At 37.8% G+C, this 72,089-nt stretch overlaps 1 protein-coding gene across 3 annotated transcripts; it reads left to right on the top strand.

Annotated features, from left to right (window-relative positions):
- The first annotated feature begins 20,071 nt into the window (after positions 1–20,071).
- Positions 20,072–24,854, top strand: irx1a (iroquois homeobox 1a). 3 transcript variants are annotated; one of them, XM_064337931.1, is made up of 4 exons: positions 20,072–20,540; positions 22,113–22,976; positions 23,441–23,513; positions 24,479–24,854. In XM_064337931.1, exons 1-4 carry the CDS (start codon positions 20,295–20,297, stop codon positions 24,574–24,576), a joined length of 1,281 nt encoding a protein of 426 aa, XP_064194001.1. In that variant the 5' UTR covers positions 20,072–20,294; the 3' UTR covers positions 24,577–24,854. The 3 variants fall into 3 exon arrangements, with proteins under 3 accessions (XP_064194001.1, XP_064194009.1, XP_064193997.1); XM_064337927.1 differs by having other exon boundaries at positions 20,073–20,540; positions 22,113–23,118; XM_064337939.1 differs by lacking the exon at positions 24,479–24,854 and having other exon boundaries at positions 22,113–23,168.
- Positions 24,855–72,089: the final 47,235 nt, after the last annotated feature.

The raw sequence follows: 72,089 nt of genomic DNA, 5'->3' as shown, positions 1-72,089 counted from the left end.
TTTGTACAAAAAGTCCTTGGGCTTCAGAACTGGCCAAATGCTAATGCTAGCTGTGCATTTTACATGCTGTGTGATTTCAATTAAGGTCTCTGTTTAACTTTACACTATGCTGTAGGGAGCAAAAGAAAGCAGATGCTGCCAGGTCTCTACAGAACTATAGCTAGCAAATAACCAACTAAATTGGCATTATTTCATAGCAAATATATTTACTTTTGGCAATCATAAATAATCAACATAGTTATGGTTGTGTATATAACCCATGGCAGGATTGAAACTTGGTAGGATGGCTGGGTAGGCCTTACTTGCATACTCTTGCCAGGGAGGAGTATTGTCTGGCCATGACTGCAGTTAGCCAATGTGCAAATGGAGATGCAATTAGAACCTTACTAATCAGAACAGGGACTACAGTTTTGAATCTAGAATTGCATTTCTGGCAATCAGAGTGACATGACAAATTAGAAAAAATTAACAATAATTAAGCAGAAAATCCTATGATGCAAATCTTTCTTCAAAAATCATTGTTTCAGTTATTAAAGCATCTTACCTCCACCCATGATAAAGATATGGACTTACAATGGGGAAGGGAAAATAACTCAAATGAAACAAGACAAAGGCATGGTGGCCTTTACAAGTAAGAGGATGGTGGCAAACAAATAAACACATTCCACTCTGGTTCATAATAAAAACCAGAAGAACAGTGTTAACCTGCCTAGTCAGTGTATCTTGCTTCCATGCACAGCGAGGCAGATGTTTAGAATTTACATGGGACAGTTAGATTTACAAAATTTTGTTGCATTTTGGGAATTCAATGTGTCAAATCTAACGTAAGATTCCATAAGATACCACCTCCAGGCCAACAGGATTTTTGCAAGGATTGCCAGAAAAAAGTATTGAATAAGTGCAGTAAGCAAAAACAAATTATCTGATGTTTGCTATACAGCATTAGAACTTCAGTTAGAACCAATTGTAATAGGTATAGTATAGATGAGACCAAAATGAAGTTGTTTTTTTTTTTTTTGGCTATGCACAGCAGTGTTGGGTTTGGTGTGAGGAGAAGGATGCTTATGTTAAAAGTAACACCATACCTATGGTCAAATATGGTGCTGCATCTTTGATATTATAGGGTTAAGGGTTATTTTGCATCTTCTGCTCCTGCAGCTTTTGTTAAGCTCAGTGGAATCATGAACATCAGCAGGTACCAAAAACATTATACCAACAACATGGTATACCCCCACCAATCACAAATTTGGCCGCAAATAGATGTTTCAGCGAGATAATGATCCCAAGCATACCCCAAATTCAACCGTGAATTGGTTAACATTCTTTATCAAGAATGTGATTTTTTTTTTAGGTCACCTCACTGTGTAGTTCCCTGTTTATTGATGCGTATATTGTTTATACTAAGTTACATATACTTACATGTTATAGTATTATTTCCCAAGGATTAGTGGGAATTGTGGGAGTAGCACAAGGCAAGTTGGTTTCAAATCCCTTATACACATACCAGCCATCTTGAAAACAACAAACATCTGCAAAACATGCATGTCAGGATAGGTATTTTCAGAGTGCGAATTATACAATGACAATCAGGGGGGTCAACTTAGGTAAGGCAAACATTAGCTTTAGCTAGCTAACATTAGTTAGCTAATGTTAAGTAAGACAAATGTTATCTTTAGCTAGCTAACTTCAGTTAGCTAAACTGTAACTTAAGGCAAAAGTTAGAAACTAGCTAACGCTAGCGTTCATCCATAGACACTTGACACAATCTAATTAAGAAGGTAAGAAAGTAAAGTGTATTAAACTAGCTAGACAGCTAGCTACTTACATTAACCTACAGCATCTCCATTGGCTTGCGCAACGTACACGTGCATAGACTTTAATGAGGACACAAGCCACTGCAATGATGGGAGTGAGGCAGGCAGACGAGACGTTCAACTAACATCAAGGTTAAGAAATGGTATGGTCCACTTTAGGGGTGTCTGAAATCGTATTACAAGATTCTTCCAGGCATGAATATGGGAAATATATTGTAATATTTACGATTACAGGTAAGAAGGATATATAAATGTCAAGTCTTAATTATGGGGGTCAGACCCCCCCCCTCCCCCCAATCCCCCCTGTAATTTGTTACAAGTCGGGAACCAGTTAGCTATTGGTATGCAGTACTCATGACATATATGACTCATGAAATATAATATCAGCAGCACAATTGCCCCATGCAATTACAAGGTACAATGTTGTGTACATTTAGTATGCTTAGGAACTACACATAGCGGTACTGTGCTCCTGACGCACGCTTATATCATCATAGGCATCTTCAGCGTATCGAATGTATATGCTCCAACCTACTCACTAGACACTTACAGGGTACCAGTTGGGAACACTGAGACATGCACCTCTCCATCAATTAACGTCAGCCATCCTGCAGCATCCTGATTGGCTACTAGTGAAAGTGAAAATCATCATCAGCTCACAGGACAGTGTTTTACAGGAGCTTGGTACCTATGCTAAATAAATCTTGATTCAGAATGGCTCATGCTATGACTCACATTCACTTTAATCTTTACACTTCTGTTCTATTTCCTCAACTGTGTCTTATACATGTTTTCAAAGGGAAAAAAATCAATTAGGGAGGAATGTGCACTGAGGTGGTTGTAAGCGTAATCATGTGTCAGTCAAGAATAGTGAAGAATAATAATATGGCACAATAGCTGTAGGAACATATGCATTTATTGAAAATATCTTAAAATGCCAAAAATAGAACAGTATTTTTTAAATTATTTATCAGATATAAGATGTGCAGGTACTGTTTTGGCATTCATTTTCCTCTTTTTTAAACAATGGAACTTATTTATATTCCCCTTTATAAAATGAAACAATGCAAGTCTGCAGTAGATGAAGAGCATTCTACTGCTTTAGATGTTCATTTTATGTTTTTGAGAAATGGGATCCTGCTGTTCTCATGATTTTTAGATAAAAACGGTTTGTGTATCGTAACACATCTACAGGCAATCAAAAACTCCAGAGATGCAAACGCACAGGCACCTGAAATCAACTAAATATTATCAAGATAATATCCATGTTTGTGTGAGGAAGAAAACAGAATATCAATACCAGAATTAAAACAGTAGGTTTCAAATGGAATCTTAAGTTGCTGTAAACACACATGCATGCACACGAACGCACACACACAAATGAAATAATGGCGATAAAATATAAAAGCTTCCAGCTCATTAAAATTCCATTTGTCTATTTATCATTTCATCTGTCTATCCTTCTACAACTATCAAAGCGAGTAATTTTAAAATAATACAAAGCTCCTTCCGAACGAAACCATCGCCTTAAAATTCAATTAACTGTTTATAAATAACAGCATGAATTATATCAACTGAAAGCAGATTTGCATGCTTTCTTTTATTGAATGCTGTAGATTAATAAATGTGATACAGTCTGTTCACATAGACAAACATTTCAAGCCATTGCTAAGTAATCCATTTTGCTTGAGATATCAACCCCACTCAGATGGTATAATCTGATTCACAGAGACATACATAAGCCTTTCATTTATTTTCTTTATTTATTGAGTGCACATGCGGATACACATGTGTACTTAATATTAATCAAGAGGTAGTCTTTAAAATAATATTACATAAAATAATAAAAATAAGTTCCACTTTTACAATCATTAATATTCTCATTGGCAGTAATTTTATTTAAAATTTACATTAAATATCAGGGTATGGGTTAGACAAAATAATTACTTTTTATGTCTGTCTGTTTGTTTACATTAAAACTTACATTACAATGTATATTTTTATTAAATATGGCAAAAGGATTTCCCACTGAAAGGTTTTTTTTTTTTTTTGGAATGAGCGATTAATATGGTTGGTCGCTCTACAATTGTCAATTTGCCAAGTGTAGAGGATTCATATTGCTATAACCCGAACTGACTTTTTAAAATATATATTTTTATAATTTTGCTCACAGGTGATTGGTTGCCCCAGGTTTTCCGCCTTACCATCGATTATAAATGCTATATTCAATTACAATTGTCAAGCCATCTGACGAAAACTAAAATTTTTATGTGGGAACACAGTGAGAACCAATATTTTTTCATTGATTTGACCTTGCACTCCACAATTTTAGATTTATAATCAAAGAATTCACATTTTTATGGCATATCTATGATGCACTGGAAATCTCAGTCTTTACACGCTTTAGCCAAATCGATGCACATTTTACCTGTATTTGTTATTCTCAAATGTGTTTTGGATGTTACTGCACGTGGCAGTCTTTTCTGTGTGGGGAGGGGTGGGTGTGGTTTAGGAGCAGATTCCAACTAAATGTCTGTTGGTAGTTTGGTGCAATGACAGATAATAAGATGTCTAGATACAGCCAAGCAAAAAGACAAGCCGACAGGGCTCGTTCAAAAACTAGAGTCAACCTAGGAATTACTTTTCTTCGGTGGTGTCTGCTGAAGTTAACCAAGGGGATGAAAAGAGTTAGCCTGTTTTCTGATGGACCTGTAAGTAATGTTACTTTTTTCGAGTTACCTTAGGCAGCCAGATGCCCAAGGTTGGGTAGCTTTTGCATCAAATTTTTTTCTTTTATCAATGTCTTCCCCCCGATGAGAACTGCCATCACTGTTTATAGTTGCAACTTAGGTAGCTTGGTAATTCACCTGCATTTATTTTAATCAGGGGAAATTCGATACAGCATGCATGCTATCTAGCTAACATTATGTGTAGCCAACCTCACTAACAAAGCTAACAAAGTTGCTAACAACTTTGAAAAGGCTATGGATAATTTGAAAAATAAATCATGAAAAAGTCATTCACCTTACAAGTATATTAAATATCCATGATAGACCTATTGCATGCTAATGTTACTTGTTCCACACATGATTCCGTGTTCACATCCCATGCCCAGGGAGGTATTTCAGGAAGCAGGATTACACAGTTAGCTGGATAACTTCACGGAGTAAAACCCAGAACAGCTCTTTTTCAGTCTATGTTCCAGATTTGGGAGGGTTCCGAGTTTTACTCAGTACAGTTATCCAGCTAACTCAGTAATCCTGCTTTATGAAGGGCCTAGAATAGCTAAATACCAAATGAGGAAAAACACAAAATAGCTGCACCAGCACTACAGAGTAGCTAACGTACAATGTTCCCATGCGCTAAGGGGTGCACTCAGTTTAAAGATCATTATAACACTGCATAATTACAGTTACCATCTATATGGAATCATTCATGTAGCTAAAAATGCTATTTTCAATATCTCTGACCATCACACCTTTTCGTTTCACTTTTTTCTTATGGTGCTTGAGGGTATGTCCGCAATGGAGGTGTGGGTGGGGTTGCAGACTGAGGAGGTGTGAGTGGGGTTTACAAACACAGAGTCGACAAGGGCCACAAAATCCTACATAGTATACCTTTAATAATTCTCACACATAGACACAGAGGAATGCAGGGGATATACATATATATTAACTCAAGTGGGAATCAAATGGTGCAAAAGTATAATCAGTCTCATAATCCATCAGTCTAAATATTGTTAATATTCAAATTAAATATTGAAATAATAACCAATGATGTAACAAGAGAAGTTCTTTGAGGTGGTAGGCTGAACATTTATCCAAATAAAATCAGACCAACGACGATCCTAAAAGGATAGATATGGGAGGATATGGAAAGGAGACGAGTGCAGCAGGCGCGTATAGTGATATAGTTTATAGTACAGGAAGTGGCGTATTGCACTCAGTCACCATGTGATCAGTCTGTCCATGATCATATGATCATGATATCAGTCTCATGTGGTGATCCTAAAATGACACGCAGTCCTTACAACTCCATAGTATGACGTCAGTGTGTGAACCCTTGATCTATCATAACAATGCTGTCATTTAACATGAATTGCCACAATGTTTATTAATGCACAGCCCAACTGAACGTGCCCAACAAAGCAAAAAATAAGAACTAAATTAAAAAACAGCAAAAGATAAAAAAACTTGAAATAAAAATAAGCCAATGATTGTACACAATAATGTGACAGGTGCTGGTGTTTTGGTCCTCAAGTAGGGCAAGGTCATTTTTCAGTTTTTTACAGATTATGAAAGTGCAGATTATAAGCTTTCAAATGATGTGTCATTGAAATCTGAAAATAGTTGAAGAAGATACGCTTATTTGAATGTTGGTACTCCTAAAATGAAGTAGCAGAGAAAATCCCCTTGAAAGATCTTGAACTTTTCACACTTCTAATGGGTGGGAACAATAGCTAGTTATCATTAAATGATTTGCAATTGTTTGAAAGAAAATGTGTTTTTCTTCGTAGTGAGGAATATGAAGCGGAAAATCAATGAAGGCATTAGTGACAGGTAGCAAGTGACCAAATCAGCCTTAACTTGCTCACCTACTTTAGCTATAAATTGACCAAATAGAACAGCTAGATGCAAATTAAACAAAAATGTTCCTTCAAGTTCTAGCTTTTTAAAAAATTTAAAAAGCACAGTCATGGGATAACACCATGGTGGAAGAGGCTAAGGTAACCGTTAGCCACAGTTTCGCTCTTGCACCAGACCAACCGCAGGCTAGCAATAGCAGCAGTTGCACCACAGCCATCTGCACATCACAGCATGTAATTCCACCAACCTTGGCGGGCGTGGAGGAGGATTAACCTCCAACGCCACTGTTGGGCGCAGAGTAGAGTCTCCTCGGCCCAGGAACCAGTAAAATACGATCCATAGGCTGGCTAGCTGATAACTAAATGTAAATATAATGTAATGTAATTAGTCAAGCTGCATTTTCAGGGAGACATGCAAGTAGGAACTTAAGTGTTTGGAAATACCCAAAATGTAATTACAGCAGGTACAATAAATATATAGCCCCTGCTGTGATTAAATTATCGTTGGACTGAGGCTATACTCTAAAAAGCTAGTTATATGTTCTGTCTTGTGCTAGCTAGCTGTAGGTAAATTTGTTATTGAGTTGTTATTAGCTGTGTTAACACTAGCCTGCAGTTAGCATGGAAAATGAGTTTAGCTAACAACATTTTTTTTTTTAATTACATGACGTAGAACTGATTAAATTAAGCTTAAAAGGCAGCCGCTGATAATATTTTTGCATTTTGACCTGGCTGATGTCTTCTTTTTCCTGGTCATTTCTTCTTTTTGGGAATGAAAATATCTGTCCAGGTGAGATCTCAAAATTCCTAAGATATTTCATAGACAAAAACAAAACTAACCTCCAAACCTCACTTGAAGACAATCAACAAAATAGGAACATCGAGCTAGGTAAAAAACCATTGCACCTTCAATTGGAACTGGATGTTTAATTTGATGGTATGAATTAGTTCTTCCTGTACTTGTGGTGTAGTTTTATGATGGTTTCTCTTGCTGGACAACACAAGATGTTTGTCTGCTGCCACTTGATGCTCCTGGTTTATTCCTGTTAACATTACTACCCATCTGCCGGAACCTTCTGTGGAGTGTGTACTGAAATCTGCACCTGGAAATTTTAAGCTTCTTTGCAACTTCTCATGGGGGATAACCTTGCCACAATATTTTTTTCTTTGCTTACACTTAGTTTGTTATTCAATAAATATGCATATATTCATTAAATTTTCTTCTACCTAAGGGTTCAAAAATATTTTTTTGGCCTGTACTGTATGTGAGAAATAAGTTCAAGCAAGGTTAACCTTACTTTTTTTGTCTTCATGAGTCAAAGAGGCATTACCATTAATTAATCTTGTATTGCTGAATTTAATAATATTTGACCAAATGTAATGCTCAGTAGTGAGGACACTGCTTAGTAGTGAGCCCCTTGAAGCCTGGATTTAACTGTCTTCCCCGACCCGACTGCAGTTCAGTAGCAAAAAATTAATTTTCATGGTTATGGTAGGGTTCAAGTAAGGAACCCTCGTTTCGTAACACATAACACCGCTTGTGTATTGGATACTTTACCTTTTTTTACATTTAGAACAGAGACATCTTTTATTATTCCCTGGTTCTTTTGCCTGGGTGGGGTGCATACCTTCCATTTGCATTTTCCATACAAGATGCAAATAATAAAAGATATTTTAATATGATGTTAGGTTTTTTGGGGTTTTTTGGAGAATGAACAGTACGTTCCTTGGTGTCAAATTTCTCTAGATTCTGTCAGAAATTGGCTTTATTTTCACAAGCATAATTTGTGTACCACAGATATTTGACCTCACCAGAGGTGGGTAACCCGGCTTCAAAGAGTAAAAAGACTGACCATGTATTTGCTCCACCAACATGACCTAAACCAGCTGATTACAATAATTAGTTCTCCTATCATGCTGAAGAGTTGTGCTAATTAGAATCAGCTGGTTTAGTGCATGGTGATGGAGCAAATACATGGTCAGTCTTTTTACTCTTTGAAGCCGGGTTACCCACCTCTGGACCTCACTTAAAATCAGTTATTGCATGTATTGTATATTAGTGTGCATGTCCCTTAAGTTATGAGAAGTGTTATTAATAATCTCAACATTCCCAGCAGTAGGAAAACTTAAGAGTATATACGTCATTAACTTCAGTGGATGACCTGAAATGCATAATTCAACTGAACCATTATACAGTGAAGAACTCCCAACTGCCCCTAAAAAAGGGCGCCCAAATTCTATGTAGGCCATTTTCAGTACCTAAATGAAAATTCAAACTACAAAAGCATTCTTGAAATATTAAATATCATAATAAATCTATCAATTAATTAATTCATTAATTGTACTGGAAGACATGTAATCAGAGTTATCATTTTTAACAGTTATAAATAAGGAAGCAAAGAAAAGCAAACAAAAATATAAGTAGGATTTAATGGATACAAGTTTCCGGTCCAAGAATCAGCAAATATAAAGCTAATAAACACTTGGTACACTTGGTACTGTACAACTTTTATTTTTAGAGCAAGAGTGCCCAGTCTTATCCAAAAATGGCCATTGTGATGTGTAGGTTTTTGTTATAACCCAGCACTACAACACCAGATTCAACTAATAAGTTAATCATGGTCTCCAATCAAGACCTTGGTATGTAGAATTAGGAATCTTATTGCTGGACTAAAACAAAAATGTGCACCCACACCTGCCCCTTTTGGATAATATTAGGCACCTCTGTTTTAAAGTTTTGTTCTACAGTTCAATAATACATTTCACAGTTGGCCTATAGTTTTGCAGATATATGCCTTAACAGCCTGTATTACTGAGGAAATGACTGTTTAAACGCAAGTATAAGTAAAGACTTCAAAGTAAAGAGGAATTACCATTTACCTTTACCATAGTTACCAATTATCCCTTTCATTTGGCTCAAAGGCATTCTTATATTTATGTTAGCAGAGTTATCATGTAGCTGAATAAATTGCCATTTTAATGGGAACTGGGAAATAAATGTATGCAATTTATAAGCTTGTCTCCGTCATGCTTCTTGAAGCAACAACTTTTACTTTTACTGTAGACACTGTTCTGCAGTATATCAGAAATGGCAAGTCATTTCATTTACACCTCATGAGAAGAAGATTTTTAAGTATTTCCTGTTCTGGCTAAAAGGTGCAAGGTTCAAATAGCTCTAGTTGTATGATACTGACACCATTCAAGTGTTGACTTTTTCAGATAGGTGAGACCTACCATTCAGCAATTTGGTTCAAGCCAATTGATTCAGTGTGTAATTAATTATAGTAATTTGAATGGATATGCCAAATATGGGTCAATTTGCATTTAGCTTACAATTGAGCCATCTTTTGACTTTTTGAAAAAGTTTTTTTTTAGAGAAAGGTCAGACATGTATGACGATAAAACATCACCTCAATTGGACTTGCAGTTCATGAGGAGATTTTTAGTGTTTTTCAAAAGATTGAAAATCATAGAAATTCTGAAATGGTGGGAGATCTAAAATGCTGCATGTTTGGGGTCATTGAGGCAAATTTGTTCCTTGTGAGGAGGGGAAGATTCATGGCTGAATGTCAAATAGGTCAATAGGTCAAAGTTTGTATTTTCAATTGGTTGCAGTTGTGTCACATTTATGCCTATTGGGGCTGTACTCTCTAAAAAAGAAGTCAGTGTAAATGTGACAACAATAAAAAAGTTACACTGTCTCAATAGAATTGATGAATACCACTGCAGTGATTATTTTGAGTTGCCCATGCCTAAATAAATGGCTATTAAGTGGCTATAAGTCCAGTAAGTAATTTTGTCTGAAAATGACTATTTCATGAAAAGAAATGATTATTCACAAAAAAAATCACATTGCTTTGTTAAATATTTTGTTGGAATTTACTTAAATTATTAAAAATTATTTTTTAAAATCCTGTGGATTTTATAGCCATTTTAGCAATGTGGTGGAAAATTTGTCAAATGAAAAGTAAATAAAAAATAATAGAAGCCAGAAGAAACACACTATGGTTCCAGCAACTGTGTTGCTTGAACTCACAATAAATATATTAACTAAATCAAATAAAATTATATTAACCCCTTCGGTAGCACCCCGTTTTATAACACAAGCCTGAAAATGAAAAATAAAAGGATTACTATTCTTAAACACTTTTAATCCTGGTCTCATCTGAAAGGTAGCCCTGGGGAGTTTGTTTTCCAAGAGCCAGAATGACTCTAAATATTACTGAAGCAAAGTAACAGAAGCTCACCTAAAAGTTGTATTTTTTGGGGGGTAGATACAAATGCTTGTATCTATGCCTGGTGGGCTTAGAAACACAGTGCAGCCACAGCCAATATGCTGGACAAATTCTGGTTCAAATTTGATGACAATGCTCACAAAAATTAGCATTCTGCATTGTCTAAAGGACTAAATGATATTATGGGTCTTTAGAAGTGTAAAATTCTATATATTGTATACCATATGCTCGTAGAAGACGCATGCTTATAAGTAGCTTGCTTTCTCACTGCCTGTCACCCTACCCCTCCCTCTCTAGCTCCTTTTCTCCCCCCTCTCCACCTTCCTCTCCTTGCAACCTCTGGCAGCAGCAGGTCTGGAAGATTGTAGAAAATAAATACATTAGTTTACTAATCCATTGATTGAGGTCCACTGATTGAAGTTTTCATCAAATACCCCACCCCCCTCAAAATATTCTCAGTTCTCAAAATATTTTTATTAATATTCAGTATGCCTTGTCCTTATTTATAACAGTACTGAATAATAATAAAAATATTTGAGAATGTATTTAGATGCTCACTGATATAAAATGGGATCAAGTCTTTCAATGAACAAGCCCTCTGCTGTGGATTCAAAGCTGTTTTCATTGTTTTCCTCAGAATATACATTCAGACGAGTGGCTTCTTCCAAGGCCTCCAAATGGCGAGTCTTCCGTTTAGACTTAGCCATTGCAAAATAATTTTTTGTTGTAAAACCATTTTTGTTGGCATAAAGTCTCAAGAACATTGTGACTAATGCGATATAATGTGCCCTGATATGGCTATGCAAATGCCCTCAGAAGGATCCTTGGTTAAACAAGTAACTTATTAATGAATATGTTGTTTTTAACATTATTAAAGATTACAACTGTTAGAGATGAGGGATACATGATGGTTGCACACTGAAATTAACATCCGGAGAACCTATTCAGGCTATAAGAACCAGAATGTACATCACATAGATGGGGCGGCTATGAAACCAAAAGAGGAAGTAAGGCCTCTCATCAGCTTGGAGGCTGTGAGTCCAAGGATCCTGATAGCCAGGCTGAACACCAAACATGAAAATATCAAAGTGAGCATAATACAGTGCTATGCCCCTTCAAATAATGCAAATTAATGGACAGAAGAGGAATTTTATAGCCAGCTCCAAGCAGTGCAAAAAAAGTCAAGGACAAAAGACATTTTGTCCTCATGGGGGACTTCACGGTAGGAAACAGCAACGCCAGTCCCAAAAAATAATGGGGAGAGACATGGACTAGGTAAGATGAATGGGAATGGAGACCTGTTTGTGGATAGGTGTGTACTGGTAAGAGGAGAAAGCATGTTTGCACATACACAAGGCAATGTGGAGATCTCTGGAGCACAGAAAGGCAGGCTGACTATGTCAAAATTGAAAAAAAAATCTACAAGTTGTGCAAGTGATGAGAGGAGCTGATGCAGCCACTGACCATCACCTGTTGCTCACAACATTCAAAGTCTGGCTGAAATGTGGTACAATGCCTAAGGGAACAAGAGCATGCTATGAAGTGGATCTTTTTCAGGAAAGGGGTATTGCTAAGGAGTACTAGTTTTCTTTTCAAATAGATTCCAGGTTTTCCATGTGTTAAAGGACAACATGGAACTCATAGAATTATAGCTGTGGGCAAAAAAACATGTGTATGGGAGGGGGCTGTAGGACAAGAGGACCATCCAACATAAAAACATGGTGTCTACAGAAACACTTCAGAGGCTCCCGGTTACAAAAGCAAGCCACGCCACATTGAGCAACAGTTGAACTCAAGAAAAATGCCCATAGATTACATAGGAACAAGAAAAGCTTTGTGGACTACTTGGACAGAAAAGAATCAGAAGAGAAATATTAAAGACCTGTGCTAAACAACAAAGTATCCAGCAAGCAAAATGCCTCAGATAAACCAGCCAGTCCTAAGTTGGGGAGAGCACCCACCACAACTGATAAGCAAAGGGACAGATGGATTGATCACTTCACAAGCACTACCAAATCAAGCGCTACCAAAGGACATTTCTGACATACAGTGCCCCCATAATGGTTTGGACAAAGACATATTTGTTCTTGGTTTGGCTCTGTACTCCACAATGTTTGATTTGTAATCAAACAGTTCATGTGTGGTTGAAGTGTACATTCTAAGGTTTTATTAAAGGGTATTGTTATACATTTTGGTTTCACCATGGAGAAGTTACTGCACTTGTTATACAGAGACCCCCACATAGTAAAAGAAGATGATGTCCAAAAAATTACCGGAGATGAGACACTGAGGAATTATGTTATGTTGGATGGAGAGACAGCATTGATGGCCTGTTCTCTTTCTGAGTGATGGGCCTAAATTATCAAGCTAGCTACCTAAGTTGGTTTTTGATATTATAAATGGAGATGGGATCACAGTGCAGAAAGTGCAATGGTGGAGAATTCAAGGCCCAGCCACACAGGTGGAGGCAGCTGCCTCATAATGGAGGCAATTGCGAGGTCGCTACTTGTCGGAGGATTCGTGACTGTACCTTAACAGTGTAAGCGTTACAGTAGTACTGTGGTGAATTTTTGCATTGCATGTCACTCTGCTTTGCATAGCATGTCCCTTTGATTAAGTGATTTATGACAAAGTGTTAACACCTGTTGATCGTTGCAGTTTCTGTCTGGGACTCTAGGGAACTTTTAAAAAGCAGATCCGGGAAGTTGCATGGTGGAGCTGATATTGTTGGGTTGGGGTATTTCTGTGTCCTTTGGAGAGGAGTAGAAGTCCTAAGGGAATTGTTGGGGTGCTTGGAGTCTCTTGGGACCCTTTAGGGTTTGCCTTGCGACGACAATGGATAGATAGCGAGGGGAACTTTTATAGTAAGATAGCTTAGAGTGGTTGCTATAGGGCTTTTGAACTCTGAGTTCTGATGCTGGACCAGACCAGTTGAAAATAAGGTGATGGCAGCTTCACACTACTTTACATTACATTACATTATAGGCATTTAGCAGACGCTCTTATCCAGAGCGACTTACACAACTTTTACATAGCATTTTACATTGTATCCATTTATACAGCTGGATATATACTGAAGCAATGCAGGTTAAGTACCTTGCTCAAGGGTACAACGGCAGTGTCCTTACCGGAATCAACCTGCGACTTTCGTTACAAACCAGTTCTTTCCACTGTGCACCTCCCTACTTCAAAACAATCCAGCATTGGTGGTGACCACTTGCAGGTGGTTCTAGGTTCGTTACAGTACTTTGTATTTATCAATAGCGTTCTTGCAGATAGTTGTTCAACTAAGTGTGAATTAGCACCTTGGATGAGATTACTATGTGTGGATATGACTTTCCTTGCATTGCTTGATTCTGATTGGACACTTCAGGCATTCTGCAGTCAAATATTTATGTTTAATGGCTGCAGCTATGGGAAACAGACCGCTTTGAATTATTTTCATATGACTCCATAGGACAAAGAGCCACAGCAGTCAATTTGACCTTTGTCACTGTTAAGAAATCAATAAATTTGCTATCATTCGCATTTATATTGCCTAGTAAATCTAATTGTTATTACAGTTATTACTGTATGACTTACGCTGGCTATACAGTATGTAAAGGATAATCCACAATGAGGTGGTCAGCTACTGGGGAATAATGACCAATGTGGAGGTGAAGAATCCCCTGACGCGAAGACATTACCCATTGCCGTGGTCATTGCACAGATTTTGACCTCAGAATTACTGATGAAGTGACCAATCAGAAACAAACATTCAACAAAGCTGTGTTATAATACTACTATAAATCATATGATTTCAGCTGATTATTTGAAGTACTTGTACAAGTAGGCTACTTAATCAGTTGAAGTTATGTATACTTAATGATACTGTGTGCAACCACTGCCCATAAATCCAGTGATTCGTTTTTGAGTGCTTTTTTTGTTTGCATTACTCAATTTTGTATTTTCTGCACTGAATAAAATGAAACAGCAGTACTTTTTCTGTTTATATATTTTTTTCCTGCACCAATAAAAGTGGTGTAGTTTATACGCTCAAAAAGGTTTTCTCTAATGAAATTTACTGAAATTGTGTTGAGTCACTATTAAGCTACTTAACTTAGCAACACTGACCCATTAAGTGCATTCAAAGATGTGCTCAATCGCACATGTGTAATGTATGGTGGTCATTTTCTACTGGGAGAAGAAGACACAGAACAAGGCTCTTGCCTTGCTTCTGAAGCCCTGCAGACGTAGGGAGGAATATCTAAAGCCATCCTGCAAATTTACAAATACAAATTACTGGTCTAAATTTAGATTATTTGCTTCTTAAATTTCAGCCACATTAAGGTACTTATATTGATGGACAGTTTTTGTTATTATTTTCATATTTTGAGTCGTGCAACCACTCAAGACATGAAAGCCATTATTTGAAGCTAATATTTTGATCTCAAATGTAAACAAAACAAAAAAATAAACAATGGCATTATTTTGGTAATTATGGAGTAAGACAATTTTATGAATTTCATCACGTATAAATGAAATTAAAAATGAAATGAATAAGCTATATTCTTAAAGAATTATTGGTCTTTTACCATTAATTATTTTAATGTGTGAACAAAGCAGGCAGAAATTAAAGGGTCAACTGCAGTGTGTACTGGAGTTTAAACCTCAGGTTTAAACTTATAAGACCACAGAACTGCATTATAATTGGAACAACTCATCCTCATTTCACAGATTTGGATAGCTGTTCCAGTTGTAATGCAGTTCAGCTAAGGATACTGCAGTCCAACCAAAGTGTTTGCCTTTTAAACTACAGTTTGATGATTTTGTATATTGAATAGGCAAATTTGAATGGAAGTTTATATATACAACATTGTTCAATTTATGTTGTGTTTTCTAGTGATGTGAATGTGGCAGTACAAGGACTGTGATTTCTTTGATGCTACTTGGGTTAAGGAAAAAGTGATTTGAAAAGGAACACCATTTCCTCTTCACTGAAGTGCCAGCCCTGAAAATTTTTTTGTAACCAGCACTTTTTCCTCACAAGCCGGTGGTTTATTATAGAAATTTCATTCAGTTTGTCTGTCAAAACAGTTACTTTTGTGGTGACAAATGTAATTTGCACATTTAAATACACAAATTTTATTGAGGTGAAGTGTAATTTAAGTAAGTACTTGCTGTCACCTTACAGCAAAAAGGTCTAAAATTACAATCCTGGCCTTTCTAGGTGGAGATTGCATGTTGTCTGTATGTGTTTCCTCTGGGTAGTCCGGTTTTCTCCCATAGTCCAAATTCATACGGGCTAAGCTACAGTAAATGAAGACTCTAAGTTGCCTGTAGGTATGTGTGTGTGTGAGTGAATAGTGTGTGGCCTGTGTTGGATTGATAGCCTTTCCAGGATCAATCTAGTCTTTAAATTACTTATAGACAATGGTTGCACACAATATTAAGTGTTTGCTACATGTATAAATTAATGTTTTTACACTTAAATGAATTATGCTGAACTAATTTACAGAAATTAGTTTTGTGTTACTTAAAAATGATCTGAACATACGTAATAAATAAAAGTTTGATTAACAAGGGAAATTTTGGGTAATCTGTCACAAGTAATTCATCAATTGAAGTCACATATATTTAATAATATTGTGTGCAACCACTGTCTATAAGTTTAAATAAATCCATCGATTTACTTTTTTGGGGGACATTTCTAGTTCAATTCAGATACACAACAACAATTTAAAATTACATTCACTTTTATTTATTTATATATTTATTTATATCATGTTTGACACAAATTGAAAGATTCCTATTTTGATTAAGTGAGATGGCCAGTCAGTTTGGCTGCGTGAAATGGGCTAGAGTGGGGTATGGTGGTTGAAACCTTCACTGACTGGAGAGTACTTCCTAGTGGTGATTGGCACCAAGGATTCCACCAAGTAACTAAGGATGTGTGATGTGTCCTGGTTCCTTTAAATAGCATTAGGAGTTCAAACCGTAAAGGCTATAATCTAGGGAGAGAAGAGACTCCCACTCCCTGCTTTGATCTCCTTCCTCTTGGCTCTTTAAAGTTGACAGTCTGGTTGAATGGCATTCTGCGCTTCCATTTGTATAACATGCATTTCGTAGTGTTGCAGAGCTCGCAGCTACACCTGTACTATAAGCATTTACATTACATTGCTTTAGGATGGCATTGATTAAGCGAGGGTGAAAGCTAAACACAACGTAATTAAAAAATGCAAAATTCCCCCCCTTCAGGAACAGAAGCTAAATAAATGGACTCCAAGAACAAATGACTAAACGAATTAATGACGGGTTGAACGAACTGATGAATGAATGAATGAATGAATGAATGAATGACAGTTGGCAGCGATGCACTGGCCACCAAATGTGTGTTGCCAAATGTATGGATATTATGAATACGGTGTTGTAGGAATGAATGTGATGGAAAGTGGAAAATATAATTTTAGTACATATTTAATAAGTTGAACAAAGGAAAAAAATCCATGTTATTGCACACATCCATGTAACTAATTTGCGCTTGTATGTTTGTGCGCTTGTACATCTGCAGATGAGGAGTACATTTTGCTCTAAACAAACCGAGTATAATGATATAAAAGATGCCCATTCTATAGTTTGATTGTCAGCCAAATACCAGATCTTTGGGTTTCCTAGAGTAAGTTATTCTGTTCCTCACCATCGGAGCTGAAGGGACGGATTAATAACGACAGTTTAACAAGCCCCATAAATCAATTAACTTCGCTGACCGCCGTTCAGTGACCGTAGCCTATAAAGCACGTGGCGTTGTTTAGCCAAGTCCAACCAGCCCTTTATTATTTTTTTTTTAGTAATTCCAAATGATCGAAGGGATCATAAATATCAGAGATTAATTCATAGCGTGAAATTATTTAAAGACGCTTAAATTCGTATTGGTATGTGCTGTTTATTTACATTGAACGGAGCACCATATTTAATAACAATACCTGAGTATTTAAATAAATTAAAAAAACTAACAATGCTGTGTTGCGCACGACATCCACCAGCTCGTTAAAATAAAACTAAAATTAAAAGTTCGCTCTAACAAGTAGGCGAATGGAAATGCAGTGTAATTGCTAAATGCCATTCGAATGCTTTTTACTTTTGATTTCTGTAGCCTATTTTTTTCCCCAAAATTTTTAACTATTTTATTTCACCCATGAGATTCGTTCACTTTAAGGTGTCTTCTTTCAACGTCTCTGTCATCCCTATTTCGAGATATTTTCAGTCTGTTATCATCACCATCTCTAGCCCTGCACATTTCCACCAGGTTATCACGATTGCCATTCCTCCTTCTTTCTGATGTGTTCAGCTGATTATCATCAGTGCCCTCAGATATTTTGAACTGATCCTCACGCTGCAATATCCACTCTCAACCATCTGGAGCAGATCAAAATCAGTGACTTCATCTTAGCAGTTAAGTATTAAATCTACAATATCCTTTCAACAACCGCGACTTCCAGTTAGATGATTTAAAACCGTAAGAACAGCGACCCCCATATAGTCTGTTTCTCAGTACTTTTAAAACTGCATGTAGTCATTTATCTTGCTCTGAGCTAGGGGTCTATGAAATGCATTGTATTAATTATATTGCATTTTATTAATGATATGCAACTAACCAAATATAAAACGCATAGTTATAAATAGGACAGATGCGATTTTCGAGGCCTACAATTATGCGAAGGAAGTCTTGGTTACGTATTCTTCTTTTTCCTTATTAAAAATATCGTGTCTGTAGCCATGTAATAGTTGCTCGTTATTTTATAGCATAAATATAATTCATTCGTGATTCACATACTAATTATAATCTCACATAATGTCAAGATGTCAATTGGTTTTCGATTTAATGTTTCACAAAAATGTTAAAATAAAATTGTCAGAATAACTAACCAAAAGTTTTTTTTTTTTTTTTTTTGAGCATATTTAAACTGTACAGTATTCACCCCAATAATTTTGTTTAGGGCCACCAACGCCATAGGGAAGGCTCTGGATTGGAGTAGGGTAGTTGTGATCATGTGGGGAATTTGGCGTTTGAAATCCCTTTTTTTTTTTTTTTTTTTTTTTTTTGAATACGTGCATCATAGATCCCGTTGCAACAATGGTTGGTGCTTTAAAAATGTTTTCACAATAGTAGGTCTTTCACAATGCAAATGGAAACTGTTTGGAGCGATTTGGTGCTAGGATTTGCAAGAGCATTGTCTTGAAACTGCTGAACCACAGAGATCTGAAATCAGAACGTTGAACTGTTAGACCACAGGTTGCTCAGGACGCGCATTCTGTAACCACGGGGTTTCTTTGGGTTTAACTGATTTATACGACGGTCTTTGTTTATGCACGGTTGCATCGTGGATTCTATGTAAATTCTTAACAAACATTAGATCGGGTATTTAGCACAGTTAACATAGTACATTTAACATCCCTCTAACTATGTCATCCCCCCCCCCCCCCATCTCTCTCTCTCTCTCACTCGCTCACACACACACACATACACACAACACACACATGCACACACGAACACACACACACACACACATAAATTGGTAACACGTCTCCAAAACAATGTAGGCTACATTAAGGAATAAGAAACAATATAGCATATACATGATAAATTAATCACAAATATTGACGTTTGTTTCTTTATTTAGTTTATTCGTTGTTAATTTGGTGAGTGGTAAGCAATCCAGTTCTTTTCAGAATCATTTTTTAAAGCTATAATGCAATAATACGTGTGTATATTAATATGAATTGTAATGCCAGTGACACACTTTATCTTTATCACGTAATACGAATCCAAACGTAGGGACCATGGGAAGCTTATGGTAGGCCTATATGCTATTTCTGTCAAAATTACAAAATAATTTAATAAAATATAATGGAAGTGTTGATTAGTATATGAATACGTCCCACTAAAGTACGTGTCATAAGTGTATACACATATGCAGGGATATATGATAACAATTAGGCCTACAGGTATAAACTGGTGGACTTTCTCATTGATGATTACAACGTACATATAGTAGTCCAGAAGTTTAGCACACATATAAAATTATGTTGCTTTTTTTTTTAGATAAAGTGCAATAATTATTCTTGTTGATGATGACGATGTTTTGTCGTTGTTGTTTTAGACTGGTTTTCATTGTTGGTTTTATATTCACCCATACCTTAAAATCTAGATTATCCGAAAATAGGCGTCATGCAATTATCAAGTTTATTGTTTCAGTGTTGGACAACTGCAAAATTGTGTGGACAGTTTGTCATACAACAGGCAGTGCTTAGGTAAATAGAATCTAATGCTTAAACTTTAACATACAATACACCAAACACACAAAAAGTGGCCTCAGCCAATGCTAAAACCACATGCTCCGACTGGGAGGGGCTTACTGCTCAAGTAGCATGCCAATCAACGCATCAACTTCAAATTGTATCTGAGAGATCAGCCCAAGACCTAGGGCAGGCACATCAGTTGGAGCGCAATTGCTGATCTGATCACATCCAACGGACTGCTTGCAAAAAGAGAGAGGCTGAGATTTAAGGAGAACAAAATCCATTCTTTCCCTGCGACCCGCTGCTCGAACGCATTCTGTTTCACTTGGTTTTTCTTTCTCCTTTTTTCGCTTCGACTTTGCGTAAGATTTGGTGTAGGAGATGTCATTTCCCCAGTTGGGCTACCCTCAGTATTTAAACTCCACCCAGGCGGTGTACGGAGGAGATCGGCCGGGGGTATTGACTGCCTCTGCCCGGGGAGCAAGCTCTGAAATCGCAGCAAATCCGTCCGCCACAGCTGCCGCGGTTACATCGGTGTTGGGCATGTATGCAAACCCGTACGCAGCCCACAACTACAGCGCCTTTCTACCTTACACCAGCGCGGACTTGGCTCTCTTCTCTCAGATGGTAAGGAGTGTTATTTTTTTCATTTGAAATCTTGTGTTATTGTGATATGCAATCAGACCAATATTTACTTTGCAATTATTTATTATAGCGAGCTAAAGAGACGGATCGAAAATGCACTTATTGTTGATCCCGAGTGTTCTCGACACTGAGCAACTTGGAAGCGACTTCCTTGCAAAGTTAACTTTAAATAGGATTTTATAAATGCAGTAGTATATTCGTCTTGTGTTTTAATCCATATAAACCAAATCCATTAACGTTTTATAACGTTTATTAATTTAAAATAATGAAAATATTGCTGTAGAGTTATAATGGGAGAACTTTGTCCATTTTTATTCAAAACACGTTTCTGTCAGTCCTATATAGCGTAGATTCATAAATAAATTCAATCACTGTATTGTGATTGTCAAGAAAATGTTTTTCGTAGAGAAAGATTAGACCTGATCAGTTTATTTCTATTTATTTTTACTATAGTATTGCAGGCCCGTGTGTACTGTGCTGCACGCCAGCAAAACATGAGCATTCACCGAAAAGAAGATGTAATATTGCTATATAGCAATTTTAAACAGTAATTCCTGAACCAAGAAAACCACACGATAATCATGCAATAACACTGTAGGCCTATACATTTATACATTTTATACAAATGCATTTTTCGTTACTCTAAATCCATATCCTAAATTAAGAGAACACTCCTTAAAATGACAACAAATAGGCCCCGTGTCAGACTGGCAGCCGTCGGTTGTGCTAAAGTACCTTATTTTTAGTTTGCACATTTATTAATTAATATTACAGTTTAATTGAAAGTTGTATACGGCCGCGCGCGCACAAATTCAAACACATATGTATCCACGCACGCACGCACATACACACACACACACACACACAAACGAAGTTCATTCTCATTTTTAAATACTGCTATTTATATGAATGAGCTACATATTTTCTACTTCTAAATGTTTGATTTATATATAATTTTGTTCACATGAATGGTTTAAGTAGCCTACGAATAATTATGATGATTACATTAATAATGAATCATTTAACCGTCGTTGAGGCCTTATTACGTTGTCATTGTATAATAATAATAATAATAATAACAATAATAATAAACTTTTATGACTTAGTCACTCTTTTTTTTGCATAAGCTTTCCGAATTTATTTTGGGCAATGTGATGCATTAGGTAATACAATTGTTTACAAAACAAAGATTTAATGCCACAGTTCACGAGTTGCATAATTCCTCAATATTTTAATACATGCACGATATATAAAAAACGTCAACTATACTAGTTATGAATCTATATATAGATACATTTTTTTTTTACTTTGAGTATAATGCAGAAGATATTATATTTTTGCACAGGTTTAATGTCTAAATGTTTCCTGCATAAAGACAGCCGAGCGGGTAAAGTTTATAGGGTTGTCACTAGAGGCCTTCATATTTACCATATAGCACTGACTCTGACTTATAAGTACATATTATTCAACATACTATTGTTCATTCAAAACATTTATAGAACATATTTCACAATACTAACTCTTTTTCTGTCTTTCTTTTTTTTCACTCGTTAGGGTTCCCAATATGACCTTAAAGACAGCCCAGGCGTTCATCCAGCTAGTTTTGCCGCCCATACATCTCCAGCTTTTTACCCGTACGGGCAGTTCCAATACGGAGACCCTGCCAGACCTAAAAATGCCACAAGGGAGAGCACCAGTACGCTGAAGGCCTGGCTTAACGAACACAGGAAGAACCCATATCCCACCAAAGGAGAGAAGATCATGTTGGCCATCATAACAAAGATGACACTCACACAGGTCTCCACCTGGTTCGCAAATGCCAGGAGGAGACTCAAGAAGGAGAACAAGGTGACTTGGGGAGCGAGGAGTAAGGAAGACGAAGATGGCAATATATTTGGAAGCGATAATGAGGGTGATGCAGAGAAAAATGAAGACGAAGAAGAAATTGACTTGGAGAGCATAGACATTGACAAGATCGATGACAACGATGGAGATCAGAGCAACGAGGATGACGAGGAGAAATCAGAGAGCAGGGATCGGGGAGAGCTGGACGATATGGAAAAAAGACGCACGCTGGCTATTCAAGCACACGACGCTTTTGACAAATCAAAAAACCTTATTTCTATTAGTAAAGAACCGTCTGATAGCAACAACAACACAAGAGTACTTTCTCCTAGTGGGCAAGGTAGTTTTCAACTGCCAGTAAACAGTAAACCCAAAATATGGTCCTTAGCAGAGACTGCAACAAGTCCAGATAGTTCTCAGAAACCTACGTCACCCTCCGCTAATGTTAATCACACTTCGCCCCAGATCCAGCACCCGGCCTTTCTTCCAAGCCATGGACTGTACACGTGCCAGATTGGGAAGTTCCACAACTGGACAAATGGCGCTTTCCTCGGCCAAAACTCCTTGTTGAACGTGAGGTCTTTTCTTGGAGTAAATCAGCACCACCACAATCACCACCTACATGCACTTCAGCAGCCCACCTCGGTGGTTGTGTCGTCGGTATCAGCACTCGGCAGTGAGAAATCTTCAGAGGAACTAAGTCCAAAACATATAGGTATACAAAAGTCCTAATTGTTGCAAACTATAATATTGGAAACTATACAGGTGAATATAAGAATACACTGCGAGATTATTTTTCTATCTCTCCAACCATATGTTTGTCTGTAAACACATAATACGCACTCACATACGCGCGCACACAAAGCGAGAGAGAAATAGAGATGGTCAAAAAAATAAGTGTCATAAAGGAAATAAAGGATGATACCTTTTTAAAACCAGTCTTTACGTCAACGTGGACGCTGTATTTGACATTAATCAAATCAGTGTGCGCATGCAGTCTGCTATTACTAATTTATTATTTTATTTATTCATTTTAGAGCGAGAACACGTCCAAAGGACCGAATCTCCGTCACAGCCATTACAGTCATCATTTCGACCCGTTCATGACAGGTAAATTGAGTTTTATTATATTGTACCACTTTCTTCAATATTGTATTTTCATTAAAAATAGTTTTATTAAGAGCTACTGAAATATATGAACCGTATGACAAGTACTTTGGCGCGTGTAATTTCAAAGATTTTTTTCATTTTTTGAACTTTGTGAATAGTGTTAGGGGGAACTTTTGTCACGTGACAAAGACTCAAGGTGGTTAGTATGGCTGATTACCCCACATATGGTAACATGTTTAAGTTAAATCGTACATTTACTCCTCCAGGGATAGAGAAAGTCAGAACTATTTCTTCCCGGAGTTGTCAAGCTAGATTCCTGATAAAAAAAAAGTAGTGGCAGCCAAGGTTTTTTTTTTCTTTTTTCTTTCTTTTTTAATACGCCACCCCCTTCCCTAATTTCTTCCCCCTAGAGAGTATCTACTTATCCAGTGACTGGGTAAAACCGAGGCCTGTGCTATGTTTTTTTTTTTTTTTTTTTGCCGAATTAAAGACCCAGGCAGTAAACCCAGGGGACAGGTCTAGCTGAATGGGTTTTTTTCCCCACTGAAGTGCCACAGTACTACCTATAGTACTACCTACAGAAATGTAATGATTAGTGTATAATAATAATATATATATATTATATATGTTACTGCGGATTTTATTGCTGATGGTAGTGCAGGAGATATTGTCTTGCCATAAATAATAGCTTAAATTTTGCCAATTTTTTTTTTAATCAGCGATATCATGAATAGTCTGTGAACTCACGAAAGTAAACGTGGATATTTTGTTCTCAGCATATCGGTTAAAAAATCACAATGCCATAATAATACACTAAGTTGTAACTGAGTCGATTTAAAGCAAGAGTTACACTTGTGAAGTAATAGGCCGATATGTTTTGGAAAGAGGTGAATATTTTGCAGATATATAGATACATTTGAGAAGCTTCTTAAATTTTAACTTTTTTTTTACTTTCTGTTCTTCAGTCCCAGGAATCAGCAAGCAACGCAGCGAGTTCTTACGGCTCTGTCTTCGGCCTGATCAAGACATTTTATCTGGGGGAAAAAGGGACTGGACGTATTAATAAAAAGGACACTTTGAAAAATAACCTTCCTCACTGTAGCATTCAGTCGATTACTGAACAACTGACGTAATTTGATTAAAAAACTGTGGGTTGATTTCCTTTATTGTTGTACATTATCACAGACTCTTGTTTTGTTTTCCCCTGGGGCATTTGGTATTTCGTCTCTTTTGTGATTGTGCTTTTCTTTCTGTAAATTCAGTGATTTAAAATTGTAAATAGAGCGTTGACGGATTTTGTCTAAATCATATATTTTGTCTAATAAACTAAATGAAATTATAGACATTCAAAGAATCTTTTTAATTGGCTTATGATTCAGTAGTAATTGTATGAGTTGTTGTTGTTATTATTATTATTATATGAAAATATTTTCTTGCCGCGTTCTTTGAATGTGTAATATTCCAAGTAGGCTACTTATTTTCAGAGGATTTCAAACTTTAGGGTAGCTGTGAAATTAATTTCTGTATCACCTGATCTTCTTCCTCTTCTTTTTTTCTTCTGAAAGGTAACTCACAAGTTTGGGGACTTAGTAAATGCATAGCGCATTTAAAACGACAGTATTCACAGAACGTGGGTCTACTGATAGTAGGGAAATTATACAGAGCAGGTCTACTCTGATTTAATTTTATTCAACTTGACTCTGTTAAATGGTGCTACTATAGACGCATTGAGGTGCTAATAAGTTGCCAGATGGTTGTTAGTGACGGAAAATGGACGGAAGCAGCTGGGAAAGTCATGAAGTAATAATGTGGGAACGCCCCGTCCAAACAAAATCAAATGCTTCAACTATTACAGAACTTGCTTTTAAAATAAAATATTAATTATGAGGTGTGCGCGGTCATATTAGATTACATTTCATGGTATTACACAAAGATTTTATAGAATACTGGATGCAGTCCTGATTACCACATAATATACGAAACTAATAATCTGCACGAAATAAAATACATGATACAGGATAGTAGTAGTAGTACTAACAACAACAACAATAATAATAATAATAATTATTATTATTATTATTATTATTATTATTATTATTATTATATGTAGCAATACTAGTAGAACAGTAGTAAATAGCATGCTAATTGTAAGTATAGATTTATTGAACGATAGTTCAACGTTTTAATTAAGGCTATGGTTACTTATATGGTCGTATAACTTGGAGTAATTAACAAATATGGTGATAACTGGCTATGATACACCGACAGTATGTGATCATATAATAATATTGCACACCTAGCACTACTCAAATTACTACCTGAACTTGAACGATCATAACTCTAACTAACCCTCTGGCAGTAGTACACTAAAAAAATGAAATATATGAATTTAATTTTACACTAAAATTACTGTTGTCGTTGAAATGAGCTGGGATGCACTTAAATGAGGATGGAAATTTTAAATATCATTTACAAGCATCTGTTAATCCATTATAGTGTTTCTAATTAAAGCGGAAACAGGTAAGCTATAGATCAAATAAGCTAAACAGTCCCACATTTGGTTTTCCGTGCAGAGAGTATCTTATATTTAAATATATTTACAACAAAATGAGATTATTCACATATAATATGGTTATGTGAACAATAAAACCAGTGGCACGTTCAGTTGCCTCTTTGTGGCAGGATCACAGCGACCTCTATGGGCGAATATGAGCAAATCATCTGTTTTTATCAAGACGTTTGTAAACGAGTTTAATTTTCAGTCAAAATCAAACTGTAAAAATACTTATATTAACTGTGTCAAAACATTTAAAACACATCTTAATAACAGAAAATAGCTCATTTCTCAAAACTGTAATACGCAGCATATTTGTTTCGTTTAAAAAGGCTGGAAGATTTGTATTTGATTTTTGTAGAATTTGCTTTGTATAAGCTTCCAAAATCAGTGTTTTGAAGGTTTTCCCTCCAACAGAAGGCCATTATGTTGCGTGAGACATACACAACGCAAAATTATTGTGTATTGTTACAGCTGTCTGTTAAAAAAATACACAATTAAACTCCTCCACACGAATATACTTGTCCACATCGTAGTACTAAATCATGATAACCTATCATATGCGCAATTGTACGTTTGAAAAAAAAATCACTCGTGCATGCCATAGTCATGAGAACTAAAAAAGACGTTCCATATCTGTGGTGAAAAATGGTGACCGTACTATTTAATTTCAAACTATATCGACGATGCATATCCAGTCACAATTAAAATACAGATTTTACTATCGTTAAAATAAAAGTGTGTATTGTACATTATTATTACGATCCAGATTTAAAATTAAATTCTAATCTAATTCTAATCCATTTGTTCAGTTGAGAAATAGCCTACATCTGTAAAATAAGTTCAAAACTTGTTATTGATTATTATTGGATTAAAAAAAAAAATGCTAATTCCATATAGTATGTACAGATTTCAAGGACATTAACATTTCGTTGTCAGAAGCATTTATTTGCTTTTTTAAATCTGATTAGAGTTGTGCTAGTGTAAATATGTAGCCTATACAATTTCCCGCTAAAAATTATCTTTGGAAAATATGCCAAAATAGATTCAAATATGTTACGTTTTAGTTCATTTTAACGCACGCACGGCGGATATGAAAAACTTTCATATCTGCCGTGCCTTCAGTCAACACTCTTTTTGAATAACTTTTTAAAAGTAGGCCTATGCAAAGTAGCCTACAAATAACCGCAACAGGGCAATTTGATTTATTTGACGCTGGTAAATGTAATACGCATAGCGTATTGGGTCTGCGCATGGTAACATTCTATGATTCAGGCACTATAAGTTTAACTTGCCCTTGTAAGTGACTCTTAAAGATAAAAGCAAAAACCCCGTAGCCATGGCCCGACATTAAAATGTTAAACAGACCCATATTTAAACAACTGGTGACTGAATACTAATATAGAAACAACCTCCGCTTGCTCGTTCATGAAAACGTTCCGAAGCACTTTGGGGGACAAAGGCCCTTCGCTTCCCTGTAATCGAGGCAGGTGTAGAGGTTCAACCCCCCCACTCATTTACAAAAAAAATCGTATCTTCTTATCTTCTCATGAGCATTTGTGGTCGAAATTAAATAACCTCCTGGTGTCCCATTTATTTCCTTTGTTGCCAACCAGCGTGAGGTTAGTAGAGGCTTTAGCTGGAGGCCATAATATTGTGATTTCCTAATATATACAAAATTATTCATTTAGCAGTGGTTGTACAGTGAATTGTCTAATGAGTAATAAACAGGGTGGGAACCTATAATTAGGCTGTCACTTCCAGCCATTTTCTCACACTGCCTCGGGGCCATACTGCGAAGGAAAAGAGGGGCCATCGACAGAAGAGAATGGAAATTATATAAAAAGAACAGAGCTGAATGCGAACCAAAATAGAAGGTCACTTATGTATTAAATAAGGCTAGAGCTGACAAATTAATAATAACAATAATAATAATAATAATAATAATAATAATAATTCATGAAATCAGTGACTGACTGTTTTTCGTTGTTTTAGGAAGAAACGGCTGTGGTATATTTATCCAACAAGGGAACAAGCGAAAATATGTAATTTTCTCATTTTTGAGATCTGAAATGTTATTGACGCCACATCAAAATAATGGCATAAAACCATCAAAGTAAAGGTTAATCATAGACCTACGTAATAGCAGTACAATGAAAATCTTCGTAGCTGTCGTTATTATTGATTCTTCCTCTTAAATTCCAGAAAACAAAAAAATAATTTGTGATGTTAATTTAGATGCCCTCGTAAAAAATCAAAACAAGCAAACGCGAATATTTGCATAGAATAAATGCTGACAAATTACACAATGGGGAAGCTTGGCTTGGAACCGCTGTAACCCTGGGAACAAACCAAAAAATGGTAGTTAGTGTTTTTGCAATGTATACATGACTGTACATTATGCAAACGTGGGATTCTTGGTTGGCCCTCGGATAATTACAGGTTTTGTCATGGGCTGTTGCTTCCACACAAGTCAGTGTCCTTTTGTTGCTGGACAAGTGTTGTCTCTCCCTTTGCTGCCTACAGCTCTGTCACAAGGTTGCAATCCATTTATTTTCTTGCTGAATTGTGCAGAGAGTGAGGTGACCAGAGGAAAGTTTGTCACTGTCTTGTCATTTTGGCAGAGGCAGGCCATTCACACACCCTCTGCCCTAATACACAAATGTTCCCCTCCCCACTTTTTTTCTAGAATACTCTGTTTCTTTTGAAAATGCCGCCCGTATCTCTGAATGACTAATCCATTTATCTAGTCTCATGAGTGCAGCAGTTGAATACTTACACAATAGTCAGCCCAGCTGGGATCCGGGAGTCAGGGGAATCCAGTAGTCACACACCCACAGTTGCTTTACAGCATGTTTAGTTGAGTATTTTGCTGCTGCTTGTTTCAGAGCACAATAGTCTGAATGGGGCGGATGCCTTGGTCACAGTCTTTTCTTCACAGGGGCGATGGGTGGCTGTTAGACCTGACACAGGAAGAGCCTCTGCTCCCTTGGAACAGGGTCATAGCTCTCACACAAATAGCAAGAAATTGGTACTACTTGCTCTTATACAGTGTACATATCGAGTCATATGTGTGTGCTTTTGTGTGAGCGTGAGTGTGTGTGCGCTTCTGTGTGCATGTGTGTTTATATAGACCATCCTGACCAGAGCAGACAAAGGAGTGGCTAACACTCTGTATGGCAAAAAGTAGATTTTCTTCAGTTAATAGTCCAGATTATTCTGAATATTTAAATTATCCCCTGAATCCTGGACAGGAAGATGTCAGCAAGAAAATGGGTCACAGTGCTGCGACACAAAATTTTAAAATAGCCTGTCAACAACGTGCCCACTTCAATTTATTTCATCGTCTTTGCTATGAGTCTGACCAAAATTAATTAGTTTATTGTTTGAATTATGGATACCCCAATTAAAATAATGTCTCCAAAGTCTGTTTAACATTGTAATGTTAAAAAACCATCCAGGCTGATACAGCTGATATAGTACCTGGTTAAAAGTTGTTGTATAAGTGAAAATGTGGCTGAAATCTGATTACTGCTGTTGCTGAAACTTTACTCGCTGCCTTATTTTGTACAGAAATATTGAGTGCCAGGCTGAGAAGGATGGAGCCATTCTGATATCCCTTTGTAACATTGTGCAATTCCATAGAGCCATTTACAGAAGCCTCACTATTTTTAGATGTCCTACGTTGTTCCTCCTGTGCACTGCCTGCTGTAGGAAGCTAAATATGCCAGCTTCATTACTATACTTGTGGATCATTTCCTCCAGGAGGGCTGCAATGATGCTTATTTATAGCAGTCAGTTTCTACCCTGAAATTACGAGATTCCAAGTTTTTTTTAAACACAAGGTCATAGAGCGGGTGGCGTTAAAGAAAAATATTAAACTGAGATGTCTCTTTTGTATACGGCTGAAACGTGGAGAGCAGAGAGGTGGCAGTGAGCACGTTGGGCACGCATGGTAGGCGGCACATAGAGGATGTTTGGCGCTGTTATTGAGAATGCTCTATGCAGTCGCTCCACTCACTGGTAACAGAGACCCTGGCTGCTCTGGCCCTTACTCTATGTTGCTATTGTCCTTAGCATGGTTAATGAAGAGCAGGCTTCAAGTTGGAGCCTCGCCCCTTGAGGAGAATTTCCACTGTGACAGATAATAAAATTGGACTTTCCTTCTGCTTTTCTGATCTGCTGCCATTGTGGGTTTGGGATAATTCCAGTGGGCCGCACAAAAGGAAGTTCAGGCATCTGAAGTGTCACTGCACAGCTGGGGCAGAGAGAGAGACTCTCTGTTCAGTGGATGCTCCCAGCACATGTGCACAACAGAAGGTGATATCCAATGAGCTTCTCCTCCTCAGGCCTACACTGCATGTGCCGATTCTCACCAAGGCACACTAACCCGTAAGACTGGGTTCTCCCTCTGAGGATTTGGATGTCCACAGGAAAACTGGAAGATTTTTACATCATTCAATCCCCCTCCCCCCCCCCCCCCCCCCGCCCCATTTGACAATCATCCCTCCCCCACCCCAGTTTACAATTATCTATAAGTCTTTAATTCGGTTCTGAATTTCAAACCGATTCTCAATATGACTTTCCATATTGGACAATATTGAAAAATAGGGGACCGTTCTCATATTTCCTTTCTAAAAAATTTAGTGAAGCAAGCAGTTTTGAAACATTGAGCATTCTGAGCATTATGTTTTTTTTTTTACAGTGTAACATCATTAATATTATAGCCGAATAAAAAAGACTGCAATGGCCAATCATTTATTAATAAAAAAAATACAATGACATTCTTCTGCCGGGAAATATAGTTTTATAACAACATTGCTGAATGGTTGCCAAGCAACAAAACAACACAGTGGAAATTATTTACTCAAGCGTTCAGCATTCAGGTTAGCATTTGCTGCCTACAGCTGTGCGTTTCAGTGGGGACAGTGATTAGAGTGGCTATCTAGCTAACTTTGTAAAACTTTGTTACATGTGTGGCTGGCTCTCTACATAGTTAACGTAAGCTTATTGGAAACATGAGTCCAATCTCTCTCTAGACAGTGGAGCCTGAAGTTATCTTTAGTGTGCCAGTTGAGCACCAGCCTAATATTAACACGTTAGCTAGCTGAAATGCTTGCTTACTCACAGCAAAATAATGTCACATCTCCTAATTTTACTGTAAGGTTATGCTATGCACTCACATGGTTATGCAAACTTGACATATCAACAGCTTTCTAATTTGGCAATCACTCTACTGCTATAAAATTATTTTAAAAACTATAAACAGTCTAACTAGCTAACGTTTGCCTTGGGCCTATATTAATCTGGATAATTTCATTTACACAAGTAGTAAATGTGTAAAGCAGTAGATGTTTTTTTTGGCATTAACAGTAATGCTAAAATGGTCTATATTAATGGATTGTTGCACCATAGTTTTTAGCGTGGGTTTTCTCAAATGTTGCTTAGTCTAACATTACAAGTTGTCGGGCGAATAACTTTAGCTAAATCTCTTGTTATGAGTGTGTAGTGATATTATACACAGTAAGGTGAAGAGGTGTATCTCGTCAGAGCTGTTACTATAATGTGTATGAAAACATAGCTGGAATGCTGTATTGACCAATCAGCAACCAGATCCGGAACTATTCATTTTTTTTGTTGCTTTGCCTCTGTATTTCTGGCTCACTGTCACTTGTCACACTGTCAGTGTCATTGACATTCATTTGCTCCCTGGCATCTGATTCAGCCTCACACCTCTTGTAACATTACTAACTCTAGGTCAGTTTTTGCTTCGCCATTGTAAATCGGTGTATGACTTTGTGCAACTTTATATGACTGGGTTGTAGCTAACATTAGCTAACCAAATGTATTACATGGCTTTTTTGAATGCATTATTCTGATCCGGTCACTCCAGGCATTCTGTAGTCAAATATCTCTGTATAATGATTGCTGCTATGGGTAATGGACCACTTCAACTCAGAAATCTTTTCATATCACTCTACAGAAAGAAGTGGCACAGTGGTCAATAAAAAGAACCTGCCATCATACACACTTGTGTTGCTTAATAAATCTAATCATTACTACAGTTATTGCTATATGACATGCAAGCTATACAGTTATTCAGGTAGCTAACGTTAGCTACAACCTAGTCATATAAAGTTACACAAAGTCGTACAAAGATTTACAATGGCGAAGCGAAAACTGACCTAGTGTTAGCGATGTTACAAATGCCAGGGAGCAAATGAATGTCAATGACAAGGCCTAAAACCGCTAGTGTGAATGGGGACTATATTGTGGCTGTTGATCACAACTTAGATGGAGGAGACACGCTGTAAACACTTGCAAAGAGACAAATCGATCCATGTTGTTGTTTTTTTTCAACTGTAAATGTTCCTATGATTACCAAGTAATGCAAAAGATCAAATCCGCTGTCTAAGAAACGTGCTGTGTGAACTGCATTCTTAGGTTTAGAAAACCAGAGAACACATTTGAATAATGTGTACCGACAGGTCAAGGTAACAAAAACCTGTCAACTAAAACATTTCCAAAACTAAAAACACTAGTGTGTACAAGGCCTGATAGTTGATAAAAAATCAATAAAGATAAGAGTAACTAATATATGATCATTGTTTTGTTGGTAACCATTGTATAAGTGGAATAATCACTCCAGGCTGTCCCATTATTGGCAAATAATGTATTTCCAGAATGGAAAGCATCACCACCCATTATTTTCCAATAACAGAACAGCCTGTCATGGTTTATTCCTTACTTAATTCTGAGTTGTGAGCTCCAAAAATCTGTACAATGTCACTCGAAAACAGCAGCAGAAATGACATCATAATCATAGCCTAATAATCAAGTGCCGTTCTCCAGAGTGTGATCATGTTTTACACAGGACTACTGTGTCCCACAGCAAGACCATGTGTGAACATGTGTGTGTGTGTGTGTGTGTGTGTGTGCGTGCCTGTGAGCATGTGTGCATTTGTGTTTGGTGTGTGTGTGTGTTATGCAGAACGAACACTGCCAGATATTTTAAAATAATTTTGTAAAGCCTTTGGCATTGTGCCCATATCCATTATAGTTTTGTTTCATATTCAGTTAAAACAGGTTCTGTCCCACCAAGACACAACCAAGGGCTCCGCAGAAAGCAAAATAACTAAATGATACATAGCTTCCTATGGCGTAATACCCTCCCCTCAGGGTGAACAGAGACACCTGTGCACTCGTTCACCCCACACAAAACCTGGTACCGGTTCTCCAGGACAAACAAAATGGGTATATCTTGACACTGTTGGACAAGGAAATTGAAGCTTTATTTTTTTTTAAACCAAAAAAGTATTTGGCAAAGCTTAAAATTTCTAGGTGCAGTGTTCAGTACACACTCAGAAGGTTCCAGCTGATGGGCAGTTACGTTGACAGGAAAGGACCAAGAAGATCAAAAGGCAGTAGACAAATATCTCCCCCTCATCTTTTTGTGTTATTGTAGGTAGATATTGAAAAACAAAAATGTTTCCTTTGGTTTGTTATTCAATAAATGTGCATATATTAACTGGATTTTTAGCTTTAAAAAAACACAAGTGGCCTAATACGTTTGGCCTGTACTGTATATATAAACATATAAACACATATAAAGACACACACTGGCTTAGATGTCAAAACATTGCATTCTACCATTCTAAAGAGTGTACGAAATAGTGCTCCTGGGCAACTGATAGTGCCAGAGACGCGAGAGGGTAAACCCTTTAGTTCACTATGTTTGAGATTCATTGAGACCATATGAAATATATGAACAAAGCATATTTCTGTGGCAAATCATGCTCACATCAAAGTTTAAAAATACTTATCCCCCATCTCAAGGAAATGCCATCACATTTTACTGTGATCTGCTAGACATCTGCCACTAATGCTGTCCAGCATGTGGTCATCTCTGTTCTACTTTTATCTTCTCAGCAATGAGAGAAATTCACTCACTTTGTTTGACACATTGCAGGGTTCATTCAGGCAGATAGGAGAGATTTATGCTTCCCATGATAGAAAAGACACTAATGTCAGAGGTTTGGTGAGAATGAAGAAATGATCTGATGCATATCTCAATGGACTTGCAATAAATATCCTGATGGATATCAAGGAATCTGCTTGACTTGACAAAAACACAAGATGTTGAAGTTCAATAACCTCCTATCATTCTTCTCACCAACAGAAAATGGGGAATAGACATATTTGCAATAAGGGAAAACATTTATTTATGTTAATAACCAGAGGGGGAAAACCCCACAAAAGACACATTTATAGCTAGACTGTCATCAAGAGCGCTGCAATGTGAAAGTCAGTCATGAATGGCATGTGCTGTAAAGTGAATCTATGAAAGTGAAGCTGTTTGGCTTGCAAGGTATTGCAGTTTATGAACCCTCTGGTGTCAAAAAGCTAATTTCCCCTTTGAAGTCCGTTAAAAACTGCGAATTAACCCTTGCGAAATTATACTATTTGGACAGCACTTTTAAATTCTGAAATTTCTTCACATTGAACTAATAACTCCAATTTTTGTCTGAGCTACACAGAAATAAGTGTACAATTTTTACCATTCCTATTCATCCTTTCGTGTTTAGATACCAGGGTGCATGGTCTGGTTCCAACAAAAGGCTCATAGTCAAACATGGCAGCCTCCATAATCATGAACTGGCTCCATGCACCATTGAGCAGCTCCCATTGGATTTCATGGAACCAGTAAGCAGAAGGTGTCTCCAGTTCAATAGACCACAGAAGTGGAACATGTCTTCTGTTACCAGGAAGTGTAATTCTCCCTGTTATTTGCCATAGGCATTAAAAAGTCCTTAAATACAAGCATGGTGTCCATAATAGACAATAATGTCCATTATGCAAAACAAGCACAACAGTCATATCAGTCATTTGGTAGTTTTGGTAGATTTTTAGCAAATTAAATGTCTTTATTGGCCATAGTATGCAAGCGGACTGCATTTACATACAGCATTGAGTTAAATGACGTCCCCTTCAGCTGACCAAAGTCCGAATCTAGTTACCTAATGTTATGGCAGTTAAAATAAGCAACTTATTTATTCGATTATTTTTAAGATGACAGGAAGAGTATTAAGATGGATGAAAACCATTATAATTCAGGGCATGTTGAGAAGTGCACTTACTATCAGGGACAGCTAACCGGTTCCGTAAGAGCTAAAATGCTCCTGGTGGGGATATGTAGTTTCTCATAAGACAAAAAATGTAACTATGGTCACAAATGACACCATTTCAGAAGTCATTTTCACTGCTCAGTACCTTTCCACTAATGTAACGATGCCTTGGAGGTTAAAAGCTAGTGTGACGTTCTTTTTATATAATCATTAACACCAACAAATGTGAATAGGGAAAATGACAACATTAATGTGATTTCCTGGTGCCAACTTTCAGCGTCACTGGCATACCCCGCTATTGCGGTCTGTGTCAACTACCAAAAGCACAGGAGCAATAGCCCATTTAGGAGCATATGTCACATTTACGTCACGGTTGCACACACATAGTGGTGGCAGAAAACAGGCAAACTGCGTTGCCAATTTCATATCAGGTAACGTTTTCTCCATTGTGCAACACGCTCAATACCAGAAATGCCACACAGACTTCAACAGCGATGATCAGTAGCCTATCGACTGTTGAGGCCAAAAGTTTACATACACCTAGGCTAAAGATATTCAAACTCAGTTTCTCATAACTGCACACGTTTCGTGTTACCATTTCTTTTGATAAGTCAATTAGGGCAGCTACTTTGTGCACATCAGAGGCAATTTTAAAATGATCGATTAGAGACAAATTTATTTCAGCTTTAATTCACTATATCAGAATTCCAGTGGGTCAACAGTTTACATACACCAAGCTGACTGTCTCTTTAAACAGTCTGGAAGGTTCCAGAAATTGATGTAATTACTTTTTATAAGATTCTGATTGGACAATTGGCATAATTAAGAGTTAATTTGGAGTTAATTGGGAGTTATACCTGGCTGTATTTAAGGGCCTACCTTTAGAGCCACTGCCTTTTTGCCCTTGATACTATGGGAAAATCTGAGGACCTCAGCCAAGACCTCAGAAATAAAATAGTGGACCTCCACAAGTCCGGTTCCTCCTTAGGAGCGATTTCCTAACAACTGAATGTACCACAAGCATCTGTACAAACAATTATAAGCAGAAAAAAAACTTGAGGCCAAACAGACACTGCAATGTTCCAGAAGGAGGCACAAATTTACTCCCAGGGATGAACAAACTTTGGTCTGAAAGATTCAACTGAACCCCAAGACAAAAAGGAACTGGTGAAGGAGTTGGAGGCATCGGGTACCAAAGTGTCTACATCCACCATTAAGAGAATCCTACAACGCCATGGCTTGAGAGGCTGTCGCGCAAGGAAGAAGCCCCTACTACAAGACCGGTATAAATAAGCCGGAATTAAGTTTACAGGTGATCACCAGAACGAAGACCTAGCCTTTTGGAGGAGTGTTCTCTGGTCAGATGTAACAGAAATTGAACTGTTTGGCCATAATGATCAGCGCTATGTATGGAGGAAAAAGGGTGAGGCTATTAATCCAAAGAACACCATCCAAACTATGAAGCATGGGGGTGGCAGCATCATGTTGTGGGGGTGTTTTGCTGGAAAAGGGACTGGTGCAATTCAGAAAATAGATGGCATCATGAGGAAGGAGGATTATCTAGAAATACTGAAGCAGCATCTCAAGACATCAGCTAGACAGTTAAAACGTGGTCGCAACTTCCAGCAGGACAATGATCCTAAGCATACCTCCAAAGTTGTAACAAAATGGCTTAAATACAACAAAGTGAAAGTATTGTGAATTGGAGTGGCCATCACAAAGCCCTGACCTGAATCCCATAGAAAATGTGTGGACTGAACTGAAAAAGCATGTCTGAGCAAGGAGGTCCACAAACCTGACAGAGTTACACCAGTTCTGTCAGGAGGAATGGGCAAAAATTCCGGCAAAGTATTGTGAGAAGCTTGTGGAAGGCTACCCCAAGCGTTTGATTCAAGCTAAGTAATTAAAAGGCAATGCCACCAAATACTAACAAAGTGTATGCAAACTTTTGACCCACTGACAATCTGATATAGTACATAAAAGCTGAAATAAATTTGTCTCTTAGGTATTATTTTAAAATGACCTCTTATGGAAATAAAGTAGATACCCTAATTGACTTAACACAGGAAATGTACGGTAACATGAAATGTGTGGAGTTGTGAAAAATTGAGTTTGAATGTCTTTAGCCTAGGTGTATGTAAACTTTTGGCCTCAACTGTAATAGATCTGCCAGGAATGTACAACACAGTTACTGCCTCTCACAGCTCGCTAGCTAATGTTAGCTGTCAATGTTGTGATTGGTCAGTTTGAACAACTTAACATATTGAAATTGAACATGAGCATGGCATTTCTCGTTTTATGTCCATTGCAGATGGCAATATAGCCATGGCAGTGTGATTGTTTACTTTCGTATCGGTAACCAAACCCTTGTGTATGCATGCAGGTTGTTTCCAGTGGAAATTGTGAGCACAAGTATCAGATATGGGTCACTTTTAAAAGTGTAAACAGGTGGTAGGATATTGGCAAAGAACAGGTAGGATATTGGCAAAAAATTGGAACTGGGCATCAAGGCCTGTGGGGTAAATGTGGTTTTGGTAACCAAACCAAATTTATGGCTATTTCGTAATATAAAATATAATATATTGTATACTACATGCGCATTGAAATTAGCTCGCTTTCCCCCCTGCCTGCCATCCATCCCTGTTTGTGCTCCCCTTGCCTCCTCTGGCAGCAGCAGGTCTGAAAGATTGTAGAGAATAACTGCATTAGCTAACTATTTTCCTAATCCATCAAATACCCATCAACCTGTCAAACACATCCTACAATTTCACATTTATTATTCAAAATCAGGCCTACTCATCATTTATAAGCACACCAAAGAATAATAACTATATTTTGAGAATGTATTTAAATGCTTGTCGATATAAAATAGGATTAAGTCCTTCATCGCACATGCTCAGTGCTGTGAAGTCAAAGCTGTTTTCAATGTCCTCTTGAGAAATATTTACCCAGATGAGTTATTTCTTCCAAGGCTTCCAAATTTAGAGTTTTCTGCTTAGACTTAGGTATTGCAAAATAAATTTAGTTGTAAAACAACCTTTTTAGACATAAAGCCTCAAGAACTTTTCTTGCCATTGCGCAACATTGCCAACGTACATACTTAAAATGCATGGTTTGTTTATGCAGGAGACATAATACCTGACCTTTCATGCAAGCCTGATAAACTATTACATTGTTAGAAATGTAATTTCATGGGCTAAAATGCTTCTCAGTTGTCATTATAATATCTCACTATGGCTGTGTACTGAACGTATGCTGTCCAGGTTGAGTCGTTAATGGACTACGGTGGGTCCCACCACTACCCTGAGGGACTGCTTGGCCAGTACTTGTCAGAGAAGCTTGTAGGTGGGCTCATCTTGTTTCAGAGAGTCTATGCAAACCGGAGATAATAACATTCATATGTGAACAATACTTTTGGTGTGTTTATAATAAAAATGGACAACAATGATTATTCCTCAGCACCGCAACAGCGGGGCCAGCCCTACAAATGCGAATGTCTGTGACTGACTGAGTGACTGAGTGATGAAGTTACATCATTGGTTGGCCGGGGAGGTCCAGCCATATACCAGGTTTTGACCTGGTCTTGTTTGGACTAAAAATTTCTGTTTATTTTCTTTTCTGGATCCTTGCTGTGATAAATACGCAACCTTTACAGTGATTCATGTCATCAGTGGATTTCCAAAACACATAGAAGCTGAGGACCCCCAAACTTGTTTTACCACCCCACATGTTACAAAATAAGGAACTGTCGTTGCTAAAACAATACCATTGAAAAATAGTTTATAGAACCGTTAGTTTAACACTTTCAAACTGTGTATTGTGACCAGACTGATTGAAAATTTCACCATGAAAACACAAAATGCAAATAGACCCACTCTGTGCGACTTAAGAGGTTAAACACTAAATCCTGTTCTGGCCAATACGATATAATATGCAGTGCATACATTTTGAGGATAAATTTTTATAGGAATTAATAAATTTGCAGAATTAACAGTTCTCAATTTCTGATTAATCATGTCTGTAATTAATCGTGGCTTCAGTTGTACCATTCATTGAATTCAATATTATGTAAAATGCATCAATTGTCTCATGTTCTGAATTATTACTTTTAAATAGAATATTGAATAGAATATTATTCATTGTTTCTATCATACATTACATTTAAAGCAATTAATTCAGATATATTTCTGTTTTTTAAGTGAGACACTAATTACTCAGTTGGAATTATTGTATGTATTTGAACCAATACTATGATAAAATATGTTCATGGTAAATTTCTACTCCACCTTTTAAATAATGATTTAATCTAATATGAGTTTATATTTAGTTTTGTTTTTTTCTTCTGAAAACAAATTCTGCCATTTCTGAATACAAGGCCAGTAAAGAAAGAATTTGTGTCCCACCTTATATGTGTAATACATATGTATATGTGTCTATGATTACCTTTGTTTAAAATTTAATGAGCATGTCACTCTGCTCTATACTTGGATGTACCCCCTTTCCTGTGATTTGGGCCAGGAGTCAACAGGCCATGGACTAAAATCTGTGTACAGTGCCTTGCCTTTTAACTAAGATTAGTTCAGTTCTAATGCGCTGCATCCTTTAAAATATGTATCAAAGCCACTGAAATGCCAGCAGTTGGTATGCGGCAGGCAGGCAGGGGAGAGAAGGATTGGATGATGAAGTTATCCCAACTTCCAAGTACACAGCGGGCTTCCCCATCCTGTTGTTTGCAAGCTCCCCATTGTAATCAGCGGTTCTTCACGCTGAAAGGAGAGGGAGGGGAGGGCGCTATCTGCCGTTTCGACGCGAGGTCTGGCACATTGATCGTTTACTCTCCATCTCTCCTCAGGAAGCACTGCTGAGAAAATCTTTATGAACTCCCGGGCCCGTCGGCCCCGCTTAAAAATCTGCCAGTTTAACAGCTGTGTAGAGCTGGGCCGGGGATAAAACACTTGGAAGTGTGTGGCTTACACCATGGGGCGAGTCTTTATGAGGCTTCCTGTGTGGAGGCTGCTGCTGAGGGTGTTAATTGGCAGGCTATGAAGAGCCGCATACCTGCCTTTCATAATCCAGGCGCAGGCAGCAGGCAGCGGGGAAACCAAACGTTTATCCAACGCTGAGCCTCCAGGCTCGGCTCTGCCACTGACCTTTACTGCTCTGCAAAGGCAACAAAGGCCCCTCCCAGTAACCTGTCTATCCCGATGATGGCCAAGAAAAGCCTTCCCACTAACCTATCTATCCCAACAATGGACCCTCTTGGTAACCTATCTATCCCGACAATGGCAACAATGGCCCCTCCTGGTAACCTATCTATCCCGACAATGGGAACAATGGCCCCTCCCACTAACCTATCTATCCCAGCAAAGTCCCCACCTGATAACCAGTGGACCTCCCTGAACTCTCTGGCTGCCATGTACCCTGAAACAAAAAACAGTAGGTAAGGCAGAAGACTGAAGGGGGATGTTTCCTCTTCTACTTTAAATTTATGTTATTTTTTTTGTCTTGCCCTTTTTTGGGTGTGTGGCATGGGGGGCAGGGGGTAACAGTGGGTGAAATGTGCTACCAAAGGCAACAGATCCAATAGGCCTGAAGCAAAGAAATCAGACTTGGGACGTGGCTCACCATACAGCCTCCAGGAGAGCCACAGCTCACCGCAGTCTATTGAGGAGAGACAAACACAGACCCGCATCCCCTGTCCATCTCCCAAATCCATCCCCAAACAGCTGTAAACATCACATTTAAAAGCATAATAAAAATCAGGAGTCACTCAGCAGTGCTGGAATCAACGACTGAAGGAGGGCAGTTTGGAGATTACTGACAGATAGACAGTTTGTATGAACATTTTTGAGGACTGCTTTCGTTACAAATAACGAAAAAAAATTTAAACCTGCATGACTGCCTTTTTTGTCCGCTTTGATTGTCCCAGCCTGGCAGTTGTTATGGTGCTTGATTGAAATACTTATTCATTTTTTTTAGTTTATACACGGTGGCTTACCTAGCCAAAAATGGTGGGATAAAATTGTACAAGAAAGAAAACAAACAGAAAAAAATGATAGGTGAATGTGAGTGTTCTCAAGCCATAAGCATATCTGAGCACAGCAAAATAAAAGAAGAGGTGACAAGGAGAGAAATCCCAGTCCCTAGAGTCTTGACTGACACAAGGTGTTTATTTATAGTTGTCACCTTGGTCAAATGTGTAGACTTCCATACTGTTCCAAATGAGCACATTATTTACATTGTTTGACAGCAAACAAATCCCCTGCTTACATTTGCATGCTTTCATATTCCATATGAAATGCATGCGACATCTTAATCACTTTTTATTTCCTCATATGTGTTTGCACCCTGTATAGAATACTTTATTTTGGTTGCAGTCACTTTAATTTTGACTTGGTATCAGTTTCAGAATTAATTGAGCCTTTCTTGCAAACAGCAGTGGACAGCACTGGTATGGACCCAACTTAAGAACCATAAACATGCACATTATGATTTCAAACAGACAGCACCAAGGGACAGAGCCAAGTAAATATGCCAGTCCTTTTCAACAAGCCAATTGATTGTAAACACTCACATCTTCGCCTCACTCCTGTCAGAAACAGGAAGCTCATAGTTTATTTTTACTTCAGTTCCAATGAGGTTTGTGACCTTCCAGTTATAAACTGGTAAACCACCACAGTGAGACAGGTCATTGCCTTTTCCACTGAAGCATGTTCCAGACTGCACTCAGTCAGACTGGACTACCAATTATACTATGTGTATGTGAGCATATGCTTGAGTGCCTGCGTGCGTGCAATTTATGGATAATTGATTGTGAATACAGTATGGAAATAATTAATGAAGCGAATTACAGACAATTGTTTGAGAATCCAATTTTTAAATTTATAGTAAAGACTACATGGGAGAGTGGCAGCACATACTTTGCATTTTGCTTGTGTTTGTAATTTCATTCCACACATGAGTGAAGTTAATTCATTTGCACCTTGCATAATGCTCAGTACTGTGTGCTTCATATTGAGATACACTCCTCAAAGATCTGCATTTTAACCATTCCTAGCATGGGCCATTGTAAACAGCCTTCAAATCAATTGGAAACATGTTACAGAGCTGTCTATAACAGGCTTTTTGTGAAACATAATGACAGAATAAAATAAGTTTTTTTCTGAAAGACTGGAAAAATCGCTCCTCTGTTGGTCAAGAAAACATACTCAGATGCTACACTAAGGTGATGTGATGATATGTAAATAAAGACATGATGATGTAAATAAAAAGATAAAATTTTAGTATGTCAACATTTAAAGTTCAATCTGTCTGGAACTGAACACTGTCCCAACAACTAAAAAGTACATAATATAATATAATATAATGATCTGCACTATAAAGAATTTAAATGACTGGCATGGGGAAAAAAAACACCAAGAAACCTAATTCTTATAAGGCCTTGTGCTATTTGATTTCATACATTATTACAGCATGAAACAGATTTGTTCTGAAAGCCCAACAGTCCCCAAAAATGTTTTCTGCCCAGAAAAAGTTGAGCAGATTTTCACAGAATCCTTGACCAGTGATCGAGGCAGGGCTCCAGGTATAAAGCAGGGTGGAGGTTTGGGCAGGGTGATAGAGGCCCAGCCTCAGGTGTAAAGCAGGGTGGATGTTTGGGCAGGGTGATAGAGGCCCAGTCTCAGGTGTAAAGCAGGGTGGAGGTTTGGGCAGGGTGATAGAGGCCCAGTCTCAGGTGTAAAGCAGGGTGGAGGTTTGGGCAGGGTGATAGAGGCCCAGCCTCACGGTCAAAGCAGGGTGGAGGTTTGGGCAGGGTGATAGAGGCCCAGTCTCAGGTGTAAAGCAGGGTGGAGGTTTGGGCAGGGTGATAGAGGCCCAGTCTCAGGTGTAAAGCAGGGTGGAGGTTTGGGCAGGGTGATAGAGGCCCAGTCTCAGGTGTAAAGCAGGGTGGATGTTTGGGCAGGGTGATAGAGGCCCAGCCTCACGGTCAAAGCAGGGTGGAGGTTTGGGCAGGGTGATAGAGGCCCAGTCTCAGGTGTAAAGCAGGGTGGAGGTTTGGGCAGGGTGATAGAGCCCCAGCCTCACGTTTAAAGCAGGGTGGAGGTTTGGGCAGGGTGATAGAGGCACAGCCTCAGATTTAAAGCACGGAGGAGGTTCGATCAGGGTGATAGACGCATAGCCTCAGGGTTAACCCTTTGAAGCCAAATTATGCAATTTTTGTCAAAAAGGGCTCCCTTTAAACTGTGTCAAATAACTCCTATTTCTGAACATAGTCTTTTTTGTTGTGTACTTGCTACTCCCCTACACAATACGTTGAATTGACCAACAATAAAACCAGGGTTGAATTTGAAAACAACGCCTACTTTTCAATAAGTTTCAACTGTTTTGTCACCGCTAGTAGTAGCAGCTGAAAACACAAACTGAGCACTGAGAAACATTGCATTGTAGTCCATATAGCCAGTCAAATCGGTCTCTCATGTTCGATGCTGCTCGCCGGGTAGTTCTTTATTTTAATTTTAAAAACGATTCATTCGTTTAATCAGCCCACTGCTGTCGCTACAGGCAATGCCATAACCACAGTAGCCTACACCCATCACCGAAGGTTACCGAAGGATGCAAATTAAGCATTTTTGCAAGTTAGGAGACTGAGGGTCAGTTTTAAAACATGGCCAGAATAACAGCAATTGAGCAAATAAGGTTATTGAATTACCCGTGGTCAGACAGACGTTTTGACATGGTTGAGTTGTGGGTTCAGCGATAGCTTTTTTTAAAAGCCGTCCAACTTGCAAATGGTCCATTTTCTCATTTCTCTTCTGCGATTGACATTTGAGATCCACTTTTTGTGTTTGTAAAACATTTTGATACACTTAATTGTAGCCAGAACTCCTCTTTGCTCTCTTCGTCAGGTAGCTAGCTGTCCATACAATTTGACCACCAAAACTTTAAAAAAACACTTCTATTTAAAAATATGACAAACACTTATATAACTAACAGTACAATACGTTTACACACAGTCCCTTGCATTTGACAAACTCATTACACATCAGAGAATACATGTTGATGTTTGCAATGCCGTATGTTTTATATACCGTTCAATAAGGAAACACATCTTGGTCATGGTTAATATGCTTACTTCTGCAATAGTCTGTGATCATGTCAAACCTAACCTATATACCATTCTAAAGAACACATATTGTTTAAACTATTTAATTAATAAATTGTCATTGCTTTGGTACTACTGTTATTTTCTGATATGGAAAGGTTGATGGGAAATATGTCTGTATGTTATTGTTCAATGTCAAGTATTTATTTGTCACTTGAAATTATAAACACCAACTTAGTTACTTGGCCATGAACGGCTTTGAATTAAAAAGATGTTCATTAATGCCGTTCATTAATGCCTCGTGCTTAAAGAAGGTACTCCAGCAAGCACAAGCTTGAATATAAACTGAATCTAGATATTTATAGGGTAGGAAATCTAGGTTGACAGATGTTTTGACATAAACGGACTAGGTTAGCTCAACTGAGCCCATATTCAGCTCAGGCTTTACTTCCATATAGCCGGGCCATATCCTAGCTTGCTAAAAAACTTTCACATTTCAACCAAATCTATCCAGCTTTTTACCAAATGTGTAGATGTATGACTAAATATACAATCTAAACATTTGGTGAAGAACTGGCTAGATTTGGTTATATTAGGGTAAAACATAAGTGAAATTAGTAGTACACAGAGCTAACCTACTCCATTTATGTCAAAACATCTGTCAACCTAGATTTCCATCCCTATAGAAGTTCAGATACCATCTGTATGCGGTCTTGTGCTCACTGAGAGACGAACAATACTCAACCGTAGTCATGAAATAAAACTAACCTATGTGGAGTTTGCATATGAAATGATAAGAGAATAAATTTCAGAAATATAAATGAGTCCCCACAAAGATTATACAGTTGCAAAAGCAATAGTTTTAACTCTCTGGGGTCTAAGGGTAAAATGAAGCACACTGGTGATTGTGTGATGCTCTGACATTTGTGTAAATTTCATCAACTTTATATACAGTGATTCCAAAGTGTTTCATATCTCAGCACAAACTCAGCTACAACAATATGGCAGCAGTAAGTAGGTCATAATAATGTGTGGATTGTAAACTGCTCTAAAAACACACAAACTGTAAACAGTAGTTTTGAACATGCACAGGAATGTTGTAATAAAACTCACTAAACAATTGTGAATAAGACTTTTGGTCACTGAAATGTGTTCTTCAAGGTCTTGGGTATCAAAAGATGACAAAATATTTTAGCAAATCCAATGAGAAATATAAAATAAATTGCTAAAAGTTAGTGTTGTGACTACTATTTTTCAACACCAGGTGAGAATGGGAGGGCAAATGGCCTTTCTGTAATGATTATGCATTGGGTAGGAATACCTGCCAGCTAAGTAGGCTATTCACACCTGGCCGCATGCCTCCCCACCACTAAGACAAAGACTCAGTGAGCCATTTAGAAGACAGAAACAAAGACAACTTTTGATTTTAGAACATTTATTGAAGTAAACTGCATGGAAGATGAGATGAGACTGGTGTACTCTTGCAGCGTCTGCCTGGCCTCTTAGCTAGTGGTGAACTAGGCCGTGTTTCCTGATCAACATCTCTGCAAATATAATAAAAACAAAATTGTTAGGAAATGTGAAATCAAATCAAACTTTATTTATATAGCACATGTCCTTCAACAGGTGAAAATTAAATGTGCTTTACAAAAAAGGGACAAACCACTAACTAATGAAAACAAAATTTATGAAATGTGACATCATATACAAACAAAGAACCAAACAAACACAACCAGAGAGATAGCCTATAATTTTGAGAAGCAATGGTTAGAATCATTCGTAGTGTGGGAACTTACAAACTGGCATATTAGTGAATATTTCTACAAACACACAGATAATGTAATACAGCACATTTACAAATAATGCAAGCTATCAACGAAAAAACATTAGCTTAACTAAATAAACACTTAGTTAAGCTAATATTCCAACTAAACTACACGCAACTCATCAATAACAATCTCAATCTGAACTAGGCTAGGTCTGTTTAGCTAAGTGGTTATTTTATTGCTATTTCCCGAACTTACTTAGAGAATGCTAATATCGATTGTGCAAGGACATCAGTTTTAGAATCCTAGCCACGCCACTACACGCCAGGCATGAGCTATTTATTACGAATATGATCGAAAAACATACAGTTTACCTGATACTTCTAACACAACCAGACGCAGAGAGCCTAGCCTATAATTTTGAGATACAATAGTTTGAATCGTTTGTAGTGTGGGAATTTACAAACGCGCACATTGCTGGATATTCCTACAAACACACAGATACGTTGCAATACAGTACACATATTTACCAATAGGATCATAAGAAATATACTTACGCATGAAGTTGATCCTCAGCTGGATCAGTTCGCTGTTCGAAATGACACCGCTCTTCATCAGTGTCGGCTTCCGGACGGACCATTTTCCAAAATTAAATGAAATGTTCACCTCAAAAGAAGTGAATTAGGCGACACTCTGTGACATTCTATCCCGCTTTCGCCGACTTGGCATTTCTCACATGGATCTCGCATCGCCTCTCCTTTAGTCTCCTTCTATGGAGAGTAATTATAATGTTGTTAACATGTGAATGCGATTTGGGCGGACTTCCTGCTGAGCGAAATTCACATAGTAATGAGTAAAGTTTAGCGAAGCATACATGATCTAATTAATCAAACTTGGAACATTTAAAACAATTTATATTATTTGTCAATGGGCGCATTGGAAAGTCGCGATTCTAAGGTTTCTGTCAATGTTTTTGTTGCGTCTGTATGATAACAGCACGTGAAGTTAATCATCCAAATAGAAACGAAAGTTAATTTCATCTTGTCGAGCTCCGCCGGCGGAGCTCTCGACCCCAGAGGGTTAAAGTAATAGGGAAATATTAGTTAGTAAATAAGCTTGTATAACAAGTTAGATAGAGATTTGCCTGAGCCTTAGGTGGGATTCCATCCCGAGTCTCTCAGTCGTTCAAAGTTCTCACAGGTAAGCGTGTTACTAGCGAGCCACCAGCAAAGTAGTCACAGCGGACACAAATTCTTTTGGTTAAAAATATGTCCATTTTGCGTGTGTATCCAATGTTTTTATTGGCTGATATGTAGCTAAATGTCCGATGGGGAGATGTATTCTTTGTGAGCCTGGAGCAATTCAGATGATGTAATAGGCAGGAAAAAGAAGAAGGAAAAAACACAAAATACCCTTAAATTTGGGGCTTTATTGCATCAATGTGTGAAGTTGTTTGTGAATTATGTCAGTTGCCATGAGGTCAGAGGGTACAAAAATGAATGTTTTTAAGGGCTGCGCGTGTGGTCATTGTGATTATTTTTGTGGGAGACTGAAAAATGACGAACTCTTGGTGCTGTATAGGTATGGGGCATCAGTGGCGGACTCAGGCTGTTTGAAGGGCAGGGGCGAAAAAATAAAAAGGGCACCTACTGCACGACATGGGGCCCCACCAGCGCACAAAAAGCTACGATGGGGAGCCTCTGCTGGCGCAGTCCGTAGAGCGCTATCCACATGCTTAATGTGAGCCGTGACGTCAGCGATTCAAATCTGACTGCCGACCTTTGTCACACGTCTCTCTCCTCCTAATTCTTCCTGTCTCTCTACACTGTTCTATCCAAATAAAGCTGAAAAAGCCACAAAAAATATTTTAAAAAGTTATGATGCATCATGTTTTCTCACTTGAAAGGGCATCTAAGAGGGCACTTCATAAGTTTTTTTTCATCAGAAAGGCACCTGTAGGGTGTAAGGGCACCTATATGGCACCACATCACATTTTCTCAACTGGAGGAGCATTCATTAGGAAATGTAAATGGTAAATGGAAATGGAAATGTCCCCACATTCTCAGGCATGTAGGGTCACCCTTTACAGCACTGCATCACATTTTATCCACTGGAGGGGCACATCTCCATTAGAGGAGCACCTAATTGGGCACTTCATGATATTTTCTCACCTGTATGAGTACCCTATACAGCACTGCATTCCATTTTCTCTACTGGAAAGGGCACCCTTTGGGACACTGTCATGTAGGGGCAGCATAGAGGGCACTTCATAACGGCACCCTTTTCCATTGGAAGGGCACCCATAGGTAACGTCAAGTTTAGACCATTGTAAGGGCACCTTGTAGGGCACTGCATCACGTGGCATACCTGCCATCCCAATTTATTGTTTGTTTAATTTGTTGCAGCGTCTTCAAAAAAAAGAAAACTTTTATTTGACCATTTCAGTTCTCTGAGCATATTTCTGCCAGGTACTCTGCTGATATTACAATACATTATAAAGCAATGGCATGTCTTATTGACACAGCTGTATAATGTAAGGACTGGGCGCCATTTTGACTACGCCACGTCACGATCACAGGATCACAGACACTGATCACATGGACTGGGTACTTCCTGTAGATGCCAGTAAAATATGCGTTCCTGTCTCTCCTCGTCGCTCCTGCTCTTAAGGAAAGCTAAGGCCTGCCTGTAAAGGAAAACGTGGAGAGATCTCTCTTGGGTTATAGCCACAGCTGGTGATTACAACTGAAAGTAAACGTGTTGGCTATACTGCAAGTAAGCTAAAGAAACTGATCCACTAAGGGGTCAATTCGTTTACTAACTCTACACTTGCTATCATTCTGCAACATAGCAACAAGTTAGTCCATTTACTTTCCTGAAACTGCAAGCAAAATAACTTCCAGCTTCAGTGAAAGAATCAGGACAAAGAAGGACAAAGCCTTATACTGGCAGCGCAAAGGAAGATTCACAGCAGTTGCCTTAGTCAGAGTTCTATTGGACAAGCTAGCAGTACACGGAACCAGTATGACTGACAAACGTCCAGGCATCAACTAGCTTAAGAAACTTCTGCTTGTTCTTTGTTCTTAAGGAATTGTGTCATTAATTGTATGTAATGTTGGGTTTAGAATATATCGAATCTCTTGTTAATTAGCTACAGCCGCATAGCTTGATTGATTGGCTGATTGTATTTGATAATTTAAAAAAAGAGAAAAACATGCATCTGAAGCAAGCTCCTCATACACATTATTTAAAACAAAAACTATCAAGGATAGAAACAATAAAGCTAATAGCTTAGCTAATAGCTAATGTATATACACTATTACCAACATTAGCTTATAGTCCGCCTTCCTTTAGCCGAGATCTGTGCATGTGATCTTGCACTAACATACTCATTTGATATATGGTCTTGTATATTTAGAATTCAAAGGTATGCTGAAATTTGCTAGACGTAGCTAACTTCAGTAGCCTTTTATCCATGCTGTTCACCTGATTTCCAGGCCAGGTTTAGCAGCACATTCTAAAAACTGATTCATAAGTTTGCTCCAACAGAGGAGCCTTTGTCTTCCTGCACCACGTGTGCTGGTGAACACACACGACTAGATACACACACAGAACAGTCTTTTCCATATCCTCCTGTATTTAGCCTTTAATGACTTTAGTTTAGTTTAATGGTGTTCATTAAATAATTTTTTATTAAACCTCGTTGTCCATCTGATCGTTATTTTGTTAAATGTTTGAGCCTACCACCTCAAAGAACTTACGCAAGTTATATCATTAGTTATTGTTTTAATATTTAATATTGAAATTCATAATCATGATGTAATTAATTTTATGAGACTGATTATACTTTTGCACCATTTGATCATCACATGAGCTAATATATTTATATATATGCGTTCCATGGTGCCTACATGTGAGGATTGTTCAAACGAGCAGGTTTTAATTATTTATCCTCACTGTTCTACAATTCATAGAGGAATTTTCCCCTACACCATGCAACCTGTTCTTGTAATTTAAGATGATATACCTGAACTGGCACTTTTGATTTTGCTGATATACTCAAGTGAACCAATTTTTTTAGTAAACAAAAGTGATTTTTTTCTCATTTAATGGGGGCCTACAAATTAAACCATATCACATTTCTTGATAGGGACTTGTCTTATGAACAAAATGAGGGGCTGCATCCTAGTTTAATCTGTAAAAATTTAGGTCCTAAGGGTTAAAGCAGAGTGCATGTTTGGGGAGGGTGATAGAGGCACAGCCTTAGGTTGAAAGGTGGAGGTCTGGATCCACTAGCTCACCAACACAGAGAGCAGCCTCCTTTGCCGGGAGGAGGACTTGGAAGGACTTGGTCTTTGGGCTGCACCTGTGGACTTCTCTTCCTGGATAGATAGCATTTATGTAAGCATGCTGTGGTGCAACTGCTGCAGCCAATCATTCCAGGATACCATGATGGAAGGTGCTACTCCAATTAGTCCTTAGAGGAGACTGTGGATGGAGGGGTTCCTGTATCCAATCCCAGCAGAAGACCACAGAAGAACATTTTTTTCTATTTCTAGTCCCAACAGGAGGCCATTTGGGAAAGCACTGCTAGCAGCAAATCCCCGCAGGACACTGTGGAGGAAGGTGATGCTGAAAGCTAGGGGCACATACCACATACCACAGACTCTCCCTCAGAGTGAGAAGTTAGGGGTTGGTTGTGTTCCCAGAAGGATGTGTATCACATGCCCCATTTTCAAGGTACATTTTCCAGGCTGATTAATTATTTTTTATTATTATTATTATTATTATTATTATTATTATTATTATTAATAATAATAATAATAATAATAATAATAATAATAATAATAACGTTTATTTGTAGTTTTTATTTAATTTATTATATGCATGCCTCATATTGATTGTAATAAGCCTTCTGTAGTAAGCCTTCTGCGAGAATTCACTGGGTGGTTGTATGTACAAGGCCAGTGTTCGAGCGGTTAAAAGATTTTCAACAGATTCTATCGCCAGCATGCTCTTTGTTTTGATAGCTTTCACCAAGGTCACGTATAAGGTCAAAGGCACACCCACACCTCAAAGGCACATATGCATATTAATGAACAGAACCCCACCCCCCAAGTCCTGTCACCACGTTCTTCTGCTGTCCTCAAAGACATACCGGGAGCGCCATAACAGATCTTATTAATCTTTTCCAAAACAAGGACCGGCGCATCAATCACCCAACAAACCCCAAAAATGTCTGACATTGCTTTCCCAAAACAAACAAGAACATTCTCAGAGACACCCCCAACTGCAAGTCCTATAGTGTTTAGTCGCATCCTCGTCAAACTTGCCGTTATTAATATTAAGATGTATACAATGAACATTGCCTCTGAGCACCTCCGCCCCCATCGCAGATTTAAAGGAAGACGCGCTTGCATAGGTGAATGCAAACATTTCTCCCTTTGATAAAGAAAATGGGACACCAAATTCTCATAGGCACAGCCGTTAAGAAAAACAACATCAACGGTGGTATGTTTAAGGAACAGATGTGGAAGTGCTGTAAGCGTGGGAGGCCGGACACATATAAAGGCAGTCGCACTCCCACTTCCTCTCAGGTGGGCTGTGTTGCCGCACAATGGGGCTGATCAAAGCCATCTTTGAGCACTGCCATCCCGATGCATTGCCTCCTACAAGAATTTTCCACCATTTTGTATACAACTCTCACGCCTTGATCGTCATGTAGTTTAGTGAACCCTGTCTTACGCAAAACTTTGTGTCTCGCAACAACATGTGTTCAGTGCGCACAAACAAATATGCAAAAGTAAAGCAATGGTTTTAATGACAGATCTTGAGTGCATATATTTAATTTATGTGCATTGGCATGTTCAGGCATTCCTCGTGTTGCCATTGGAGACAACTGAAACAGTTTACTAAATACTTTAATGATGAATTGTTCACGTCTGCAGGCAAAATGATTATAGAAACTACCATCGAAGTTAAATGCAGAAGCAGGCGTTCACACAAAATGGGGGAACAAAATGTGAGACTTAACCTGATTGGCTAGAAGAGCAAAATAACCCATTGTTTCCAAAATCTTTTAAGTTTATTTTAATTGTTGTGAAATATTGGGTCGCACATTTTTGGTAAACCATCAAGAGCTTCAGTCACAATGGCACAGATGATGCCTTGTTTATATTTAAAAAATCTGTTCACTCCTCCAAATAATTAAAAATTATAAATAAATAAATAGTAGAAAATATGGAAAGAAAGACTTCTTTGCGAATACTATTTTTAAAGAAAATATTGCCAGGGTGGTGACTCGGAGATATAACTTGCATTCTCAGCCAAACGCCTTATACATATTTGCAAGAAATCAAAGCCTCTTTGTGGGAAAGGGTCTAATCCTTTCTTTGGCACATAAAGGATGTACTTTTAAACTGGCTTTCAGTTGGATGACAGCCATGCAAATTGCTGTGAGGTAGGATGCCATCTCATTGACACTGTTTGTTAGAATAACAGTGAGGAGGGGAAAGGTCCCTGCTTAGGCATTCCAGAGCAGCCCTCCCCTCAGTGAAGCGGCTGGGAGGATTGTCACAAGCTTGTTATTTACCATTAGTTTCTTACATTTCCCCCTCTGCTGCCAAACTGATACAATATTTCAGGGTAATCTGCGTAAACCCCTGGGAAGTTTTCAATATGTTGTTTTTCTTTTTTTCTGAACTGTGGGCAGTATAAGATGTGACCCAGTTTAAGAGTCAGTTGCACTTTCTCAAGATCATTCTCTAAAACATTGCATGCTGTGGAGAAACATATAATTTTAGCTTGCTCCCTTTATTTAAAGTCAACCTGAAAGTATTATTCCTTGATGCCACTGTCAGCATCCTATTCACAAGCATCATCATTATCCTTAATAATAATGTCAGCATGCAACATAATGGCTGTTAATAAAATCAAAACAATCTACCAAACTCGTCCAGCTCATCCACCGAGCTGATTGCCTGCAATGCTTTGAGTAAACCAAGCCCCCCCCCCATCTCTCGGTTATGCAGTAACGTATCATGTGGGCCGTGTCACATGAGGCAATTAAATAATAATTTGCATGCAGACAAACAGTGCATGGAGCAGCTGCTGGCAGAGCCTACCCAGAGCTCAGCTCAACCACATGAAAGGAAAAGAGAGTAACTAATTTGCGCACAAACCTAATCAGCTCTTCTCCAACAAACCTGCCACACTTGTAGGAGGAACAGACAACTCTCCATACCTCACTTCCATTCTTCCAGTTCAAACAAATGCAATCGGAAAGACAGATTTGATATGGAGATGATTTCCCCAGTACTCATAAATGAGTAAAGTATAGATTTTAAAAATACGGTCAATACACAGAATAAAAATTCCCAACAGCATATCTATATTAGTATTCCAGGCTGTTAAGATGTATGTGGTGATGATGAGGGGTGAGCATCTGAAAAAGATAGAACATAATTCACTTCTTCCTTTGTTTTTGGTTGTCTGAGGCAGAAACAAGGTTGCTGAGCTTCCATTAAAAACGTGCTGATATTCACATTTTCTTCCCCTTTTCATCCATACAAATGTCAACTATGGGAAAGTGGAAAAGGCTCTTTTATAAGTGAAAATGAAGCAGTTGTGAATTTAATATGGTTGAGACATATCTCCATATTTTGCAGAGCAGGGATGAAATAAACCTTGTGTTTGTGTTTTTGGTTCCTGTGGATGAAATCTAAAGGATATACGTTTATATGTGCCAGTATTTATGGCAGGACAGTCAGTGTAAACCAAATGTTTCACTCAAGCCAAAATGTTTACTCAATGAAGAGTTAAGGTATGGGAAAACCACTTTATGGAAACAATTCATTCATTCATTTATTCATTAGGGACCCAGTAATCATAAGGTTGCAGGGTTCAATTGCAGCCACAGCACACTGTGGCAAGTAACTTTATTCAAATGTGCTGTAAACTGGATGCGTCTTAAACCTTCTCAGAAGCTTCAACCCACAAAAGTCCAAAGTCCCAGTCAGTGTGCATGTGTAGATTCAAGCTTTCAAATCCAGTGAATACCATTAAATGTTACATGAATATAAAGAAACATTATTGTTTTACACATTTTCCAAATTTTACCAAACTGGGGCAGTTTCCTTGTGCTTGGTTGCCATAACTGCCATCTGAAGTGATATTGGTTTCGTTTATTTATTTATTTTCGCAAAATATTTTTTGAATCAATATATTGGATGGGAAAAGACCGCATTCCCCTTACAATGTAGAAAACATTTAATTAGACTTTAACATAAAATGAAAGGTGTACAATGTTGAAAATATGCAGACATAAATTTTGAATACAATAACAAGAAATAGAAAAATGTTACGTATTGCAATGGCACTGTTGTAACAATGTGTATGTACAATAGTGTGATATGTAAAAGAACATTTACATATTGAAGGTGTTGAACATAACATTTGCTTTTGAGCAAATGTATAAAATATTTTGTTCTTGCAATTTAAGCAAAGGTATTTTTGTTGTTCAAAGAAATGCTAAAAAATCTCATTTCTTTTCTATTTGAGTCACAATTAAAATGCACCTTCTCTGTAGCAGACCTGAACCAACACAGTACGTGCATGCTGTAAGATATATTCAAATGAAATGCAGCTAACAACTGCATCCATCTCATTATCTTGAACAACCAAGGATATAAACCCACCACATAAAAGCATGTACAATATAGCAACTGAGACATCAATCATAGAACATCGCATTGTAGTTTACAAAAAAAAAAAAAATGAAATATTCAGATGTATATTTTTATCAGAAGGAAGAACTGGAAACAAGCAAATGTTCCTGATACCAGGCAGGCTAACAGTTTCATCTGGAGCGACCACTTCAAAGAAAGATGCATGTTGTTTCTCCTCTTTCTAACTGATTCACCCCACAGGGACCCATACATTACTGCAGAACTGTGTTCTGGCTCTAAATATGCTTTAATGCCATACTGATTGCCTAATTTCTCATGTCAGCAATTTCTGCCTGGGAGAGTGCTGACACAATGGGAGCAAAAGTGCGTGTGACTGTGGTCGGATGGAAGCACCATGGCCCACTACGTGTGCTCGGATGGTTTTAGTTAGGAGGAAGCTATTCCCTCATGTTTTTATAGTTCATCTGTAGGACATGTCAGGATGAGGCAGGGGAGGTTGGGCTACACACACTCAGAAGTAGCATCACAGCTTCTTGCTAATTGAAAACTATGAATTTGTCACAATAAATCTATTCATGTGTGGTTTGGGGAAATATTTGATGGAAATCACATGCAATGCATAAAAAGATCTGGATGTTCATATATGGAAGGAGATATTCTGATACCACAATTTAAACGAATAGGTCTTTTAGCCATACATAATAAATAAATCATGTAAAAATATATATTATTCTTTGGTTAGTGATGAACTTTCTTTTTGTGTTTTCTCTTAATGAGGTAGAACATTAGTGCAGCTAGGATTACTCTGGTGAGTATTGATATATTAATCTTCACCTGTGTCACACTATAAGCTTTCTGAAGCCGTTACAGTCCTAAACAAAAGAGTGCCAAACATACAGAAAAACCTGCATTTCAAAACCTGTGGTTTTAGGGATAAACAAGATATTATGAAGTGAATTATTACACGGACTCCAACAACTCCAACAGCAAATTTTGCATAGCGTGTCTGGAATGTCGCTGTTAGGAAATTGACAGATTAACTGATCTCATAAACTGGTTGGTTGATTAAATATATCAATGCCAACTTCAAATCTCACAGCCTACCTCAGTTGCAATTTTGACTGGCATGCATGTTTTGCTGGTAAGCCATAAACTGCTACTATTTTTGAAATGAAATGATGTAACGGCATTTCACATTGGAAACTGTGGTTTACATAACTTTTGGTAAACCGGAAAACCACGCAGACCTGTAGAGGGCATTAAAATAATAGCAGAGAGACAGAGAGGCCATATGACAGTACTTTCTGACAATAAAAGAGATCATTAGTTTTGTGAGGGGTTTGTGTTGTAATCATCCATGTGTTACCACACCAGGTAAACAAAAACAGGACAAATTACAAGCTATCTATCTATCTTATAACATTAGGCTACGTGGTTAGTCTCATTTCTTTTACAGTTATGTGAGAAGTCCCCATACTAAGTAAACTAGAAAAATATTGCTAACCTGCTAATGACTCCAAAAGGAGACTTCTTGATTGCCTTTGTAGTCCCACAGCACTCAGAGTTACGTGAGCTAGTTGGAGTTTGCAAGGTTTGTTATGAAGTAGCATTAGCTAGCTAGCTTCCTACTCACCAATCTAGTCCAAGCTAGCTAAAAAGCCACACAGTGAAGTTTACGGAATGCTTGTCAGTGGTATGTTTGTATCAGAGAAAAACCTAAAAACTGAGTGCCTCCTTATAGTAGTATGTGAGAATATTTTGATGTTCAATGTTAGTTATTATAATTTAATTTCTAGCCTAGGCTACTAACTTCCAGAAGGATGGAAATAGAACTTAACCGGAAGATAAAACTGCATCTACGGCTGTCATAGAAATGTCAGAGTTCAAGAAAGTTACCAGGATGTGCTGTGATGTAGCTGCAAATGGCAAATGCATGGCTGTTTTGGTCAAACTTAAGAATGTAAATCTTACAAAACATTTTTCAAAAATTATTGTAGGCATTTGGGGGCCCCTCTGCTTCTTGGCGCCTGTTTCATTGTAGAAACTGCCATGGCACGCCCTTGCACGTACGACCCCTGCTGCCGGGTTGGGAGAGCGAAGACACACTACATTTCTCCTCCTAAACACACACCTGCCACACACCGATACTTTCACACTGCAGTCGCAAGCCGTACACATGCAGAGCAGCGGTGGAGGGGACCCATTCATTGAGACAGTTAGCAGAAGTCGCTCGAGCAATGAACAATGCTGTCCCTACCGACTGTATCCCTCCCATATCCCTGAGCCACGCAAAGTCAATTATGCACCGTTCCTGTGGGGCTGGTGGCCACAGTCGGCACGGGCACTGGACAAATACGATCCGAGAACATGGTGCTCACTCAGGCATTGCAGGGGGCACCAATTTTCATTCTTTACTCGTGGTTACATTACAAGAAATTCAGGTGGAGGTGGACATGTCGCTTTATCACTGAAACACCGGCATTAAGCTTACCCAGACGTCTAAGAGCCTCCTGTATTTCTCGCCACAGCCTGGATCTAATCAGTTTTATTGCTGTAGACCCAGTCTGTAATTGGGAATACCGCTGTAGAATGAACTTTTACTTGTAGAAGAGTAGCTGTCCTCCTGTTTAAAATGAACTTTCAGCCAGCCTCTCTGCCTGTAGTGAGTGCAGAGATGTAGCCTCAAACTATTGTGCATGCTCTAGGTACCTGCTTTATTAAAGAATACAATGGACAGACAACGCCACTCACAGGTTGCCACTCTATCCAAATGTAGGGGATGGGTGTTACTACTTGGACTGAGAGTAACATGACATTACTTGATAGCAAGCTAGCCACTGAAATAAAATCTAGTATTATATAGTCTGTCCAATTTACATTACTGCCTAGGTTCTATTTAAAATAAAATACTGCTTCAGTGGAGCAAATTGAATGTGTTTAATATAAATACAATTTGAATAACTGATTTGTGCAGCTGACTCTTAGCAAGCTATTTCTAACATTTCTAACTTACAATATTTGGTTGTCAATATAAATCGAACAAGAACAGACATTTTTATATATACCGGTGGTAAGAGAGAATGGGGAGAGCAGACAAAGGCGTTAAACCAGGCAAAGAGAAACGTATGGTTTACATCACTGACGTTCCCTCTTACCAGAGCTGATACCATATTCTCCACATCTGCGCTTTTCAATAAATTAATTCGCATTACATCATTACGCTTACGTCATTCTACCGTAAGCATGGACGTAAATGTTCTCAGTAAACATTTTGTCAAGTCTCTGTGTTGATTTTGTTTTTTAAAACACATGCTTATGATGCTCGAGTAGCCATCACACCAAAGCCTATAGCTAAAGAGTCCCATGTTTATTGTAGGCACAGGTAGTTAGGTGCGAATGGAAATTTCAATTGCCGTACTGTACCTTTATGAAACTAAATTCCCCTTGCATGCAGGCTTACAGTCTCAAATGTAATTACATTTCAGTTACATTACACTATCAAATCTAATTAATAATAGTACATGACTTCAGCGAGATCAATTTCTCCCATGCAAAAAACATAAACATACACTAACATATTACTGCCAGTAATAAATATGTTAATATATCAAGTAGTATGTCGACAGTAGCCTACATGCACACGTGGTTATAAAACGTGAGTATGGTAGATGGTAGTTGTAGAAACACGCTGGAACATAGCAATGGCATGCTATTGTCATATTTTGCTGATACCTAGAATGTCATAGCTTATTGCAGCAGTAGCAAAACGCAGGATAGCAGCAAGCTAACGTGAGCCAAATTGAGCCTTTTTGATTAAAACATGGAATCTGGCATGATGGAGCTTGCTAGCTGGCAATGTAATTAACAATAGTACACATCTGAGTTATTTTAAGTGGCATCAATGTGTCTATAATTGGGTTGGGCAGACATTTTCCAGTGATCTGTGAGTTTAACTGTGTTACCCTACCCTAGGGTGCCTACCTTAGGTGCTTATCCTACTAATGTGGTTGTGTGTCCGTAATATGGATACTCTCCATGTTCATCCAAGGTCAGTGGATCCTCATCAAAAAAGGGCCACAGAGAGCACAGAAGAGCAAATAAGTCTGCAACGCAAGCTAGCTCGCAAGCTAATTGTATTTACAGTTGGAACAGCAGCTACCCCAAATCGCTCTCTGATGTGAGTTTGGTCAACACCCTCTTCGCCTATGTCAATAGGGGGAAAAATGAGCAACTCAAAGGGGCACAGTTGCTCCAGAGGGGCAAATGCCCTGGTGCGCCAGCACTATTAGGACCTTATGTGTGCATGTGCCAGGCTAGGAGAAACAAACCGCTGGGCCTTGTACACTACTTGTCTCCAATTGCAGCATGCAGTGCACCCCTAGAAATTTAACTGTGGTATGAAGGCAACTAAATTTTTGTACAATCTTGTTTATGTTTGAACAGAAATCTCAGAACGATAAAAATTGCACTCATTGCTCTGCAGCTCACCCCTGGTGCTTAGCCCCCAACATTGTTGCTTGCAGCTATATTGTTCTTATTTTTCTTCCCCCTACATTTTCAATACATTGCGTCATTTTCAAGCCTTTCCCATGCCCAATGTGGCTGTTAGTTTATTATACATGACACCCATACAACTGATAATAATAATGGCTTTTAAAAAAAACTTAGAATGTAGGCAGGCAATATATTTATAATGTAGTTACTGTACACTGAGAGAGGTCAGTGGTCAGTGAACTTAACCTCATCTCCCACTTATATTTTAGGCACCATTACTATGTTTAAGGGGCTATATTATAAGTGATTTATTCCTGAAATAAACTGCATCATTGTGTGATAACGTAGTATAAGCACAGAGCTTAGATTTTGACTTGAGTACCTGTAATCTCCTAACAGTGTGTCTTTTTTTAAATATAGGGATCTGAGCCAATCATGCATGTGGTACAGAGCCTCAACCATTGTAAAATAAATAAATAAGTAAATACATTTAAAAACTTTTAAAATAGTTAATTCATCTGAAAAGCCAGATTTTGGGGGGGGACTATTACACTGGGACAAGTATAAGAATTCAATGAAGAAATATGCAAGGTTAGTAAGATTAGATATTTTGCTAAACAATGAACAGGTGACACTAGCTGTAATCAGGTGTCTAATTTTACTGCTTACAAATAATGCCAGCAATAAACTCAAACAGGGTTAAATTACCATGACACCACATTTTTCTGAATAATCAGCAGTGCCCACATAAATGAATTGTATTACCGGAGAAATAAAGGCACATTTCAAACTGAAGCAAACAGGATGATTGCATTACAAAAAAAACTCCAGCAGGAGTAAAATACATAAATGCATTACACATTAATGTAGTAAAATTTTAATTTTTAATAGTAAAAAAAAACAAGGGCTTGGTTTCAGATTTCATTTAACATTTTGTAATAAAAGACCTGTTTGAGACTTCAGTGGCAGTGTCTGGATATTGTGATTCGAACATGCTTTGAAGGTTCTCATTCGTTATTGAGCTATTTTTCATGAGAGAGCACTTCCTAAGTCAAACAAATCACAAGTGTAGTAATGTGAACTGTGGGTTGAGTGCATTGTGGTTTATCTTACCTTTGGAAAAATAAACTATTATACTGACTAATATTCTGTTGGAATGTGAGTCGAGATTTACATTTGCCATAGTGTTTCTAGATGTAATGAATATTACAGGTTTCCCCCCATGTACACAAACTATTCTTGATTTACTTTAATCCAGAAGTCTGAAGTCTTTAACTGCTGCTTGACCTTTGGGTGTGACACAAGAGATCACAAGTGTTAAACAATGAATGTCCGCTGTGGGAAAATTAGCTCTCCACATCAGCATTTCCGTCCTGATTCAGTCTAACCACATATTTTAGCACGCATTATTTTTAACTGTTATGTCATTTCTTTTCATTATTTCAGGGGCTTCCAGGCCGTTATTTTGCATAAATGAGGAGACAAGCAATTCTTGCTGAAGTGAGTGGACCAAAGCCAAACCACATTCTGGTGTAAGGAGTCAGGCCCTTAGTCCTACTGTAATATCGTAAAATTTAAATAGTAAATTACATTATTGGGAATAGAGCAGAATCAAATGAAATTTTTACTGTATTACTATTTTCATTGTTTTTTGTCAATTTTTAAAAAATAATATTAGCATACACCCAAACACCCCCACAGGAGCCAGCCGAAGCATTCACGCACCGGTCTGTTTTTTTTTTTGTTTTGTTTTTTCTGTTGCCATAGACCGATTTCAATGCGTATCCTTCATTATCTACTATATTTACCTTTAAATAAAGGAACATAGTAATGTACTTAAGGATTGCACAAAAAATGCTGATGACAGAAGTTTTGTCCATGATGTTTAAAAAAGCTACTGGACAATGTGATAGAAGCAACTTCACAGCAACATTACTGCTAGTTTACTAGGTATTATTCGGTTACAATGCTTTTCAATACCGCTTCTGTACGCTCTTACACTAATATGGATTACAAAAAATGGAATGCTATTTCAAAAGTAAACAAATACTGGAAACTAAAATATGTAAATGATCAATGTTATTTTAAAGAATAGTGAGTTTGGATCCTAATACCTTTACATCGGGCATAATGTGAAGCAGAATGGCATTGAATATCTTTCTGAAATACTGTGAAAACAATTCATTGTAAAGGTAGACACAAGGTTTTTGTGTTTTACTCCCTCCCCCTGTACCGAAACACAAATTCCACCCCTGCCAAGTTGTCCAGTTGGCAAAACGTGCCCCAAACTTCCAGTGTGCGTAATTAGCCTTCAAAGGTTACAAATGTTTAGCCATCAATTGCAATATTTCACTGTGACATTTTCAATTTTATCTTTTTGCTGCTTGTTTAATTTTGCAGCAGCAAATGCTATAACAGTTGAAATATATTTATAGCTTTTTTCTTTTCAGAAAATTGCATAATATTACTGTACATTGATTTCACAAACAAACAAACAAAGGTTATTTCATTACATTTTTCCTAATAGAGAGACGCTCAGTCTTTAAAGTAAAGGGTTTATGTCACTGTCTGTTATCACAGGAGGAGTAGATTCTGCTCAGGGGAGGAGTGCACCTTCAGTGGGTCGCTCTTGTAGCAATAAGAAATGAGGGCTGTTACTGTTTGGAAATGGTAAAATCAAAGAAATAAATAAAAATCTGCAAAACACATGATGTGGACTGTCGAAAAAGGAATATTTCCATTCTGATTCACAACCTAATTGCACTGCCTGTTTTCCTCTTTTAGCTGCAATGTTAATCATTGGTTTGGAAAATGTTTTAATCTGACTGTTATTTTATTGTTTGAATAAATTAATAAAACTTATCATGGAGTCATTATTCGCTTATTTGCACAAACGGATATGCTGTTTATTCAAATGATTTGGATCTGCAAAACTGTTATGGAGACATTTGTTTGCTCTGAAACTGGGGCTAATTCAATATTACATTTGATTCTACAACTTTTCCTTCTTTGTTCTAATTTAAGCATTCATATTTGATAACTTGCTAAGTTAACTTGTTTTCAGAATTTTTGCATGCACACAGAAGCTGAAGATAATGTAAGGATTATCGCTTAAGAATAACTAATTTATACATACAAAGGTTTGACACTTTCTTGAGTTTATTTCCATTAGTATTTGATTTGGTATTGATAAATGTCTGCAAGATAACTGGGGACTTAAACTGAAGCCGCTGTTCATAGAAGCCTTACTGTGTCAGACGTCCATAATGCACTTACTCACCTTTTGTGTAGCATATTAGCAAAAATGGATCATTTTAAATACATGTAAAATACCGGTGTGTAATTGCTATATGAAAATGATGAGTAAAGTGACAGGACAATAACCAGCAGTTTACCACTTAAATTATATTTGCATCAAAATTTCCATAATATAGCCATTAATTATCAGTGATGGAAATGTTCAGACGTAACTATATTATCATGATTATTACATTATTCTAAAGTATGTCAGCATGTTTAAAAAACTCCCAATGGATTTTTACAAAATTGTCTTCCCCACCATCTGCATGTTTGCGTTATTATGTAATTGGTATTGTAGTTACCCTCAAGCTTATATGGCCTACCATCTATCACACTTATGAGTTCATCTGCAGTGTGTGTAACATTTATATCATTACATTTCAGTAATATCGTATAACAATAAAGTGTAAATAAAAAATTTAAAAAATTACCCTTGAGAAATATACTGCAGGAGTAAGCTAATTAGTTAGTGCTAATATGTGCTGATTGCTACTGATTTGATGGAGCTAGATATTGACATGGAGAATAGGTATACAGATGAACCTACCCCAGGCACATATGTTGCAGAACATGTTCCACTTTTTAGATCTTGCATGAGGATATCGACAAAGATGTCGAAACATGAAGTAAACATGAATAAACATGAAGTTTGGAGTACTAGTGATGTATGCATGTGTATCAAATGCTTATCACCTTTAATATGAAAATATTTATTTAAATTTAGAACGAGGCAGACATATCTCTTGTTGCCAGCAGGATGTAACACGCAGCTGAATGGACCTCAGAGTTACCGTTTGCCTGCTTATGTATAGATGTGATTTTCAGATGGGGGAGGCAGGCAGAATGGCAAGGTTGATGATGAGTTCAAAGAGGGAAAGGATCAAAAGAACGTCATGGGGAAAGCTTGAAGGACAGAGCACAGCCACTTCAGTAGTGGAAGGCATAGTGCAACGATTTGAGCTGTAGAGAGTTCCAGTGTTTCTGCTTTTACTGTTTAGTGACCTAATTCTCCCGGGGGCCTTTGCTGTCTGTCAAAGTTTTCTGAAAACTTTTATTTTTTATTTTTTTTTAAATAGAAACAAGTAGTTGTCTGTTGCGAATTCATGATGAACAACAAAGGCAGAGGCTTTCACTGTGGAGTGCAAAGCAGGGCAAAATATTTTGTATAAAAAGGGGAGGGAAAAAGGACATCTAGAGGTCACTGCAGAGGTAAAGAAATAAATAAAACAATACAATTCATCAAGGCATCCAGCCAAGCTGAACGATCAACAACACCAAATGACCTTCCAAGTCCACATAAGAAAGGAAAATCAAAAAAAATAAAAAATGAATAAAAAAATCTAAAAAGAAAAAAAGCAGAGTTTGTAACAGTTTCTATTACACTGCTACAGAATTTGCCTGGGAGCTGGGCTTGACAGATTAGCCCAGTGTCCAGACAGGGCAGTGCGAAACAAGACCTACTTTTATGAGGTGCGTAACACAAGACTAGGGCAACCGCGGCAAGGCTGGAAAGTGATCCCTCGATGAAAGTGAGGGTAGTGCTCCACCTTTCAAGTTTCCATAGTTTTATTTGGAGCGCCCACAGACGGACCTGCAGACAGAAATGACAGACAATTAAGATTGCACAAAGGCAGGGAAATTCAGTATCAAGCTACATGACCCCTGCAATCCGGCAGCATTTCAATGCATATGGCCGCCTTTTGTTACAAAATTCCTTGGAAGCAGTGCAAAATGATGTACCTGAGCTTCGGCAGCAGGTTATACATGCAGTTATGTACCTGGCACATTCCTGTTTAAAACCATCTCCATGCATCAAAGGAGAAGAGTGGTGCAGCAGGGGATTAATGCCGAAATAAACCTTGAGTTTTCTACATATCAAAGAACAGATAAGCTTATGAAGTTCATTCCCCGAAAAGTGACATTTGTGTTAGTTGGCTTGTCCTAGCTAAAAGATGGTTCCATGATCGGAATACAATTCCCATTCAAAAACGTCCAAATTAAAAAGCCTGTGAATCCATTTGAAGGAAATGACCAGCCTTAAAAACTAAAATTAACTTGATCATATATGGCAAAGGGATTCTCTCATAAATGTCTGTGGATTAGGATCCATTGTCCCAATTCAAGTAAAAAAAAAAAACTTCAAAAACTGATGAAAATAATTCCAATAGATGTTTGAGACAAGTGTTTTAGTCAATGACTACAATGTGAACTTCCTTAGACTTTTAAGGATCAATATCCATACCTATAATGGGACCCAGAATGAAGTCTTCCACAATCAAAGCTTTCCCTTCTGTGGTCATATGATGACAAATTGACCAGTCCACAAGAGCTGTTTGGTATTTCATTAATTCTCATTAATTAATCTGTTTAAATGTTTCAGGATATTTATCTCATTACTGATTGTACTTTATAGATTAATGTTACTGACTTGGGTCTTGTAGCTTTTTAGTCATTAATGATTTCCCCCCACAAAGAAGTGGCATTTCAAAATGGAATTCTATGAAATTGCTGGCATTTTTTGACTGTAACATATGTAATATTTGGCTGAACTGTAAATAGATAGTTTTCATTTTTGTTTCTTATTTAGATTGTTCATGTTCTCAGTAGCCTGACTTTTCTCAAGATGCATTTAGTCTGTTAAATGTGAATTAGCTGTGAGAGACCCCTCATTATATTTCTGTTACATGCATCCTATCGCTACTTTTGGCCTGGGTCTATAGTCATGTTTCCCCAGAGATTTCTTCCTGGGGAGTTTTTTCGTGCCACTGTTTGAGGGTTTTTCTCCCCACTGGGGAGTTTTTTCACCTTATGTGCTTGCTATGTTGTGTATTGATAGTTATGCGAAGAGAAAACATAGCTAGTGGTGAAACAACTAAAATCTAAAATCAGAAAAGTGGCTTCGTTGGTGGCGAGCGTGTGCGCTTGTATGCTGTCCCCGATCTTGCATAACGAGCACATTCACATTTAAGTGTAACGTGTGTGTGTTTGTATGTATGTACATGCATTATGAATTTTTTTTTATTTTTTAATTGGGCAATTTTATCTATTTTTTTCAATATTGGGCAGGTTCACCATTTTCAAATATGGCAACATGTCCACTCATCTAAGGCAACAATCACTATCCACTTAGAGTTAGAGGTGTCCTATGGAGTTGCACTCTGGTCAGGAAAATATGTTAGTCAAGTTTACTTCCCAGGGTGTCTTGTAAAAGCTTTTGTATCAATTTGTAGCAATTTACATGAGAACCATGTGATCTTCATACAACCACAGTAATTAGTATACTCTGTTCTCAAAAGTCAACAGGAATAAGCATTTAAGCACTAAGTACTTAATTTAAAAAAATATATTTTTTATTTTAATTTTGTTCTGGGAAGCATGCCCCCCGAGCCCCGTAGCATTTAGTTTTGTCCCCCAGGTTCAAAGTCACTCCTGCGCCATTGGTTTATTGTGTTGATTGTAGAACTGTCCAAACTGAGCTGGATGAGTGATAAAATAATTTTTATTTGCATTGCAAACCTGCACATGTTTCATTGCCATTATTTTTTATTGTGGGTACATGCACTCTACACTGACATGTAGAGAATATTCATGGTGAAAAGATCTGCAATGTGATCTGCAAAGTTGATTTGTTTACGCTCTCTCTCACACACACACAGTTTACAGTTATGATAGTTTCTGTTATAATGAAATGTTAAAATGTTTTGTCCAAACAAGTTACATTCTCCAGTATGTATATTGATGAGTGGCTAGTGACTTTGGAAAACCACTAGCCACAGTGGCTGGTGAGCCTAAGCATTACTGCCAAACCCTAATTACAGAATATACCCAAAGTGTAATTGATGACTAAAGGGGGGTTCACACCAGATCTGGCAAGGACACTTGGTGACACGTCGGACCCCCAAGCTGCCCGTTGTATGGGCGGAATACGAGCAAGAGCGTCTATCTTATACCATTGATAAACTTATTCTTATTCCACCAAAACAGTCCACTAAAATACATTTCTGGAAACATTTGAGGTGAGACATAAGCAATGCAGTTGAAGAATCCTAATTTATATTTGATCTGCAACAACTAGTTTGAAAGTTTGATCAGTCTTGTGAGTCAGAGTGAGCTATGTCGGACACCCTCATTTTCACAGAACAAGGACGGAGTACATTCTATGCAAATACAGAACTGGCAACAGCACCACACCACTCACCAGACTGCTTCCATCATGCACTGCATGCTCTGTCCTGTCCATAGAAAATGCACATGAAAATAAATGTATTATAATAAATTGTGTGTGATTTTCATTTGTTGAACGGTGCCTAGACAATATGTTGTCATCACAAATACATAAAAAAATAAGTGAAGTGTAAAATTGAAGGAAATGTGTACCTACAAAATAACATGAAAAATTCTCAGTTTTTAACTGTACACCCTGCATATTTCAACAAAATTAGGTGGCAGTTAACTCATTTATTCTAGCTGTTTTTTCCCTTTCTTACGCCTTGGTGTTACATTGCTTTGCTTTCTGTCATTTTTTATTTTATTTATTTTTTTCCAGTTTTAAAAATTGGATAAAAGTACTGCAAAAGTTCATAAATAATCTCTGAAGTTAATAAATAACAGATGAAGATTGCTTCATCTGTTTCCAAATGCAAATGATGTCACAGTAATTATCTCTTCAGCTCTCTCCATTTTATAATTTTGCTGCATGCAGTCAGAAAATTAATAAGATTTTCGTTAGCACTGATGCTGGCCTAATCAGAAAAGATAACCAGGCCAATTTTGGTACCCCTGTTTGAGATGAATGTGGACAGTGTAGGTGAACACATTTTGTGGACCACAGCAGGGATACAGTCTGGACTTAATCCTTCAGTGCTGTAAAGTCTTTGGATGACTTTTGCAACTCTCCCTGCTGTGATAGTGACAAGATACACTGGCCTCAATCCAGAGGGACTGGCTGGGTGTTGATGACTTTGGTCATCAAGTGTGGAGTTTGAAGTGAAACATTCTGTGATGTGCTTTGCCAGCACAGGAGAGGAATCACTGTCCAAAAATCTCTGGAGTCACGTAGAGGCAGAGCTTGCGTGGAGGAACTTTGCTTCTTTTACCAGCTATTTCCGATTTACTTCTTACTAGACAAAGAAAGGACTGACCTCCTCATACATAACTTTACAATCCTAATAATTGTAACTAAACACAATAGAGGTATTAATAGAGCTCCGGTAGTTGACATCACACAATCCCAGCATGCATCTTTGATAAAAACAATGCAATACTGGCAGGAATCTGGGAGCAACACGGACTCAGCTCCATTCTTTTTCAGTTTAATTGTTACTTAAATTTTAAAATACTATATAGCTGTTGTGCCACAAGATGTCAGAACGGAAGGGGTCAAGGAAAATTGAGATCTTTTATTATATTCCAAAAGAACCTGTGAGGTTAAATAAATTGATTTCTGACATAAACCCTTTTACACTAATGACCCCTGTTTGTTCCATGAAGACAGAGCTTGTGCACTAACAGTAAAATCAAGCTAGCACCTATTATCAGACAGAGATTTTTTTTTTTTATTATTATCAATATATCCTGTGAAAAAACCAAAACCTGCATTGCTTCTGTCCAGTTCTTAATAAGCTACTGTCTGACTTTCTCCTAACCCTTTTAGCACTCAACCAGCTGGTGCCATAATGGAAATATTTGCCACATACTGACCAAGCAATTGCTGTCATTTCATAAAGTTGTTTTAGCACAAAGGCCATGTTCATAGTAATGACGGATTATGCTGAAGTATGTCTCTGACTGGTTTTAATAGTTTTTTGGACAACAATGGAGTTCCATATCGGGATATGGGGTAGGCTATATGTGGTGTTGGCTAGATGGACAATATAGGATAAATTCATTGTAGGTTTCAGTCTTTTCATAGGATATGTTGATCGTAAAAACAATATTAATTTACACCAGCCTTATCCTTGAAAGTATCACTGGAGTGCATGGAGGGTAAATTCATCAGGTAGTTTAAAATACCAGGATAACGTAGGCTATTGCAGGTAAAGAACTTTTTGTCCCTTTCTGCGGTTTTGATTGTTGTAAAAACCACCCCAGGTGTATGTTAAGGGTCACTGATATTATTATGTCAAGCTTTGTAATATACCAGTCAACGTCTTTTTGATTGATGTGTGTTGTGAACTCAAATATGGTTAGAATGTGATGCTGCCGCCATTCATTTTTACTCATTTTGCCTGACAGCTTTCCTACGAACATGGCGGGGTAAGCCAATCTAGTCACCTGACGTCTAGAGCTCTATAGCATGCAGAAATGATGAGGTTTCAGTGGATACAGAGCGCTTATGTCATGATGAAGAGTTCTGTGCTTGTGAGCCTGTCGCTTACTCCAGTAGGCACCTCAGGACCCTTCTATCGACTGTCACACAAAGGGATCTACGGGCACCCTGTTGATGGAGCAGGAGGTGTGGGGAGGCAGGACCTAAACGCTGGCATGAGCTGAGTTTTCAAATGAGACAGGGATTAGAAGCACAGAAACAGATCTAGGAGGCACCTGCTAGTCGTTATATCAACTGGAAGATAAAACAATGCCCCTAGCCCTGCATTTGCTCACTAAATGATAGTTACTGCTTGCCACTGACTTTGGGTAATGCTTAATGTTAGTTAAATTAGTTGCTTTTATGTTTCCTGGAATTAAATACATTTTGCATTAAGATGAAGTAGACCCAGTGTGATTCATCTCTCCAAAACTCCCTCTGAAACCAGTAGGCTGTTTGTGTACCTTCATCTGAGAAGATGGAAAAAAAAAAAAAAAAAAAAACATCTTTCTCATTTCAACATGGTGATAATTACAGAATATGCTGCATGCTTTTCAACAGCATAAATCCCTCCATGATGACTTAATTGTTTGAGCCTTTTAATATGCCACCCTTGAGATCGCTCCGGATTGTGCCTTTTATTCAATCACTGGAAAAGCTTATATTCCCATCTGCAGCTTTTCCTCATTAATTTAATGAAGTTATCGGGCATCTTTAATCTCCTCAGAAATATTAACATAGAATGCCATATTTGAATTAAATTTCCCGGAATCAAGGCAGAGAGGGGACGCAGAGGTTGCCAGTACAAATACCACACTGCAGAAATGCTTATTAAACAAACCTCAAATAAACTTTGTGGAATGGAGAAGAGATGTTAAATTGTAATGAAACCACTGACCCCAGGTTCTTTATTTGAGTATGGAAGCCTAACAAATGATAAATGTTTGATTTCATTGTTGAAGGCCATATGATGCTGGATTGCACTATTGAGAAATCCATCCATCCATTATCTATACCCGCTTATCCTGAGCAGAGTCACAGGGGTGGTGGAGCCTATCCCAGCGTGCATTGGGCGACTATTGAGAAATGCATCTGGAATATCACAAACCTGCGAAAAAAATATACAAAACAAAATTAATCTGAACAGAAAATCATATATATGAGCTCCATAATGTTTGGGGAAAAAACATTGCTTTGGCTTTGTACTTTGTACACAATTTTAGATTTGTAATCAAACAATTGGTTAAAGTGCAGATTCTCCGTTTTTATTTAAAGGTATTGCTTATATATTCTGGCTTCACCATGTAGAAATTACAGCACTTTTTATACATAGTAGCCCCATTACAGGGTACCATATTGTTTGGGACAAATGGATTCACAGGTGTTTCAGATGAGACAGGTGTGTTCCTTAGTGTAAGTATAAGAGACCTTTCAATATCTAGTCTTGATTCTAGGCTTTTGATCACCTTTGTTACTGGTATTTGTCAACATAAAGACCAGAGTTGTGCCAATGAAAATCAAGGAAGCTATAAGGTTGATAAATACATTTTTTTAAAACAGGTAGAGACATAGGCCAAACCCTAGACTAACAAACTCAACTGTTTGGAGCATGATTACAAAGAAAGACAGCACTGTGAGCTCCGTAATTGCAAAGGACCTAGTCGGTCAAGGATAACCTCTGTAGATGATGACCAGACTTCTCACCACAATGATGAAAAACCCTCAAACACCTGTCCAACAGATCAGAAACACTCTTCAGGAGGCAGTTGTGGATGTGTCCGTACTGTCCACAGAAGATTTTACTAACAGAACTACAGAGGCTACACTGCAAGATGTAAACTGCTAGTCACATGCAAAAACAGAGTAGCCGGATTGTAAATATCATTTGAAGTCTAAAATTGTACTCAGTACAGAGAAGAACAAAAGAACAAATATGTCTTTCTCCCAAACATGGAGCTCACATGTGTGTGTAAACAAAGCTTAAATTTCCAATGCACATCAAATTGTAATTTGCACAATCAAAATGTAAAATACTGAGGGAAATATCACAAATGTGATTTGCCTACTCTGCAGGATGGTGGTTTCAGTGTGCATCAGGTCAATGACCACATTGAACCACAGTATATATGTGTTAGCCTAACCTTTATGGATTTGCATGCCATAAACTGCATTGCAAGTGCATAAACATAATACAGTGCTTGCTGCAGGTTGAGAGAAATTTATTCACTCCCTTTTCACTCCATAATATACTTCAGTGAACTTTCACTGCAGGACCACCTTGTGGATTCTGTGACAGACATGCCGGCCATTAGCATCGTATGTTTTCTTTTTACGGCATGGTTTTTAAATATCTCACAAGTGGTAAATATGTTTTAGGATTAATGGTCTGCTCTGTGGCATTTGAAACCTAGCATCACAGCCTAAGTAAATCTGTCAGTCATACAGGTCAAAGGTCAAAAAAAATCACATAAATGTGGGGGCGAAATTAGGGGGTGCATAGCTCAGACTCAGACCTGACAGTTTAACATGGCATGATGCTGAGCTTCTTGTATCAAATTTCCTTTTTGCAGTACTGCAAAGGACTATTTTTAGCGACTAAAATGATTGCAGTTCTTAAAGTTACAGTAGGTTAATACATTCCCATATGTATAAATGGATTTTTATATATAATATACTTGGTTTCATCATATTGTGCAGCATTAATATCAGTCCGTAAAATGCTAAGGCAAATGCAGCTCAAACATGGAATGTAAAGATGACTGCTTACTTTTATTACACGACTTGTAGAACACAGAATTGGAATGCTATTGGAGCTCCACCCTGCTTTAAAATACTATTGGCTGGAATATTTTTTTCTAAATATGGCATTCACGTTGTTCCTTTTTATTCCAGTTATCACATATATATGACAGGTCACTATAATAAATTATTGCAAGTAATGGTTCTTTGATATTCAAGGACTATTGAGCATCTTTGCTACGTCTTTTTTTTTTTAACCTGCAACTCACACATGATTGGCTGGAGCAAACTGTATTTATCATGTTTGCTTCCAATTATGAGGTATACCACTTGATACTTGTTGAAGAATTCCAAGGGTTCAAATTTGAAAAGGCAAAAATGGCGAAATGACAGGTGGGATTATTGGGCAGAGATTACTGACCTCAGTGAAATCGGCAAGATCCCTGAGGATATGTAATGAATGAACAGGTTGGGGAGGTATTGGGCAAGTTATTTTGGGGA

This window comes from Anguilla rostrata, chromosome 1 (assembly GCF_018555375.3).
Source record: "Anguilla rostrata isolate EN2019 chromosome 1, ASM1855537v3, whole genome shotgun sequence".
Classification (NCBI taxonomy): Eukaryota; Metazoa; Chordata; class Actinopteri; order Anguilliformes; family Anguillidae; genus Anguilla; species Anguilla rostrata.
The sequence above is the reverse complement of the archived record's forward strand: the minus strand, read 5'-3'. Positions and strand labels throughout refer to the sequence as shown.

What these genes read in the sequence shown, in the direction of transcription:
- irx1a (XM_064337927.1), top strand. Translation starts at nt 20,295, where the DNA reads ATGTCATTTCCCCAGTTGGGCTACCCTCAGTATTTAAACTCCACCCAG. An exon ending in ACTAAGTCCAAAACATATAG is followed by an intron (nt 23,119 to 23,440) that starts GTATACAAAAGT and finishes TATTCATTTTAG; the next exon opens with AGCGAGAACACGTCCAAAGG. An exon ending in TTTCGACCCGTTCATGACAG is followed by an intron (nt 23,514 to 24,478) that starts GTAAATTGAGTT and finishes TCTGTTCTTCAG; the next exon opens with TCCCAGGAATCAGCAAGCAA.